Here is a 72089-nt window from a genome sequence, read left to right as displayed (position 1 = left end):
TTTATGATACAAGTGGCCTCATCATTCATAAAAAATTACATTTCAAAATGTTTTTTTTTCATGATCTCTATCCATTTTCTCTCTGCAGCAATTTGTGAGGAGGGATGAAGATATGTACTGATCCCACTTCCACCCCCACCCCCCCAACATTTATTTTCTCTCCTTTGTTTTTCTTAACTTATTCCTGGGAGATGGAGAAACTGCGAGATTGCCATTTTGAAAATAATTATCTTGTCAATGGTCTCAGACCACCGTGGTCAGCATCTTCCAGAGATAGGGTTAAACACAAGAATTAACTGAGAACTCCAGGTCATCAATAACATTAAGGAAAGATTTACATAAAGTGCTGGGGCAAAAGTGGCCCTTGGTTATTTAGGGAATGCAATCGTGTGTTAAAAATATTTTAACTGCATTATCAACAGTAATGAACTATCCAAGTAAAAGGTGAAGCAGCAGCATGTAAATATGCCTACATTGGCAAAATGTTTCTGAAGGGCTGGAAAAAATATTGTAATCCTGCAATGGCTACTGTGCCCTTTAGAATAAATGCAGTCTCCTTTCAAACCCCGACTGCAACTTTTCATTGAAGTCTGTAAATTATTGACGGCATCATCCTTCTGCTTACTTAGGCTGAATTTGAACCAGCTTTCAATTTGATGCAGCTCTTGACGGAAGGCAAGCAGCTAGCCATTTCTGGGAGGTACCAGTCTAATCCAGCAGAGTTGACAAGCCCCAGAGTCTGTTTAAAATATGGAGCCTGATGACAATTATTTTGGAGTGCAATTAAAATGCAGGCTCAAATCGTACGTACTCTTGTTTTACAGAGTCTTTGCCAGCTGTCAAAAGCAGATGGAACTGTTCCACAAATGGAGATATATTAATCTTATTATGCTACATTCTGTATATTGTACACACTATAAAACTGATTGTTCTTAATAAGTGGAAAACTGTTCAACTGAAATGACTTGCACCTCAAGTGCTGGAAAATTCCTTGTAATTACAATCTGTGGGATTGAAAAAAAACATAATTTTACATAAATTCATTATATTTGGTTTTTATTTAGAAACTACATCCCCAATATCTGGCAATTGGTTTTTCAACACTATACAACTGAATGTCACATTTCCAGACTAGGACATGATTGTATTCACTTCTGGTTCAAACTGTGCCTCACAGGAAACCCCAACAGGCAGAGACCTGTGGAATGGTGCAGTAATTGAACAAAATCACTAGGGGTAAATGGAAGCACTTCCCCTTGTAAAGCATCCTATCAGTAATGGAGCATTCCTGAAGTAGCTATGATTTCATTATTATGTTGCCTCTGTTGTTTTGGGAAGGGCTGATGAAGCATGTCCTAGCTCAGCCATAGGATCCCAACCCAGGGAATTCCACATATAATTTCATTAACATCTGCTCCCTTCAGTCTTCCACACCATGCCTTCTACCCCACCCTGCGAACTTTCAACCTGCCACAATCTGCCCCTAAACTCAAGTCTTGGTACTGTATTTAGAAATCCACTGCCACTGGGCCTGTTCTCTTTCCGCCCTTAACCTGACATCAGGCTCTGATCTACTGTCACCCTAATCCTGATCTTAGTTTCTGGTTAAATCCCTTCACCTTCAGCTAGGCCCCAATGCTGGGTGACCTTACACTCCATTGCCAGGCCTGAGTTCCAGCCACTCCATACCAAGCCCTAGTTTATAGCCAGTTACCTTTTTACTTCCCCACCCAAAAGTCCCGGCACACACTACACTCCAGTCAATCCGTGCACCAATGCTGAGCTCCAATCTCCAGCAACCACCAGCCCCACACCAGATCTTGATCTCTGGTTCCATTATCAGGTATAGCTGGCCCCCTTCCAAACAATAGCCCTACCTCACTGATACATGTCAAAAGCAGTTGGTATTTTGGTTGGGGTATGCCATATGTGTGCAGCCTATACACTGTCATGATGTTTACAGCGCTTCCTGGAGGTTTGTGTTAAATATGTGGGCACCTCAGACAAAATAGCCACATAAAAACAAAATGAATAGAAATGTACAGACATATTTGTCTAAATGGAAAGCCAATAGTACAGAGATCATCCAAATCAGGGAATTATGAGATACATGTTTGACATGTTGCAATTGTAGGCATATACTGTAATGTACAAGAGCCACTTTATTGGTGATGACCTTAGTGTGTCCAAAGGCACTCTGAAAGATGCTCGAGCTCAACATTTTTGATGGCCTGACAAGGTCATTATCCCTACACTTGTTTTTATTCTGATACTATTTGCTTTGGCTGAAGAGAAATGTGCGCCTGCAAAACCCTCACTCAGAACTTAACAAAGTTTAATGTTCAAAAGTAAATTTATTATCAAAGTACATACTGTATATGCCACTACATAGAAACCTGAGATTTGCTTTCTTCTGGGCATACACAGTAAATCCAAGAAACTCAGTAGAATCAATCAAAGACCGTACTCAATGAGACAAACAAACAGCCAATGTGCAAAAGGTAATTAACTGCACAAATACAAAAAGAAAAAATACCAATTAAATAAATCAGCAATAAATATCAAGACCACAAGTTGAAGAGTTGTTGAAAGTGAGTCCAATAATTGTGAGAAAAGGTTAGTGATGGTGTCAGTGAAGCTGAGTGAAGTTATCCCCTCTGATCCAAGAACCTGAAGGTTGAAGAGTAATGATTGCTCCTGAAGCTGGTAGTGAGGTTCCTGAGACTCCAGTACCTTCATCCTGATGGCAGCAGCAAGAAGAGAGCATGACCTGGGTACTGGATGTCCGTGATGACGGATGCTGCTGTCTGGTGACTGCACTCTGTGTAGATGTGCTCAGTGGCAAGGAGAGCTTTACTCATAATGGACTGGATATACCCGCTACATTTTTTAGGACATTCCATTCAAGAGCATTGGTGTTTCCATACCAGGCTATGATACAACCAGTCAATATACTCTCAATGACACATCTATAGAAGTTTGTCAAAGTTTTAGATGTTTTGCCAAATCTTTGCAAACTTGTCAGGAAGCAGAGGTACTGCTGTGCTTTCTTCATAATTGCACTTACATGCTGGGCTCAGGGCAGATCCTTTGAAATGATAACACCAAGGAATTTAAAGTTGCAGACTCTCTTCACTCTGATCTTCCAATGAGGACTGGCTCATGGACCTCAAGTTTCCTCCTCCTGAAGTCAATAATCAACTCCTTATCCTGTGAAAGTTTTTGAAAGTTTCCTCCCTGTTTTGACCCTCGAAGCAAGCATTGAAGGCTCTGAGCTCATCTGGGAGTGAAGCCTTGTTCTTAACCAGGTCACTGGTTTCACTTTGTAAGAGGTGATAGCATTCAAGCCCTGCCACAGCTGTTGAGCATTCTTCATTGATTCAAGCTTGGTCTGGAATTGCCACCTTGCATATGAGATAGATTTCCAGAGCATGTACCTGGACTTCTTGTATCCTACTTGGTCACTAGACCTGTATGCCACTTACCCAGCCCTCAGCTGATTGCAGATCTCATAGTTCATCAGGGCTCCTGGTTGGGGAAGAGTTTGAATTTTGTGCTGGCACACTCATCTACTGGTGTTTTGATAAAATCCATCACAGCTGTTGTATATTCCTTCAGAATCTCTGATGACTCCTTGAACATAGTCAACTGACTCAATGCAATCCCGTAGCTATTTCTCTGCCTCCCATGACAAACTCTTTTTGTCTTTGTCTCTGGAGCCTTGCTCTTTAACCTCTGTCTATATGCAGGTAGAAGAAAGACAGCCAAGTGAACAGATTTCCTGAAATGTGGTTTCGGCATGGAATGGTTGGCATTCCTTATTGTAGTATGTATAACAGTGGTCAAGCACATTTGGATCCCTGGTGCTACAGGTTATATGATGTTGATAACTGGGCAGAGATTTCTTCAAAGAAACCTGATTGAAGTCCAAACTATGATTTTAAGTGCACCAGGGTGGGCATTTTCTTGCTTGGTGATGACACCCTTCAATATCTCGAGTGCCTGAGGGTAGGCTTTTGGCAGTATGTAAACTGCAGTCAGGATCACGGAGGATAGCTCTCTTGTTAAGCAGAACAGTTGGCATTTTATTGCTAGTTGCTCCAAGTCAGAGGAACAAACGTGTCACAGAACGACCACATCCAAACATCATAAAGAGCTAATCATGAAACGCAAACCCCCAACCTTTTGCCTTCTCCGATTCTGCAGTTCAGACAATACGGTGTATTGAGAAGTCTCCAGGTCTTACCAACATATCTGTTGTGTCAAGAGTGATCCATGTCTCCATGAAACACAGAACATAGCAATTCCTTATTTCCTTGCAATAAACCTGTTTTGACCCTGGGTCCTCAATTGTGTTTTCCAGTGATTATACATTTACTAATAAGATACTGAGTAGAGGGATTTTCATTCCTCTGCATCTCAGTCTGGCTTGCAGTCCTCTTATCCCTCTCTTCTGGCCAGGGTAATGTACCTTCATCCGCTTAAAGATGCTGTGCCTGCATGTTTGAGAATTAAGTCCTTCAGAAGATCATGACATCACTACTTCATTGAGATATTTCCTGGTACACTCCACCAGGTGCAGTGTGGAACAGCATCTAGAATGGAGTCAGTGCTGCCTTCCCAGGATTTTGCCTGGCAGAAGACAAGCTCTGCTGTGGTCAACTGCAAATTTTAGTGACACTCAATGGACTAAGGGCCTCAAGCAGTGGGGTTGCCTGTTTTACAGCCACATGGGAAGAGGCATCTTAACCAGTGCACTCCACGGGGGGAGGGGGCTGTGGCACAGTTGCATTCAACTGAAGATTTTAATGGCTTGTAGTGTCTGGCTTGTTATATTTTCCTGATGTTCTATATGAGCTTGTTGTCTTGTACCTGCAAGAACTGGGCCTCAAGCTATGGTATTGCCTGGGGGTGGGGAGGGCCACTGGGGCCGGTATGCTCCACCGGAGGTGGTGTGGCATGGCGTCCAGGCTGAACTTGATGCTGTCCCTGATGGGCTCTATTGTGGTCGACTGTGGATTGATGGGGCAAGTTTTGGGACTCTTTTTATTGTGTGATTGCAATACCATTTGTACTTGCAGTCTTGTGTGTGCTTTGAGCTGTGTGTGACTGTTGGTACCGTGTTTAGCAGCCTGACCCCGGAGTAACACTGTCTTGTTTCATTGTATTCATGAGTACTCACATATGGTAGAATAGCCACTAAACTTGAATGGAATTGAACTGAAAAGTATGTTAGATAAAAGGGAAATACAGGCTACCGATTGCAGTAATAACAGTTCAGAAGAGGTATATTTAGAAGTTTTGCAGCAGTCTGCAACATGACACATGGCTCATCAACATCATAAGCAAGAAAAATGGCCAGAAATTCTTTTTCTTCTTCAATCGTGAACTAATCAAGTAACTGCCAGCAATGTTGTTGACAACTGGGTGAGGCATAAAGTCCAATTTTTAACTAGCCTTCTATCTCCATTTAAGCCAATGCATCAATACTGGGCTCAAGGGCCTAACAGATTTCCTGTCACTTCCAACTCCTTGTACAATTCTACGAAAAGGCAAGGGTCTATTCAGAGGTCATAATGTTCATAAAATACAGCTCTTGAGCAATTTGAAAATTTTCTTCATATTCATCCACTAATTGTTGAGAACAGTTGTATTTTTACCACTTTGAGCTGTAAAAATCAAAAGTCTGTCTTCACACATTCAATAAATCCATTTCATATCTAAGCACAAATGATAAAGTTACAAAGATGAATAATTTCCCAGGTGAGCCATGTTTAACAAAAATGTGAATTAATTTCTTAGGAACAGAACTATTGTCAGATTACAATGGATTGAAAAGTGGTGAAGATATATTTCCTCTAAAGCTCAACTTGATCAAAATTAGAATCAATAATAACCGCTTTTTTCAAATATTTCATGGTAGCAAAAAAGTTGGTCTTTCTGATAACATTCATTAATGTTAATGTCTTATAGATTTACATTAATTAACAAGCTACTTCTATTCATGCAGTCATACATACAGTTATTATAGCTGTTGAGTCCAGGATGGGCATTAAACATCCAATTACCTGTTCATCCAGCTGAAGGGTCTCAACACGAAATGTCAGTGATGAATTTTGCTCCTCAGATGTTGCCTAACCTACTGAGTTCTTTCGGACTCTTGTTTGTTGCTCCAAATTGTAACATCTGCATTCTTTTTTGACCCAAGCATCGATGTGTAGAAACCCCACACTAATGATATTTTATATTCTTCAATGTCATCAATTCTCCATTGACACTATCATCAGAATTTCCTAGGAAAAGAGAACCACCTGTGCTAACTGATGCACCACTTACTATACCTACCTAATTAGGAACTGACTTGTCCAGCACAGGGATCTTCTGATTTTAAATCCCAGAGAAATATTTTGATAGCTGTTGAAGTCACATTTGAGACCAAATGCCTGACAAAGCTTACAAGCTGCTTAACTAGTTACAAGCATAGAACAGTACACAACGTTGTGCTGAATGGATTAATTAGTAATCAAATGGCCAGCTAAAACTGACAAACATCTGTAGGTGAGTGATGGAGGGTATATTGACTAAATACATTCTTTGTACCTGTATTTACTCAGGAATCAGGTACATCAACTTCATGGACCCTGTACATATTTCAGAGTAGATTGTGTTTGCCACCCTGAGGCAAATCAGAGCGGATAGATCCTCAGAGCCTTACAAGGTGTTTCCTTGGACAATATGGGAGGAAGGTACAGAAACTGCTGGGGCCCCAGCAGAGACATTTGAAACATCCTTAGAAACAGGGGAGGTACTAGAGTATTGGAAGAAAGCCAATGTTGTTCTGCTGTTTAAAAAAGGCTCTAAACAGGGACCAGGAAATTATAGGCTGGTGAGTCTGACATCAGTTGTGGGAAAGTTATTGGAAGGGATTCGAAGGGACTGGATATATAAGTATTTGGATGGACATAGACTGATTAAGGATAGTTGGCATGGCTTTATGTGTGATAGGTTATGTCTAACCAATCTTATTGAGTTTTTCAAGGAAATTACCAGGGAAGTGGATGAAGGCAAGGCAATGGATGTTGTCTACATGGACTTCAGTAAGGCATTTGACAAGGCCCTGCAAAGGAGGCTGGTCAAGAATGTTCAGTTGCTCGGCATTCAGGATGAGGTAGTAAATTGCACTACACATTGAATTTGAGGGAAAAGCCAAAGAGTGATAGTAATGGGATGCTTCTTTGACTTGAACCGTGTAACCAGTGGTGTGCTGCTGGGATCTGTGCTGGGTCCTTTGTTGTTTGTCACCTACATCAATGATCTGGATGATAATGTGTTGAACTGGATCAGCAAATTTGCACATGACACTGAGATTGGGGGTGTAGCAGACGGTGAGGAAGGCCTTGCAGAGGGATCTGCATCAGCTGCGAGGTTACCTTGACAGTACTATCTAACACTGAGGAACACTGAAGTGAGGAGCTTGATGTTCACTTATGTGGAAACCCAATAGTTCCTGATAGTTACATGGAGAAATACTGACAGGTACATAACAAACTGGTCACAATTTCAATGTAGACTAAGCTGTCTTGCACAGAATGTGTTAGAATAGCTATCATGCATGGGATTGCATGACAAGCTGGCAGGTGGTTCCATAGAGAAACTGTAATTAGTGTGTTGGTGGGTACCAAATTTTCACATCAACATACTGTAGGGCATGGAAACATGACATACTGGTGCTCCGACATCAGCGCATCTAACTTTCTGCTGATGGCCCTAGACTAGGACTGAGTCCAAGAGAGTATCCTAATCCAATTGTGCAAAGGTATAGATGTACTTCATACCTAAGACCTCTGCTTAATGCCAGCCAGAGCTGACTTACAAACAGGAAATTCATTTCAATGGGGTACCTGAAGCCATATGTTTTTTAGTATACCTTAGTCTCGTTATTTATATTTTTAACTTGTGGAACTTGCATCCATTTTAAAATAAACTTATCAGGTTTATCCATGACTTGTGGACTGCTTTGGCAAGTGAAAAAAAACCCACAGCCGAGAAGCCGGGAGGACACTGGATGGTATGGAGCAGTGAAAGGTGAATGCAACTTTGCAGATGCCACAGAAGAAGAATGCAAGGTGCCAGCTGGGTCAGAAATAACCTGGCTGATTGCCTCAAGCAATCGAATCAGATTCTGCATCCTGGTCTCATTGAGGAGCTGTCATTCTGTAGTTTGATACCTGTGCACAGAGACACAGCGAAAAGAAAATATATAGAGTTCATTTCACATCCATCTCAGAATGTCCCAAAGCACTTTACAGCCAACATTTTTGAAGTCTGGTCACTTTTGCAGTGCTGAGAAATATGGCAAACTCTCATGGGTCTGGAAAAAAAATCCATCTAACTGTGTGCTTGCAGCAATTCAGTCTGCTCTTGTCTTTCAAAAGGGGAGATAACTGAACTTTTGAATGTGATGTCATCATCAAAAACAACAGTCTGTCATGTCTCAGAAAGAGAGCTAGGCCAGATGTAATTCCCTCAGGAACCTCTTCTCAAATGTGATCTCATTTAAGTGTCCATATTTTTTACAGGGCTTGACAAGGAGTATTCAGAGTTGATGCTTCCTTTGGCTTGGTAGTCTACTGTCAGGGGTCACAGCCCCAAAATAAAGGTTCAGCCAATGTGGACAAAGATACAAAGAAATTTCTTAACCCAGTGGATAATGAGATTTCAGAAGGAGGCTATGTTATTAAGTATACTTAAGACCAAGATTGATACAGTAAGAGAATTAGGGGGAACTTAGGGTTAATGCAGTAAAGTTTAGCTGAAATAAAGATTCACTATGATTTCATTGAGTGGCAGATCAGAAGGAGGGGTTGAATAACTGATCTGTTTCTGATGCCCTTATATTTTCCACATCAAGTTATCATACTACAATATTTTTAGTCAAGGCAGCATTCTTTTGGAAGTTTCAAAGTCAGGGATTTCCATGTTGAGAAGCTGAAGCACAGAGGTCTGAGTGGGTGTGGTGCTGTTTCTGGTATAGACGGTCAAACCAAAGACTTTATTTTAGTTTTACGTAGAGATACAGCATGGTAACAGGCCCTTCCAGCCCAATGAGCCCCCATCCAATTACACCCATGTGATCAATTAACCTACAAGCGCAAACATCTTCAGAATATGCGACAAAATCAGAGCACCTGGAAGAAACCCATGTGATCATGGTGTACATCAAAACGTGCATTGAAATTGTGAAGAAAGTGCTTAACACAGCTAGGTCAGCCTGAAGTGAAATCTTGGGCCTCTTTTACAAAACAAATTCTGGTATTTTATCAGTGCTTCCCATACTCCGCCCGCCTCACCCAATTTACTCCTGGTGATATGAAATGGAACAGGTACAGTCTTGGCTCCTGTGGCTGTTGCCCATTGCAATTTATTTTCAGCAGTGAAGTACAATGTACTTAACACACAGCTGATTCAAACAGTCATCAGAGATGCTGAAGCAATGGCCCACCAGTTACGAGCCTGGATATCTTTCAGGCATCCCCTAGGTATGAAGAATTGCCCATTATAAACAGTATATTGAAATCTAATAACTCTTCCAGTATTGATGAGACTGGACTCTCCTTAATAAAATAAAAACAATCCCAAAGCAAAACATGACTGCAGAAATAAAATCAGTAATGTTGAAAATGCTCTGCAAATCAGGCAGATTGCGAGTTCTGACGAAATGCCATCGACCGGAAATGTTAGCTTCATTTTGTTATCCCCACAGGGTCTGCCAGATCTCACTTGGAAGTCTTTTTTTCCCTAAAAAAAAATGCTGTTGCTAAAATGTCATCAGCGGTGTTGACCAACCACTTCCATTTTACAAAAGTGGTAAATATTCAATTCCTCAGTGTAGTAATCACTGTCTGAACATTGTGACCTGCTTTCACACTATATAATGCTGAATGGTTATGCCACCACTCTGCTTTATTGACTAGGTAATAAAATCAGTGCTACCAGAGTTGTTAGTACTCACCCTAAAGAGAAAGCCTGTTCCTGCTTTTTTACAATCAGCCTCAGTTCTTTTACACAGCTGGCAATGCAGTCTTATATGCTGTCTCTTGTGTCTGTCAAGATCTCTCATTTGCAGTATTACCCAATATAGATTTAACGACCTCTTGGAAAAAATTAGGTTTGCTGGAGCATTCATTAAACTATGATGAATCAATAAACCACTCATTCCTCTCGGTTACACTGACCCTTCGGGAGCCCATTAAAATTGTCCATTGGCAATTCAATACAGTTGTTTCCAGCACCTATTAAATCAGCATTGTAAAAAAAAAGTCTCCCTTGTTATTGGAAACACCAACAACAAACTTATATTAGGGCTGCCCAACTTACAAAAGAAACATTTACATGTGAACTCTGTACTTTATTATTAGCTAAGTTTGCCCACTGCCGTGTGTTTTTAAGTGTTGCTGCTGTAACGAATAAATTTCCCACTCAGGATCAATAAAGTATTTAATATTATTATTATTATTGTTGTTGTTATTATTATTTCAATAACTCCTCACCATTCTCTTAATTGGAGAGTCATAAATAGAAACTTGGTAAATCTGGACTTGCAAACTCTATATCACAGTTGCAATTCAAAATTCCAAAAGTTGTAAAATAAATTATGATTATGTATTTCCAGAAATCAAATAATTTGTTCAAATGTTAAGGAGCTTAGCTTTTTCCTAAATACATGCATGTAAAATCACCCAGTGCCTCATTTTAGTACCTATTGGTTAACAATTGTTTGAAAGTGCAATGGATTTTTACACAAATGCATTAATTCACCAGCTTGCAGTTGGTTTTTTAAATTTACTATTTGTAAATTTTCATCTATTGTGAATAAAAAAAGATTACTATCACTTATTTCCATGATGAATGGTATCAAAACCATTTTTAATGTTTGGAAGCTTACAACAATATCGTCATTTTAGAATTAAAACATGCCTATTATGTAAATGTTTATGGCTAAATGCATACTCACAAAGAGTCTTTTATATAATTCAATTAGCTTTTGAACTGGCTTAGTTTACTTTACAATTTTAGAGAGAAAGAGATGCATTTAACCTTTTTTAACTCACAATGTCTTCAGAATGGGGTAACTTCCCTATGGAGAGTTAACCAAATAGAATGTATCCCACATTGCGTTCAGCTTTTACTTTTGCCCTCCACAGGTCTCTTCATATGATGAGAGGTTTTACATACATTTGGATAATAATCGTTTGAGGCAATTCTGCCATACAAAAACTTCAGGTATACACAAGAGGACTGTGGTAAACTACGTATACTTGTCTGGACATGTCTGGACACACCCCTCTGCTGACTGCTCCTGTGGCTCCTCCCACAGACCCCTGAATAAAGGCGATTGAGGCACTTCTCCTCCCTCAGTCTTCGAGATGTCGTGCTCCCTTTTGCTGTTAATCAAAGCCTATCGTTCACTTCCAATCTCCGAGAGTTATTGATGGTGCATCAATTTTATTAACAGCAATTTTAAAACATGGAGAGCATTTTATGACCCGACAGATTGGATCTCGACCCTCAATCCTAGGAAGCCGGCAATGCTTTTGAACTCTGGCTAGCATGCTTCGAATCGTACCTGGAGGAGATTCATGTGACCGAGCCTGCCATGATGCACAGAGTTCTCCTGTCCAGGGTCAGTCCACGGGTCTTCTCCATGACAGGGACCAACCAAATTACTAGGGCGCGATGGATGCCCTCAAAAGTCAATACCTGCGGCTGGTGAACACTGTCTATGCAAGACTTCCCTTAGCGATACGACAGCAGCTGGCCGGAGAGTCCAGCACTGAGTTTGTCCAGGACCTACAGACACTCGTGCAGGCCTGTGATTGCAGGGGGTTGATGGCAGAACAGCATGCAGAGCTCCTAATAAGAGACGCCTTCGTTACGGGGATCAGGTCAGTGTATATGCGCCAGCGGCTGCTGGAACATGCCGATCTTACATTACATTCGGCGATCGAGCTGGCCGACACGCTGGAGGCCACTCTGCACAATGCTGACGCTATCCAGGCGTGCAATCTCCTGCCAGCTTCGTGGACGCCGCAGACCCCGCAACCCTCCGGCGAATCGACCGCGGCTGCTGCCAGTCGCAAGTCCGCGCAGTGTCAGCACAGACTGCAGACTTGAAAAGCACCCCTGAAAACACTGCCCAGCCCGAGAAGCTACTTGCTCCAGCTGCGGAAAGAAGGGCCACTTCGCCAAGGCCTGTAAGTCCAAACCGCGAGTGGGGTTGAGCAGCGCCACGTGCAAGGCATGGGGGTCACTATCTTGCCTCCCCACTGCATGCGAGACATGGGGTGGCCATCTTGCCTGCTCGCCTCGTGCGAGGCATGGGGGCGGCCTTCTTTGTCGGCGCCACCTTGCACCGCCTCCGACCCATGGGTTCTTACCGGGCACCAATACAACGAATCAACTCTGGCCTCCGTGACCCTCGACCAAAGCGCCCCACACCAGCTTACAAGGTCAATGATGGACATCCTGGTGGAGGGGCACAGGACTAGCTGCCTGTTTGACACAGGCAGCACTGAGAGTTTTATTGACCCGGACACGGTGCAACGCTGCGGACTCGTGACACGGCCGGTAGGCCAGAGGGTTGCCATGGCTTCTGGGTGCATACAACAGACATCCGGGGGGGTTGTGTAGCGATGCTAGTGGTGCAGGGCACAGAGTATCGGGACTTTGACTTACTGGTCATGCGTCAACTGTGTGCCCCTGTGCTATTGGGGCTCAACTTCCAGAGCCACCTGAAAAGTGTGACAATGGAGTATGATGGGCCCCTCCCACCAATCACTGTCAGAAATCCTCAGTTTGGTGGGAATTCATCACATACCCCACTACTGACCACACACACACACCGACCCGCACATCCAACCCAGCACCATGCCAACAGCCGCGCTATGGACACCACTTGCAGCCTCTCCACCCTCAAGATCCCTCCCCCACTGCAGTTCGCCAACCTGACCCCCGAGTGTAAACCTGTGGCAACTAAAAGCAGGAGGTACAGTGCAGGGGACAGGGCCTTTGTTAAGTTGGAGGTGCAGCGGCTGCTCAGGGAGGGGGTCATTAAGCCAAGCACAAGCCCTTGGAGGGCCCAGGTGGTCATTGTTCGGAACGGGCACAAAAATAGGATGGTCGTGGACTATAGCCAGACCATCAATAGGTTCACGCAGCTTGACGCGTACCCCCTACCCCACATCGCGGATATGATCAATCAGATAGCTCAGTACAAGGTGTACTCGACCATAGACCTAAAATCCACTTACCATCAGCTCCCCATCTGCCCAGAGGACCGCCCCTACACTGCCTTTGAGGTGGACGTCAGGCTCTATCACTTCCTACGTGTCCCCTTCGGTGTCACGAATGGTGTCCCTGTCTTCCAGAGGGAAATGGACCAGATGGTGGACCAGTGCCAACTGAAGGCCACGATCCCATATCTGTATAACATCACCATCTGCGGTCACGACTGGCAGGATCACGACACCAACCTCCAACAATTTTTCCAAGCGGCCAAAGCTCTTAACCTTACCTATAACAGGGACAAGTGTGTGTTCGGAACCACCCGACTTTCTATCCTTGGGTATGTCGTGAAGAACAGAGTCATTGGCCCTGACCCCGTCCGTATGCACCCGCTGTTGGATCTCTCTCTTCCCAACACCCTCAGAGCCCTCAAATGGTGCCTGGGCTTCTTTTCCTATTACGCCCAATGGGTCCCCCATTACGCAGACAAGGCCTGCCCCCTGGTCAAGTCCACCACATTTCCCCTCTCAGCTGAGGCCCGCACGGCCTTCAGCGGCATTAAAGGGGACATTGCCAAAGCAACAATGCATGTGGTGGACGAGACCATTCCCTTCCAAGTAGAGAGTGACGCCTCTGACTTAGCACTGGCTGCTACCCTCAATCAGGTAGGAAGGCCGGTAGCATTCTTTTCTCATACCCGTCAAAGCCCTGAAATTCGGCACTCCGTGGTGGAGAAAGAAGCCCAGGTCATAGTGGAAACTATTAGGCACTGGAGGCAATATCTCGCCAGCAAAAGGTTCACCTTGCTGACCGACCAGCGCTCAGTTGTGTTCATGTTTAGCAACCAACAACAGGGCAAAATCAAAAATGATAATATTTTGAGGTGGAGAATCGAACTCTCCACCTACAACTATGACATCCTGTACCGGCCTGGAAGGCTCAATTAGCCCCCTGATGCCCTATCCCGGGGTACATGTGCCAGCGTGCAGCTCGACCGGCTATACGCCCTCCATGCAGATCTCTGCCACCCGGGTGTCACCCGGCTTTTCCATTTCGTGAAAGCCCGGAACCTGCCTTACTCCCTTGAGGAGATCAGGACGATGACCAGGGACTGTCAAGTCTGCGCTGAGTGCAAACCACACTTCTACCGTCCTGAAAAGGCACAACTTATCAAGGCCACTTGCCCCTTTGAGTGACTGAGTGTTGACTTTAAGGGCCCCCTTCCCTCCACCAACCACAATGTGTACTTTCTTAACATAATCGACGAGTACTCGTGGTTCCCCTTTGCCATCCCCTGCCCCGATACCATTGCCATGTCCGTCATAAAAGCCCTGCGCCAGCTCTTCACTCTGTTTGGATATCTCTGCTATGTCTACAGTGACAGAGGGTCCTCGTTTATGAGTGACGAGCTGTGCCAATACCTGCTGGCTAGGGGTATTGCTAGTAGTAGGACCATGAGCTATAATCCCCGGGGGAATGGACAGGTGGAGAGGGAGAATGCCACGGTGTGGAAGGCCACACTCTTACCCTCAGGTCAAAGGGATTGCTAGTCTCTCACAGGCAGGAGGTCTTCCCTGAGGCACTCCACTCCATCCACTCCCTGTTACGCACGTCTGTCAATGCCAGCCCTCATGAGCGACTCTTTTCTTTTCCCAGTAAGTCTGCCACTGGGACCACCCTACCAGTTTGGCTGACGTCCCCAGGGCCAGTGCTGCTCCAGAAACATGTGAGGAGCAATAAATACTCCCCACTGGTCCAGAGGGTTCACCTACTTCATGCGAACCCCCAGTATGCCTACGTGGTCTTACCTGATGGGCGGGAGGACACGGTCTCCATCCGCGACCTGGCACCCGCAGGAGCACCAGTCCCCTACCCTGAACATTCCACAGTGACTATGAACCCCGTAACCACCTATGTATATACCCACAAGACACCGCGCACACAAAGCCCTACACAGACTCCGCACGGCACTCCCATACCGGGTGCCATGCACATGCATGAGGGGTTGCTGATGCCTAATGGGCTGGCACCTCAAGTCAGACCGGAGCCAGCACAACCACCATCATCAGTGCAATCACCACCGGTGACGGTGAAATCACCACCGGTGCTACGTAGATCGTAGCGACAGACTCGACCGCCTGATAGACTTGACCTGCAAATATACTTGTAAGAAACTTCGCCCCATGGGACTCTCTTTTAAAACAAAGGGGGGTGGGGGATGAATGTGGTAAACTATGTATACCTCTGCTGACTGCTCCTGTGGTTCCTCCCACAGAACCCTGTATAAAGGCGATTGGGGCACTGCTCCTCCCTCAGTCTCCGAGATGTTGTGCTCCCTTCTGATGTTAATAAAAGCCTATCGTTCACTTCCAGTCTCCGAGAGTTATTGATGGTGCATCAAGGACCAATAAGGTTTTATAACACAATGAAATAATTTTTTTTCTGATAATTAATAGTCTTGATTTTATTACCCAAGGGGGTAAAGATTATTCAGAATCAGAATCAAGTTTAATATCAGGTTTAATGTCATTGGCATGTGACATGAAGTTTAACTTAGGAGCAACAGTTCAATGCAATACATAATATTGAAGAAAAAGAATAATAATGATAATAAATAAGTAAACCAATTTCAGTATATGTATATTGATTAGGTCAAAAATCACACAAAAGCAGAAATAATATATATTTTAAAAAGTGTTGTAGTGTTCAAGGGTTTGATGTCCATTTAGGAATTGGATGGCAGAGGGGAAGAAGTTGTGCCTGAATCGCTGAGTGTGTGCCTTCAGGTTTCTGTGTGAGAAAAGGGCATGCCCTGGGTGCTGGAGGTCCTTAACAATGGACTTTGCTTTTCTGAGACACCACCCCCTGAAGATGTCATGGGTACTTTGAGGCTAGTAGCAAAGATGGAGCCTACTAAATTTACAACCCCCTGAAATCTTCTTTCAGTCCTGTACAGTAGTCCTTCCACACCAGACAGTGATGCAGCTGGCCAGAATACTCTTCACGTTACATCTGTAGAAGTTTTTGAGTGTATTTGTTGACATGCCAAATCTCTTCAAACTCTATTCAGAGTATAGCAGCTATCTTGCCTTCTTTATAACTACATTGATACGTTGTGACCAGGTTAGATCCTCAGAGATCTTGACTCTTGGGAACCTCTCTCTCTCCACTTCTGATCCTTCTATGAGGATTGTCCTGTGTTGCTTCACCTTACCTTTCTGGAAGTCCACAATCAGCTCTTTCGTCTTACTGACATTGAGTGCCAGGTTGTTGTTGTGACACCACTCTACTAGTTGGCATATCTTGTTTCTGTCTGCCTTCTTGTTACCATCTGTGATTCGACCAACAATGGTTGTATCATCAGCAAATTTATAGATGGTATTTGAACTATGATTAGCCACACAGGCGTGGGTATAGGGAGAGTAGGGCAGGGGGCTAAGCACACACCCCTGAGGTGCACCAGCATCGATCGGCAGTGAGTAGGATATGTTATCACCAATCGGCACAGATTGTGGTCTTCCAGTTAGGAAGTCAAGGATCCAATTGCAGAGGGAGGTACTGAGGCCCAGGTTCTGTAATTTCTCAGTCAAGATTGTGGGAAGGATAGTATTAAATGTTGAGCTATAGTTGATGAACAGCATCCTGACGTAGGTGTTTGTGTTGTCCAGGTGGTCTGAAGGCATGTGGAAAGCCATTGAGATTGTATCTGCCATTGATCAGAATCAAAACCCGAACCAGATTTATTATTACTGGCAAGTGACGTGAAATTTGTTAACTTAGCAGCAGCAGTTCAATGCAATGCATAATATAGAAGAGAAAAAAAAATAACAATAGCAAATAAATAAGTAAATTAATTACAGTATATTTATATTGAATAGATTTTAAAATGTTCAAAAACAAAAATACTGTATGATTAAAAAGTAAGGTAGTGTTCAAGGGTTCAACGCCCATTTAGGAATCAGATGACAGAGCGACAAAGCTGTTCCTGAATCGCTGAGTGTGTACCTTCATAGGCTTCTGTACCTCCTACCTGATGGTAACAGTGAGAAAAGGGCCTGCCCTGGGTGCTAGAGATCTTTAATAATAGACACTGCCTTTCTGAGACACCACTCCCTGAGAATGTCCTGGGTACTTTGTAGGCTAGTATCCTAGATGGAGCTGATTTGGTTTACAACCCTCTGCAGCTTCTTTTGGCCCTGTGCACTAGGCCCCCTCCCCCAATTCCAGACATTGATGCAAACTGTCAGAATGGTCTGCACCATACATCTATAGAAGTTTTTGAGTGTAATTGCTGACATGCCAAATCTCTTCAAACTCCTAATGAATTGTAGCCCTTGTCTTGCCTTCTTTATAACTGCATTGAAAAGTTGGGATCAGGTTATATCCCCGGAGAACTTGAAACTGCTCACTCTCTCTGAGGATTGGTATGTATTCCTTTGTCTTCCCCTTCCTGAAGTACATAATCAACTCTTTTGTCTTACTGACGTTGAGTGCCAGGCTATTGCTGTGGCACCACTCCACATAGTTGCCATATCTCACTCCTGTATGCCTTCTCGTCACCACCTGAGATTCTACTGACAATGGTTGCATTATCAGCAAACTTATAGATGGCATTTGAGCTATGTCTTGCCACACAGTCATGTGTATATAGAGAATAGAGCAGTGGGCTAACCACACACCCCTTAGGTGTGCAGTGTTGATTGTCAGTGAGGAGGATATGTTATCACCATTCCGCACAGGTTGTGTCTTCCGGTTAGCAAGTCGAGGATCCAATTGCAGAGGGAAATACAGAGGCCCAGGTTCTGCAACTTCTCAATCAGGATTGTGAGAATGATGGTATTAAATACTGAACTATATTCAATGCACAGCATCCTGACGTAGGTGTTTGTGTTGTCCAGGTGGTCTAAAGCTGTGTAGAGAGCCATTGAGATTCCATCTGCTGTTGACCTATTGTGGAGATAGGCAAATTGAAATGGGTCTAGGTCCTTGCTGAGGCAGGATTTCAGTCAAGTAATGACAAACATCTCAAAGCATTTCATCACTGTAGATGTGAGTTCTACTGGGCAATAGTCATTAAGGCAGCTCACTTTATTCTTCTTAGGCACTGGTATATTTGTTGCCTTTTTGAAGCAAGTGGGAACTTCTACCCACAGCAGTGAGAGGTTGAAATTTTTCTTGAATACTTCTGCAAGTTGGTTGGCACAGGTTTTCAGAGCCTTACCAGGTATCCATCGGGACCTTCTGCATTGTGAGGGTTCACTCTCATTAAAGACAGTCCAACATCGGTCTCTGAGACGGAGATCGCAGGGTCTTCAGATGCAGCAGGGATCTTCACAGATGTAGTTGTGTTCTCCCTTTCAAAGTGCAAAAAGGCATCTATTGAGGCAATAGGCAAATTGCAATGTCTATTCCCTAGATGTTGATAAAAACACTGATGGACCAATGAATAATCTCTTTTTTCCCTCAATCCCAATCTTCCAGAATTAGGAGCAATTTATGCTTTGGAATTATGTATTTATTTATTAGACAATAGACAATAGGTGCAGAAGTAGACCATTCGGCCCTTCAAGCCTGCACCGCCGTTTTGAGATCATGGCTGATCATCTACTATCAATACCCGGTTCCTGCCTTGTCCCCATATCCCTTGATTCCCCTATCCATAAGGTACCTATCTAGCTCCTTCTTGAAAGCATCCAGAGAATTGGCCTCCACTGCCTTCCGAGGCAATGCATTCCAGACCCCCACAACTCTCTGGGAGAAGAAGTTTTTCCTTAACTCTGTCCTAAATGACCTACCCCTTATTCTCAAACCATGACCTCTGGTACTGGACTCTCCCAGCATCTGGAACATATTTCCTGCCTCTATCTTGTCCAATCCCTTAATAATCTTATATGTTTCAATCAGATCCCCTCTCAATCTCCTTAATTCCAGCGTGTACAAGCCCAATCTCTCTAACCTCTCTGTGTAAGTCAGTCCAGACATCCCAGGAATTAACCTCGTGAATCTACGTTGCACTTCCTCTACAACCAGGATGTCCTTCCTTAACCATGGAGAGCAAAACTGTACACAACAGTCCAGGTGTGGTCTCACCAGGACCCTGTACAAATGCAAGAGGATTTTCTTGCTCTTGTACTCAATTCCCTTTGTAATAAAGGCCAACATTCCATTAGCCTTCTTCACTGCCTGCTGCACTTGCTCATTCACCTTCAGTGACTGATGAATAAGGACTCCTAGATATCTTTGTATTTTACACTGTTCAGATAATAATCTGCCTTTCTGCTCTTACTCCCAAAGTGGATAACCTCACACTTATTCACATTAAACGTCATCTGCCAAGTATCTGCCCACTCACCCAGCCTATCCAAGTCACCCTGAATTCTCCTAACATCCTCATCACATGTCACACTGCCACCCAGCTTAGTAACATCAGCAAACTTGCTGATGTTATTCTCAATGCCTTCATCTAAATTGTTGACGTAAATTGTAAACAGCTGTGGTCCCAATACCAAGCCCTGTGGCACCCCACTGGTCACCACCTGCCATTCTGAGAAACACCCATTCACCATTACCCTTTGCTTTCTATCTGCCAACCAGTTTTCTATCCATGTCAATGCCTTTCCCCCAATGCCATGAGCTTGATTTTACCCACCAATCTCCTATGTGGGACCTTATCAAATACTTAAAAAATATTTCCCCTGGTCTTACTTTGATCCTCAAAGGTAAACTCATTAAAGCTTCAAATTCCCATAACCTCTATTACCCTTTTCTCAACTCATTAAAAAAATCCTTTCAAGGAACAATACTACAAGCATTATCATTATGAAATTATCATAAAGGTCAAAAGCAAAACAGAATCATAAATCCAATTCTGATGAATGTCATTGACCTGAGACATTGAGTCTGTCCTTGGTGTTGCCTGTGCTAATCTACATATTTTCTATTATTTCCCACTTAAAGAACAACATTATGCTGGTTTGTAATTCGGAATCAGAATCAGATTCAGGTCAATTATCATCCTCTTAGGTCATGAAATCAGTTAATTTGTGGCAGTGCAATAAATAAAATATACTATGTTTAGATAGGAAATATATATATATATATATACACATATACATACATACATGCATATATATATGTATGTATAAATGTGTGTGTGTGTGTGTGTGTGTGTGTGTGTGTGTGTGTGTATGTATATAAATGTATTTAGATGGTTAGATGGAGTGGAGTTTGTTAGGTGTGTTCCAGAAAGTTTCTTGACACAATATGTAGATAAGCCTACAAGAGGAGAGGCTGTACTAGAATTGGGAAATGATCCTGGTCAGGTGTCACAAATCTCAGTGGGAGAGCATTTTGGAAATAGTGATCACAATTCTATCTCCTTTACCATAGCATTGGAGAGGGATAGGAACAGACAAGTTAAGACAGCATTCAATTGGAGTAAGGGGAAATATAAGGCTATCAGGCAAGAACATGGAAGCATAAATTGGGAAGAGACGTTTTCAGGGAAATGTACAGAAGGAATTTGGCAAATGTTCAGAATGTGGAGTTCTGCAGAGGTGCGTTCCAATGAGACAGGGAAAGGATGGTAAGGTACAGGAGCCTTGGTGTACAAAGGCTGTTGTAAATCTAGTCAAGGAGGAAAGAAGATCTTACGAAAGGTTCAAGAAACTAGGTAATGATAGAGATCTAGAAGATTATAAGTCTAACAGGAAGGAGCTTAAGAAAGAAATTAGGAGAGCCAGAAAGGGCCATGAGAAGGCCTTGGCATACAGGGTTAAGGAAAAACCCAAGGCATTCTACAAGTATGTGAAGAGCAAGAGGATAAGACAGTGAAAAAGTGTGCATAGAACTGGCGGAGATAGCAGAGGTACTTACTTAGTACTTTGCTTCAATATTCACTACAGAAAAGGATCTTGGCAACAGTAGGGATGACTTACTGTGGACTGAAAAGATTGAGAATGTAGATAATAAGAAAGTGGATGTGCTGGAGCTTTTGGAAAGCATCAAGTTGGATAAGTCACTGAGACCAGACGAGATGTATCCCAGGCTACTGCGGGGAGGAGACTGATGAGCCTCTGGGAATGATTTTTGCATCATCAATGGGGACAGGAGAGGTTCCAGAGGATTGGAGGGCTGCAGATGTTGTTCCATTGTTCAAGAAAGAGAGTAGAGATAGCCCAGGAAATTATAGACCAATGAGTCTTATTTCAGTGGTTGGTAAGTTGATGGAGAAGATCCTGAGGGGCAGGATTTATGAACATTTGGACATTTGGAGAGGCATAATATGATTAGGAATAGTCAGCATGGTTTTGTGAAAGACAGGTCATGCCTTACAAGCCTGATTGAATGAATATATATAAGCATGGGTCTTCAGGCTCCTGTAACTCCTCCTTGATGATAGTAATGAGAAAAGTGTATTTTCTGGGTCGTGAAGTCCTTAATAATGGATGTAACCTTTTTGAGGTATTGCCGTTTGAAAATGTCCCTGATAATGAGGAGTCCAGTCCTTATGACAGAGCTGGCTGAATTTACTCCCTCTGCAGTTTTATTTTGATTCTCTGCATTGCTCTCTCTAAATAAGATATTGGTGAAACTAGTTAGAATGTCCTTTCCCCACTGCTCCAACAAAATGGAACATTTTGAAATTGTTTTCTTTCCAAAGAAGAAACAAAAGGAAGTCAAAGTGTGAAAAAATGTGCAATTTATTGATCTTTTAAACACACGAGATTCTGGAAATCTAGCGCAACACACATAACTTTTTCTCATCTTTTCCCTGTAACAATATATTCTGCAGAGCAACAGTAATGAAAGGGAATTGGTTGGAGTAGGACTTCTTGCAGCTTGTCCTAATATGTGTGCCAAGAAATGATCTCCTACTCTTTATATTTAATGATATTATCTTTTCTGATCCTTGTCACTATCAACCTCCTAGGAATTAGTATTAGTCAGGAATATAGCTAAGCCAGACAAATAAACAACATAACTGTGTGGAAGTAAGTCAAAGGCTGGATATCTTGTAGTGAATTATTCACTGAGCTTCAACAGAGTCTACCTGCAAAAGCAAAAATCAGAAATGTTGTGAAATGCTATGTATGGAAGGCAAGGTCGTTCTTTACCAAAGGTGCTTCTGTGCAGCACATCCCAATCCATGACACCTCCTCCTTATAAAGTGTGGGGCAGCAGCTGCAGAAGGAAACTATTAATGACAGATTCCTGTCAGGGCAGGCACTATCTCAACTTGGAGATAAACATGACAACAATGAAAGAATGGTAATGTACTGTCAGTCCTGGAACTCCCTGCCTGATAACACTGTGTTAGAACTTTCACCAGAAGAATAGAACACAGAACAGCACAGTACAGTGCAGGCCCTTCAACTCAATATCTTGTGTTGGCTTTTTAACCTCTAACAATCTAATGATTCACTCCCAAATAGCCCTCAGCTCTCCATTTTTCTTTCATCCATCTGTTTATCTAAGAGTCTCTTACTTGTCTGTAATGCATCTGCCTCTGCTACCACCCATGCACCTACCCCTCGGTTTAAAGATCTGACTCTGATATTCCTTAGTCTTATGCTTTCCTCGCATTCCCCTTCATATTTGCTCTTTCCACGGTCACTGGCAGTCCACTCTATCTACGACTTTTATCAACTCATCTTCCTATTTCTTTTCTTTTTCAATCTTTTTATTAAGTTTCAAATGAATAAACATAGCAATAATGATGACGAGACATAGAGATTGGGATAACATTAATAATGGTTACCATGTACAAACACAGATTCTAAGTTACAAATGTAGTTTAGCCTCCCAATCTCTTAGTAACTAACCATGAAAAATATATTTTATAAAGAAACTAAACTTAAAAAGAAACAAAGATTGGGCTGCCATGTTTCATCGTTTAAAATTATAATTTGTTGTTAACACCACTTCTCTATACATGAGCAAAAAATTACTAAGTACTGCTCCTAATTTTTTCCAAGTTTAAACATGCTATCATTTGGGAAAAGCATTGAAATGTGGTAGGGGGATTGGAATCTTTCCATTTAAGTAAAATGGATCTTCTGGCTATTAATGTAACAAATGTAATTAAATGACAAGCTGATGAGGATAAATGACTGGAGTCTATCATTGGTAGTCCAAAAATTGCAGTAATAGGATGAAGTTGTAAATCAACACGCAGAACTACTGAAATAATATCAAAAATATCTTTCCAATATTTTTCTAGAAGAGGACGAGATCAGAACATATTTGTCAAGGAAGCTATTTCAGAATTACAACTATCACAAAGAGGATTTATATGGCAATAAAAGCAAGCTAACTTATCCTTGGACATATGAGCCCTATGAACCACCTTAAATTGTATCAAAGCGTGTCTGGCACACATTGAAGAAATTAGAGTTAAAATTAAGAATGAGTGGGAAAGAGAACTTCAAATATCTTTTTCTACAGAGAAATGGGAGAAAATCCTTCAACTAGCTAATACTTCGTCAATGTGTGCCAGACACACTTTGATACAATTTAAGTCACCTTCTTTTGCTCAAAAGAGAAAAGGCCAAGCTCACTCAACCTATCCTCGTAAGATATGCTCACTAATCCAGGCAGCATCTTGGTAAATCTCTTCTGCGCTCTCTCTGAAATGTCTACATCCTATCTATAATGAATATACAGTGAATCAAAAAGGCGTCCCACCAGATCTTCTCAAGGGCGAAAGGAGATGGGCAATAAGCTATGGTTTTGCTCATGACAGCCATAAACTGTGAATTTTGGACATAAAGGTCAAGATTCATTTAGTTTCAATTTTGTTTACTTTTTTCTTATGTGTCTGCTAACAAGTTCTCTGGGGTCTTTGTCAACTATGGGACCAATTGTCTATTGACTGGAACAGCAGGAGTTTAAAGAAATATAATAGAGAAGAATGACAGGAAAGAAAAGCAAACTAGAGACAAATCAAATGTGGGGAGAGAGATAAAGAATATTTGGATTTACTGAAGTTCTATATTTAGGAAATCAGCAATCACAATTTATTGCCTATAGCTATTAAATTCAACTTTTATATTGTTCCTTCATTGAGCTGATCAACTTGATTGGCAACATAAATCTGCAATAAATATAAGCATCAAACAATGTTATGTTCCACAACTAGCTTTCTGTAATGTGTTTGGTGGAAATTTTATGCAAAAAGAAATCACCAGATTATTGAAACCAAGATTTTTTTTGTGTAATCTTAATGTTGGAGCAGTGCAAATCATCTAGTACACTATGGTAGTTTGCATTTCACAGGTATCTTTCACTTGCTATAACATACCAGGTGAATGGTTCCTTTGCAAGAAAAAAATTCTACTAAACTCATCCTACTTACTTCTTAACTTTCTTATTTCCACTTTTCTGTTTGAACCCCATATCCCTTGATTGCAATCGAGTCCAAAAATATCTCAGCCTTGAATATATCAAAAATATTAACAGCCCTCTAGAGTAGAGAAAGTCAAAGTTCCAAAAATTACTGCATAAATAAATATTTCTTCAATGTATTATTTAACTGCGAACAGCTTACCCTGAAACCATGATCTTCAGCCTGTCATTTCAACTCAGAATTTTCTTATATTTAAATGGAATCTCCTTTCATCCTTTTGAATTTCAGTAAATTCCAGTAACCCTACTTAATCTTTGCTCACAGTAAAGTGCTTCTGTTCCTAAGGATCAATTAATAACATCAAGACTTAGATCTTGCAGGAAAATGTCGCTGAAATTATTGACATTAACCTGCTTTTGAAAAGACTTACAAATCAACAAAGGGAAGCATATAAAAAACAAGTGTGCATGGGCCCATGTTATGATTGCATTATTTCTGGCAAATATCAAATGTAAGTGAGAGATTTGATTTTTCTGTCTTAACAAAAAGAAGGCAGGTACACAGAAATTTTATTCCAATCTTGAGAGAATACAGAACATAGGACATAGAAAACAAAACATTATAGCACAGTACAGACGCTTTTGGCTCACAATGTTGGTGCTGACCTTATAACTTACTCTCAGAACAATCTAACCTTTCCTTCCTACATTGCTCATCATTTTTCTATCATACATGTGTCTATCTAGAATTTTCTTAAATGCCCCTAATATATTTGTCTCTACCACCACCCCTGTCAGGGCATTCCACACACAAACAACTCTCTGTTAGAATTTATCTCTGACATCCTTTTTATACTTTCCTACAATTACCTTAAAATTATTTCCACATGCTTAGAAGTTTATTTACTCAGAGGTACAGCGGAGAAAAGACAGTTATCACCTTTTGAGTCAAGCATAATCATAGCCTAATCACAATGACCAATTAACCTACTGACTGGTATTATTTTGGACTGTTGCAGAAAACCAGAGCACCCAGTGTCATGGCCCGGATCAGGTTCCCCTTAAATTTATCTAAGTTGTGTTATGATCTGGACCGTTGAATCTTTGTTCCCCTTTAATTCCCTGTTTCCCATGTCCCTCGAGCTTGGTGATTGAGGCAATCTACTCTCGACCGAACCGGCAGTTTATAAGCCCCCGGCTTCAGCTGTTAGGTGCGACAGAGTTATGGAGCATTAACAAAGTCACCATAGCTACTGCGAGCCAAAGTCATCTAGCTGGAGCCAACTAAGTTTCTTGCCGGAGCAAGCCAAGACTCCTCCTGCAGCAAGTGCCAGCAATTTGCCTTCCCTTGCCAGAGAAGGTCGGGGCAAGTTTAACCTGCCAGGGGGGAGTTAAGAGCTCCCACAGCTTGGAACAAACGTGGGTCAAGTGATAGTACCGTCCATTGTCTTGTTGTCTTGTATTCAGTTCAGTAGGCAGGCCTTTTGCCGCTACTCGAATGGACTGTTGTTGTGTAGTGTCCATATCCATGTCCTGTCTAAAGAGGGGTCCTGGCCCTGTACCCTAGAAGGGTCCTGACCCTGTGTTAAAGAGTCCCAGCTCCATGCCTGGTGTCTTAAAGTGGAGACGCGGCTCAGTGTTTCATGTCCTGTGTCTGAGTCTGTCCCTTGAAGAAGAAGAGTCCCTGCTTCCATGCCTGGTGTCTTAAGGGTGGAGTCCTGGCTCAGTGTTTCACGTTCTATGTTTGAGTGTCCAAGTCCTGGCTGCGGCATTCCAAGTCTCCAGATCCTGGCTGCGGCGTTCCCAGGTTCCAAGTCCAAGGTTTGTGTTCCTTCAAGTCTCCAAGTCCAAGGTCTATGTTCCAAGTCCTGGCTCTGATCCCCAATCTCCAAGTCCTGGCCCCCCAGACCCTGAGTCCCAGCCTAGTCCCGGGCCTGAGCCCTCGTTCACTATGCCTATTCCCATTTCCTCTTTGCCCTCCTTGATTTCCCTGTTCTATCCTTGCATCGCGGTTTTCCTTGTAAAGAGTAATAAACTCTATTTTATTGAACCTTAGAAAATTGTGTTTGTGTCCTGCTTTTGGGTCCTCCTTGAGCACCCTTGCCCCCTACCTTGTAACACCCAGAAGAAACCCGCACACTTCATGGGGAGGATGGACAAATTCCTTACAGAGGATGCTGGGATTGAACTCCAAACTCTGATGCCCCGAGCTGTAATAGTGCTCCACTAACTGCTATGTTACCATCCCAAAGAAGAAAGCAATCAAAACAGAGCCAGAAAGGCTCAGGAGCACTATTCTATTAAAACCGGTTAGCAATGGAAATCTCAAGAGAAATAACTATATTTTAAATTTGACATCAATGGATTTTTTTTGTTTGACAAGAACATGAAAGGAGCCAAGAAAAGCTTGGAATTTGAAAATGAAGATACTATAACCTAACTGAGGGATAGAACCCTGGCAATTCAAAACAGCAACAGGAAGGACAATTTATTCATTTGATCATTAAAATTAAAAAAAAATAGACTCTCGATGCAGGAAATCTAAAACAAAAACAGAAGAAACAAAAAAATACTCAGCTGGTTAGTCCACAGATAAAGGGAAAAAAAATTGAGTTAATATCTCAGGCCTGAAACCCTTCATCATGTAATTAGGTTAAGTATTAATGCTTTTATGTAAACATTGTTGTTACCTTTATCATATGTAAGATTCAAGATGATAATTTCTGTTATGTTTATTTTTAATAAAAACAAACAGCATGGGTAAACCTAACATATTTTTATTTACTGTGCACTCCAGTAATGGCTTCAGCCTGGCACAAGCGCGTGCGGCCAGCTCACGCACGTCACTTCTGGTTCTGGGGTGAACAGCACATTGGGAACTGAAGTTCTCTATACAGATAACAAAACAATTTCCACTACACAAGTGTAAAGAAGAATGAAATAATTGTTACTTCGAATCCAAAGCAGAACAAAAAGCGCAATTAGGAACAGTAATAATGAAAAAACATAATCAATTTAAGTATGTAAAATAGCTTATATACATTGATTGTGTATCCATAGAGTAACTCCAGGCACAGGAGTGTCTGTCCACAGGTGACTGATAGCAAATGATGAAGTATGGTGGTAGGGGCTGTGAAGAGGTGAGATAGTGGATGGAGATGTTTCTCAGTCTCACTGCTGGGCAAAAGTAACAGTTTTTAAGTCTGGTGGTCTTGGTGTGAAAGCTACATAGATGCTTTCTTGATAAGAATGGGACAACCAGTCTATGAGCAGGATGGGTGGGATCCTTTATGATGTTACTGGTCCTTTTCTGCCACCTTCTGTCTATATGCCCTTGATGGTTTGTAGGCTAGTTCTGATAATACATTGGGCAGTTTGGCCTACCAGTTGTAGAACCTTCCTGCCTGCCACGATGCAGTTCCTGTACATTGCATTGATTCAGTTTGTTACGATGATCTCTACTGCATATCTGTGGAATGATGTGAGTATAGATGTATGGAGTTATAGCATTGTCTAAACTTCAAAACACCAACAACTCTTGATAAATTCTGTAAAACTTTATTTTTTTTTGCTGTAAAAAAGTACAACTAATTGATCAAGTGAACCCAGGCCTTTCAAAGGAAAGGAATTTGGAATAAATAAACTTCTATGAAAAAGAAATGAGAGAAACATTCAACGAGGTAGTTGTCAATTGTAAAGTGAGTAACAAACAATAGTATTCCAAGGGTGAAATCTTGCCTCAGATTTTGCGTGATTTACAAAATATCCTTTTTATTGTTTTTATCATTCATTTTGTCATATTTCTCAATGGCTAATACACCTATCTCTGAGCCAAATGATTGTGGATTCCCAAGTCTTTCGTACAGAAGTTCTTGACTGCCACCCTAATGCAATTCTCGTTTGAGGAGCTGTTGTTTGGATGAGCCATTGAACGAAGGCTCTATCTGATTTTAAATAAACATTAAAAGCTGAACATAAAAAGACTCTTTGATGTTACTTTGAAGAAGGGTTGCAAGGTAGAGCTATCTTGGCTGTCCTGACCAATATTTATCCCTCAACCTACATCACCAAAAGAGTAATTTGCACAAAGTTGTTTGTAGGAGCTGGTATGCAAATTATTTGCCTCATCTCCTTCCTGTATCTTAAAAGTATTTCATTGATTACACAATGTTGATCAGGATATCCAGAAAGTGATGTGGAAGGTATTATAGATTTACAAGACTATTATTTTGTCAGCATCTGCGGTAACTTTGTTTTTCACTTCCACGGACGCTGCTTTCATAGTATATAGCTAGTTGTGAATATTCATGCAATGTTCCCATTACAAAACAAATTGGAAACATTCAAATAATATACTAAGCATATAACTCAAATGACAGAAACTTCACATAAATGTTTTATGGATTTCAATTAGTTAATCTACTGTATTTAATCAGTTGTCTTATGGTTGGAATTAGCACACTTGGGACTTTGCTATGCAACAGGCCCAGATCAATTTGCCTTAAGTAGCTTTTATACATACTTAATTTATCACACAAATGAATTCATTGCACTTCAACATTAAAGACTCTTATGTACTGAGATGTATTTAAATGCAATAAATGCACATAATAATACCATATTAAAGTTATACTAATTTTGGTCTTGTATCAAAAATTCTTTATTCATGGATGACTGCAGATACATGTGAATATTCATTGCCAACAGTACTTATTTGGCATTGAATCATGGATAAGTGGCATCTATATTAATTATTTTAAAATAAGTTAGTCTGAAGCAGCATGAACAAGTGTGAGATGTAAATTCAGCTCTTCAGTGCTCCCAACAAGGAGCCTTATTTAAAACCTGCCGTTCTGCAACCCTCTCTACAGCCAATGCTTTTGTAAGAGTTTGAATTAATTCTTAAAGTTAGTAGATGTCAAAATATCAAGCAGTTCGATGAGAAAGAGTGCTGTTTGACTTGCACATCTATAGGTTGAATAAAATTCTGTAAATTGCAACAGCTACGATCTAAGTAATGTTCACTAGAATAAATGATCGAACAGTTCAGCTAGGTTAGTGAACATACTTTCATCTAGAACAACCACACCTCTACTATATCAATCCATCAAATTGTTATTATTTATTTATATATTATGTTTGGAGTATAGTTTCTCTATTACCCTTTGGCACCAAAGTGAATCTTAATGTTTCAACATTTTGTTGCACTTTTGCTTCCAAGTTGATGTGGTTCTCTTTAATTGTACTGTATACCTGATCTGACTTTCTTCCGTCTAGTTGAGCGCCATATAAAATAGTTACTGATTGGAATTAACTAATTTTAATTACTACAACTGCATATTTTTTGCGGGAAATAAAAATACTTCAATCAATTACACAAAATATATTCAGTTAGCTGTACCAAAATTAAGTAAACTAGTCAGGCAGGATCTCCAACCAACAAATCCTTGCTGACTATTCCCATGTTTCTAAGTGTAGTTTAACTTGGCATGAATGAGATGAGGAGAAGGATCTCACATATCTTTTCCAAAGTTTTCTCTAACATTGACATTAGACTAATTGGCCCATAGGTATAGTAGGTATTCCTACTTCTTTTCTTGAATGAATTGATTAAGTTGGTAGGAGTTTCAAATAGAATACAAGTTTTCATCAAGGCCGTATCAATGCGTTAAACGCTAGAATCAGTAGTTGCATAAAGATCAGGGCAAACTGCTAACTAAATGTCACATGATATTGATCCCAAACAATGCATAAGCTTTGTTAAAAATTATTTCAAGATATTATTTTTGTCAATACTAGATTATAATGACATGTAATTTAATGACATTAAATGAAATAACGCTTGTTTGATTCTCTGTTAATTCAGAAGAGGAATTACACCACCTCGAAAGTTATATCTTTTGTTTTATATGTTCAGCGAACTTGTGGTGTTGCACAAAACAGATCTCACAGGAATTAATAGTTCATTTTGACCTGAAGAGCTATCATATATAGAAGCCACAATAAACACACAAAGGGGAAGATTCTGGTTTGTTGCTATAGAAATAAAAATGACTGGATATGTGAAATGAGAAGGAACAAGGACTTATTTTCCATAATCTCATGTCAAGATCTTAATCAAGATCTCTTCACATATCACAAGGCAATTGTGGCCAAATGCAATGTAGCTGAGTATGACCAGCAGTGCAACATTCAAAGAGCTTTCCTCAAGATCAGCATAAAACTAGTCTTCAACTTTATGCATTCCATAAAAGAAATGATGGACATTTATAAACAAAGTGCTCTTTTGCCAAAAGATTTTAGGGGCAATGTAATATTTTGAGGAAAATTATCTCAGGTGTGTCAAAACCAGCCATCATCCTTGGAGCAACAAAAGAAATCAAGTCAAAAAAAAATCCATAATTTAACTTCATTTAAAATTGGGACAGAGATGGTAGGGACCGGAATTGTTAACTTTTTATGATAATCTGTGATCATTCTTTGTAAGGACTGATATATATTTGGTGTATATGGTAATGCAATGCAAGAGGCTGTGATAGTATATGTCTTGTGCATGGTGTCTATCAAAAGTCTGATGTAAGATAACATAGATAATTCGTTCATATGCATTGATAAGGTATCTATACTCCATCATGGAGGGATTGAAACATGATGGATCAAATACCACCTTAAAAAAACCTATGACAAAATATAGAGAGGAAGGTCAGCAAATGTATTCAGCACATGGTTCTTGGATGGCACAGTGGCACTGTGAATAAAGCGGCTGCCACAAAGCTCTGGAAGTCCAGATTCAATTCTGATAGTAGAATTGTCCATTGTGTGTAGGGGAGTGTTAGAATCTGAAGGAAATCAAGGGGAATGCGGAGAGATTAAAATGAAATTAATGTAAGTGGATGCTTAATGGTTTGTCCTGACTTAGTGGGCTGAATCTACAAGAAAGTGGAGTAAAAGTTGACCATCTGGTCTCCTCAAACCTATCCTTCCATCCAATATGATCAAGAAGAGTCTGTTTCTAAGCTTATGGTTATGTGAAAGAGTTTATTTCCAAGTGTTTGTATACTTCATCGAAGGAATATACTGTGTGCATCATTGTCTAAGCTGTTACTTAACCGCTGCAATCGCTCAGATTAATGAGGAAACAATTGAAAGTTGAAGTATTTTTTATTATCAAAGTACATATATGTCATAATATACACCCTGAGGTTCATCTTCCTGTGGGTATACTCAGCATTGATAGAATAGTAGCTAGAACACAATCAATGAAAGATCAAACAGAGTGCATAAGACAACAAACTGCACAAATGCAAATATAAATAAACAGTAATAAATACTAAGAACATGAAATAACAAGGTAAGGAGTCCTTAAAGTGAGGTCATTGGCTTTGGGAACAACTCAATGAATTCAGTTGATGATGTGAGAACCTGCAGACAAAGTCCCTTGTAGTGGAAATAAAGAAGGATTGACTGCCATATTGATTGTGTCCAGTGATTAGTTCCAAGATTTTTATCATCATTGCTTCAGATTATTTGACGATGCATAGAGAAATCATAGAAAAATGCTGTTCTTCGAGAGGCAATAAAACTAAAATAAAATGTAAAAGCATAGAATCACTTGAAGTGATTACAGAAGCTGATGATCGTACTAAATGGTTTAGCTGACTAACCAAAAGCACAGATTCTTTGGCACCTTCATCTGCATGATCAAAGTAATTCTATAGAGAGACATTACAATTGCCTATAAGAAAGAATTACATCGCAGGTTGACTCAAATAATGATATAAATGAAAGAGGCCTTTCACCCCTTTGTATGCATGACAGATGCTGAAGTTAATTTTTTAAAATGTTTCAAAAATGACTCTTTCAGCTATTTTTGACATCCTTGCCTAGTTATTAGATCAGAGCTGAACAAGGAATTAATCACTGAGTACAAAGCATTTTCAAGTGATTAATGCTAGCTTGATACTGTCTGACTGCCATATTAGATTAGTGCAGGTTTCAGAGCGAGCTCACCAGTGCTGCCAATGGTGAAGAAGTGGGTAAACAGTGTTAAAAACATCAGGGGAAGGAAGCAGCAATGCAGGAGAAAGGACAATTAGACTAAAGCTGCTAACGATTTTGATGAGCAACTCTCCTCTCTACCCAGAATTGCAAACAATTAAAGAAAATCATTATAACTTAGATTAAGGTAGAATATCATCCCCTTATCAAATATTTACTTCACTGCCATCCACTTGAGAACATTGGCCAAATAGAAAACAAACTGCAACATAAGAGATCCACAACAGAAAACAGAACACAGGAAGGTGCCAGAAAAGAGCAAGTAACAGCATGAAGTATCCCACCCACCCTACTCATGGGCTGGTGGTCCCACTACCATCAAGCAAGAGGCTACATAGCATCATGCCTGGACCAACAGATTCAAAAACAGTTTCTTTCCATAAGCATTAAGGATGATCAACACCTCAGCCCACTAACCCATCCCTCCATGACCTAACTACCACTACTTTATTATTTCTTGTCTGTCTCCTTATGTGACCACACACCTGTTCCTAGTGTCACTTTATGGACATGTGATTCATCTATGTATATCAGCTATGTAATGTATTTATACATTGTGTTTTATTATTATTTTTGTGTTCTTTATCTTTTGTGGGTTTTTCTTGTGATGCATTACGGAGTAACAATTATTTTTTTCCTCTTTACACTTATGTACAGGAGATGACACTAAATAATCTTGAAACTCTGACTGCTTGAAGACTTTACCATTGTGGCTAGCACCAAGACCCACTGACTCAAACTACCTTTCTGGGTGTGGCACATGTGAAATGGATATGGTATCAAAGAATAACTTGACCAATTAGAAATTTCCAAAGCTTCTGGTTTATCACTGAAATATTAAAGTATGCATGACTGAACGACTGGCTCCTGACACACCCTGTTCAAGATATCCCAAAGATAATTCCCTTGTATGACAAAATGGATGCTTGACTTGATAATCTACGTTGTTACGATCTTTCACCTTATTCTTTGCCTGCACTACACTTTCTCTGTAGATGTTACGCTTTGTTCTGGATCTGTTATTGTATTCCCTCAATGCAATGTGCAATGTGCAGGGTTGTATATGGTGAAATATATGTACTTGGATAAGAAAATTTGCTTTCAACTTTGAACTTTGAATGAACTGATCTGTATCAACAGCCGACCAGACAAATTAGTTCTCAAATCATAATAACAAACCAACTTCAAATCAACAAAATGCTATCAAGCAGAATCTATTTAAGTTTCTAACAAAGCAGACTGTGATAATTACCAATCTGTTGCTGTGATTGTGGACAACCTCATCGTAGAGCTTCCAATGAATGGGTCATGATGGCAAGCACAATGTTCACAAGAATGAAAAGCAAGCCATAATTTCACCAGTTGCACCACCACTATATGTTCAATGCTGAAGATCAGGCGGGAACCAGAATTAAATACAGGTGACCCTGCCCCTTTACAAAGGTAGAACGTTCCTATGAAACCTTTTTTAAGCTGAAATGGCGTAAAGCGAAGAACCATTAATTTATATGGGAAACATTTTCGTAAAAGCGAAAATCCTCTTTGTAATGAGAAAACAGGTTACTAATGTAAGTCTTTTGTAAAAGCGAAGTGGTGTAAATTGAGTGTTTGTAAAGTGGGGGCACCTGTATCAGGTAATAATGATTCAACTAAAAAAGTCCAATCACAATATATTTTGGGGTTGAGAACTTACTGATTAATATGCACTCCATATTTGAATATTAAATGAAAGGTTTAAGAAGGGTACTAGAAATAATGGCATGTCTTGGTGTTCCAGTCATGAAATTTCAATCTCCCATGTTACTTCAGTCAGCAAAATTGGCAAGGAACTGGGTTACAGGGCCATTCACCAACTTCCAAACTCCATGTCAGGTTTGTTCTTAATAAAGACACACTTGGCGTGGGTTTATGATAGAACATCTTATTATTGAACAGCTACACGGAACCTGTCACCATCACGGCTTCCGGTTGTGGGTGAACTGTTTGCATTGCCCACTGGGAAATGGAATTCTTTATTATGCACACATAACAACACATCTTCTCCCTTGAAAGAAAAACAAACATAATGCTCAAAAACGTGCAAGGAACAACAATCCTTTCCAAACAAAGGTATCTACATTCTATAACCAGTCTCTTTCCCTTTTTACTTAAATTTTCAACTGTCCTACTTTTCAACTTTAATTGTAATGATCACCCACTCCACTCGACAACTTGCAGTCAGTCTCTGAAGTGGTTTAGTGATCCTTTTTGGTCTGCTATTTGTTTCCACAGGTGCATTACTTGCATTTGCTGCATTAATATTTACGTCTTTTTGAGAAGTCTGATCAACATGTTAATTTTTTACATATGCTGGCCCCTTTGGAGTACTGACAGGTAAGGCATTACAGCTATGGGTTGGAGGTTGTGATCATAGATCCAAGTAGTTCCTTGCACCATCTGGATTTTCTAGGAATGTGGAGCTACTTCCTCTTGCAAGTATCCTTCCATGGACCATGTGCCAGAATCGTGATTTCAAATTTGCACTTGAATTACAGGCCTCAGGACTGGTTGGGTTTTCAACAGTCTTGTTGTGGTACGGTTTTTGCTTTCTTTGCCTTTCACTTTAGCCAATTTGACCTTATGTGCTCCTGTAGGTGTCAACAGGTTTTTGTGCACTGGAAGGTTAGTGAGTATGTGTTGACCCATCAGCATTTGGGCTGGTGGAAGGCCATTCTGCGGTGGTGCACTCTGTAAACCACTATACTTTTGAGAAAGTCGTATAGTCCAGCTTGCATCTTCTTCATGAGGCTCTTCGCTACCTTGACTAAACTCTCTGTGAGGCTATTAGATTTTGTGTGATGTGGGCTTGAAATTACATGTCAAAACCACCAAACATTGGCAAAGGACTCAAATTCACAGCTCAAAAATTGTGAACCAGATTTCTTAATTCTAACAGCTACCAATAGTTTTCAGTTTTCAAAGTTTAAAAATTATCATCAGTGTCAGCATGTACAGACTTCAAGGGAAGAGTGATGTACACTTCCACTCCCTGTACCAAACGTTCCTCCTGAATGACCCAGTTTAAAGGTCTGAGACACTTTTCCCAGAAGAATAGGTTTCAATGGTTCAACACTATTAATTCTTTTTTTTTAACTTCAGTCAAATCACTACCTAAAATTTTATTTTTCAGGAACTATAAACCTGGCTAATGCAATCTCTCTTCAGAAATATAATCCTTAGAGTCCTGATAGTATGGCAGAGAAAATGTGTGTGGCACTATGGCAACAGGACATAAATTTGACATAAATCTTTTCTCTCCTTGTTTAAAAATCAATTTGAAGGTTGTCTCAACCCGTACTGAGGAAAAGACACATATATTTATTTGATATTTGGTGTTCATTACTTCATACAATAATGCATATGTGATCTAACAGGTACTAAAATATAATTGTCACAAATAACAAAATGGAATTCAATTTTCCTTTTCTGTTGTCTAGTAACTTCAGAACACCTTGACTGAAAACCTTGTCCATTCAATAAAATGATCAATTTTTAAATATTTTGGGAGTACTCTGCTTTGCAGGTTTGAGAGAGGAAATTGTTTGGGAAGCAAAGAAGACCCACATAATGATAAACATACAAATTTTTAGTCGTGCAATCGGTGGACACAATTGAAGGAGACATTTTAGTTCAGACTCAGTGATACTCATCTCCATTGCTTCCTTACCAGTAACTGAGATCATGAAAGCAAATAATTTGGAACTTCCATACACAGAGAAAATACATTTGTAAGTCTTAATACCACTCTGTTCTATGCAAATTCAAGGTCAGTTCTTAATGCAAAGGTGTCATGCTGGATATAGTAAAATCATGGGCTTTAATAGTGACAATATAATTAGTATGATAGCTGGGCTCCACTGCTACTTAATAAAATTATGTCAGATGAAGTGGGTTACTGGTATAATTTTTACTTCGGGGCATTAGGGATGTATAATTTGAACGGTTTGCTTGAAAACGGACTCACTATACCCTTAGATAATTACCATCAATTTTAACACATTTTCCCATCACTAAAAAGAATAAGATTTTGAGATAAAATCAGTCATATGTCAAAGTGTAGATCATTGAATGAAGAAATCTGGATTAGATTGGAGTTAGCAAAAAGTGCAAATATTACCTTGCAAGTACAAGTACACCTGTATATTGATAGCGAAGGTATATTTGAAGTGAACAGGAGCCTGTTATATAATCTCGCCTTTACATATTCTTAAATTCTACTTTACATATTGGTGTACAAATGCCCAAAACATTGGGTGAAACCCGTTTCTGTTCTATTTGATCAGAAGAGATAAAGTTTTTAAAATAAAAGCTAGATCTATCTTTATGACAGAGTGAAGAAATCTAGATGTCCGTACAGTACCTTATAGTACAATATAAATGTATATGGGGCCTTGAGTAGCTCAGTAGCTTATTCACTCAGTAACTGATATGCTGAGAAATGCAAGGTTTCAGCAATAATTGGTTGAACTCCTTCAAATCAGACACAAAAGAGGCAGCTCTGACCAACAACAGGATGTTTGATCACTGTTTGCTGGCGTTGTCAGTTCCAGTTGGACCTATTCCTGGATATTTAATCAAGAAGTTATTTCCTCCAAAAACCTCTCCCAGTAATAGTCCCTTCCTCTCTAATATTTACTATATTAAGAAAGAGTTTTCATATGAAATGGAAAGAAAACAAAGTAAAAAAAAATCAATTATGTGGTGGTATTTTTTATCAGTGCTGTACAGTTGAAAGTAGATTTTTCCTTGAATGAAATGTGATATCAACAAATTCTGGATTATTTTGTGTTAATGAAACACATGAGCTTGCACCAAGTAATGACACAGAATAATCTGAAGATTCAGTTGCACACATTTCACTATAAGCCCCATGTCTATATGCCTGATACAATTTGAATGTCAGACACAAATCGAATATGTTCATATTTTAGAATACTGCCAAGGTACTAAGAATGATCAGTCTTCGTCTCTCTTGGTTCAAGTATGCTTTCATTCCGAAATACCACACTGGCACTCTGTGAAGGTGATGCACCAACTCTGAGACATGAGTTAAGTTTATTGGCTGGAAGAAAACACAAGCAGCAAGTGACCACCAGACTACATCCTGGAGACTGAGAAAGGGGCTGTGGCTCCAATCGCCTTTATACTGGGGTCTATGGGAGGAGCCACAGGAGCAGTCAGCAGGGGGTGTGTCCAGACAGGTATATGTAGTTCACCACAGAAGGTAAGTTCCATAATTTACCTTCAGGAACATGGTGACACCAATACTTTGGAGACTCACCTACTCCGCCCCGCAGTGTCAAATGACTCAGCTGCTGCTCCCACCTCCCACACAATTTCCCAAAACACTGAATCTTCAACTGTCTTCCCAATAGCTCACCACTTCAACTCCTAGATCCTCCAGCATCCCCTCACTATCCCAACACATATCACTGATTTCTAGCCAGAACTTGCACCTCTTAGTGCTGATTTTCCTTTAAAGACCATACCACTCAACGTTTAACCGAAATGGGAACCAATGGCCACTTTTCTCTCCCCAGTTTTCCAGTTCTTGATTTGTGATGTCTTATTTTCTTGTGAAAAGACAGGATGAAGCAAAAGAAAACTTCCTTTAACAATTTGGAGACACTTGAGACCCATTAACAAAGTTTGAAGTGCCAGCCCTCCAAAGTGAACAACTGTTGGAATAATGCACAAACCTTTTATCTCACACAAAGTTTTGCAGGCATACTCCTTTTCAATATTTTGACGGCTTATTCCTCTTCATAGATGTTGCCCGACCTGCTGAGTTTCTTCAGCAATTTCTGTGGTGTTCTTTTGAATATGCCGATCTTTCCATGTTAACTTTTCTAAAGACAAAAAAATGAAGTAGAGTCAAGCAATAGCTTTCACAACCCCACTAAGTCATCCCAAATCTCTTTAAACCCGTTGGAGTTCTTTGGAAGGTGGATGAGAAATAGTTGGTGGGAAAAAAAATTGGGGACTTTCCATGATTTCATCTGTTTCCTAATATAGTGTCCGTACATGGATCCCCCAAAAATCTAACCAATAAGACCTGCATTGTGTTATCAGATATGCCAGAATATCAATACAAAGGATTCAGTTACCATGAAGATTCATTATGGTTTATGAACTTATGGGGTAAGTGTAATAGCAGTGCACCTTGACTATACTGACCACCATGTTGGTTCAGTTTTTATAACAGAGCACTCATGAAGATTGATTTGTAAAAGAAAATGGCTTCACGGAAAGGTGACGATAGGTGTATGATTGTGTTGGTTTTCAAGTCCAGCTCTGAACCAAAAGACCTGCTTAAAAACCTTAAAAAGATGACAATTAGCACTCGTATTTGGAAGAAAATAAAAATATGGCTTAAGTGAACTTCTTCTCAACAAATGGCTTGTAAACTGGAAGCACTTATGGGATTTTAGGATTGTATTTTTTATCACTGTGCCTATTGTAGTTTCTGTAAACTATAGTATGCCATGATGTTGAGAACGTCTAGAGCTGGACTGGAGATTCTTAGGCACAAACAAAAGAAATTCTGCTTATGCTGGATATCCAAGCAACACACTGTGGTGAACTACATATACCTATCTGGACACGCCCCTCTGCTGACTGCTCCTGTGGCTCCTCCCACAGACCCCTGTATAAAGGCGATTGGGGCACTGCTCCTCCCTCAGTCTTCAACATGGTCATGCTCCCTTTTCGCTGTTCATAAATGCCTATCGTTCACTTCCAGTCTCCCAGAGTTATTGATGGTGCATCACACACACAAATGCTGGAGGAAATAAGTAGGCCAGGCAGGATCTATGGAAAAGAGTACAGTCGATGTTTCAGGCCGAGACCCTTCAGTGGGACTTGTACAGTTGTTTAAAGACGATGCAATGAACTTTTAACAGTGTTATCCAGCAAGTTGTTTGTTATGTCTCCCCTCTCGCTGTGAAATGGAGATACTTCTTTTTCCTTAATTTGGGAGAAAGAGAGCCTGTGGTATGTGCTCGGTTGAGGGTGCCGATGCATTTTTTGTGCTGGTGGGGGGAGGGATCGTTGCTTGCTGCTGCTTACGCGTGGGAGTGGGGAGCTGGGGGGGACTGGGGTTCTAACATTAAACTGTCATTCATTCTTTGGGGGCACTCTTCATGGATGGTTGTGAAGAAAAAGCATTTTGTATATTGTAGATGTATATTGTATACCTCTCTCTGACGTTAAGTGTACCTTTGAAACCTTTGAATATTTCATATTTATATTTGTAGTCCTTTTAACTTCAAGTAATTTTCAGTTTGAATTGAATGCCAACTGCTTTTGTAAGCTGTAATAAAGAGCCACTAATGAAATTGTTGGATGCTTTTTGGTAGATAGCTATAAAAAAGAACTTCAATTTGTTAATTATCAGATAGTTTCCATGTTTCTTGATGGAATACCAAAACCTCTCTACATCCTTTTCCCATTATTCCCAAACCAAACTCCTTAATACTTACTTGGCTTCATTTTCTTCTAGTGGGGCTTGGTTCCAATGTTTTGTTACTACTCGTACGAAGCAGCTTGAGATATTTTTGCAATGCAAAATATCCATTTTAAATGCAATAGTTTGTTATTGCTGATAATTTACTGATCTCTACAAGTTTGAAAACATATTTAGATGTGATTTTCCATTTTACCTTCAACAGAGGATGCATTGCTCAGTGGGAGTTGCCAATTACAAAATCTGTCCATACAGGTGCTAACAAGAACAAGAAACCCCCAGCGCATAGAGACAGAGTGGAAAACTAAATGAGACTGGGAGTTTTGTTTCCAGTTAAAACTTTGACATTCAGAGGGGAAATTTAATGAACCAATTCACAGGATTAGAAGACAAGTTAGAATTTCACTTCTAGTTTATCAATTTTGTAGAACCCTGCATCTGTTGTTCATTTAAACAAAGATTTGGGCTTAAAAATTAACACCTTTCTTAGAAGTGTTGGTTACTTTTCCTGCATGCAGAAAACACTTATTTTAGTCTTAATTGTTTGAACCATGGGAATACCTGGATTTAGCAATCAATTCCTGTCATGATCCAATAAAGTGGGGTGAAATGCATTCTCTTATTCTTCATTCTACCCAATTTAGTTAACAATAGCACTTCCTCCCTGTCAAATTTCTGGATCTGGTGGTATTTTAGGAATGTTATGTATCTTGTTCATCCTATTGCCGTGGTGATAAGGAATTATTGCTGTAAGCTATCATTACTTGGTGAAACACATAACATTCTTTGGAATTTCTATATGTGTCATTTGACATGGAAGCTCCAAAGTTCCTTGAAATCATTTGGCTGACACCATAGGCTATCCTATTTGCAACTGTCTCCACCACAGTCAAGAGAAGTCAAATAAATTGATACATTTAGACTATGCACAAGACTGATGAAAACTGAAAATTTATAGTATGGCTCTAAGTGAGGTTAACTTTTCCTTTGCCGTGATGGTACAATTAGAATATAAATCTACAGATATCTAAAACAGTTTTGTATTATTTTATTAAGCATATTTATACATTTGAACATCTTTTTTGATATTATATACATGTTTCTATCATTAGCTCTCAGTATGTCATGATATTTTGCTCAAATGGATGAAGGGTGATCAGCCTAAAATGTTATTCTTGCTTTCCAGAGCTGCTAATTGATTTACTAAGCATCTTGAACATTTTATTTCAGATTTCCAGCATCTGCATTATATTACTTTTGGCAACACAGATTTGCTAGACATAATAGGTTCTATTGAATTGACACCTGACAACAGCAAGCACCAGGAAAGGAGAAGCTCTCCCTGCAGAGGTAATTACATCTTTTCTTGGAGATCAGGAATGAGCATGGTTGCTTCTCCACTGACCCCACGTTCTGATCCATACGATAAAATCCCTTAGCTGGACAGTGCACATTGTGCCAAAGATTTCTTTCCCTCCTTAATGATTATTGCTGGATATACAGATGGGCTAGTGCCTGAGGATAGGACTTCAACATTAATATGCAACTAAAAGATCAGCATTTTGGCTGGTCTTAGTAACTCTAATTATACTGGACCACAAAATGAGAAAATCAACAGACTGCTAACCAGCTGTCCAAGTTCCCATTTCTCATTTCTGGCCATTCACCTCCCAAAGCAGCAGTAAAAAGTTATTGATTTTTAATGCCAGAGTGACCGATTGCAAAAGTTGACAACAGCTGTTGGCACCTGCACTGCATGGCATTCACTAAGGGTCAACTGTTCGAGTCCTTGGCAGGTATTATGTACATCCAGAATATGCAGACAGATCAGCCACTGCTTTGAGAATTGTCTGTGCAACTCACCTGAACAGCATTAAATGAGAAAGACTTAAAGCTGCTTCCTTTCACAGCAAAGAAACACACAATCTGTTAGATGTGGAAAAAAAGGAACGCTTGTATTTGTCAAGTGCGTTTTGCATCCCATTCAGACAATCAATCAGCTTTGGCCGCTATTGTGGGAAGCACAACTTCCAGCTTGCACACAGGATTCCACCAACAGCAATGTGATGAAGACAAGACAACTTGTTTTAGTGATAAACGTTGGCGAGGATCCCAGTGATAAATTTAAAATAGTGGCTACAAAAACTTTGACCTCAAATGTCAGATGAATACTTGGATTGTATCTGAAGAATGGCACCTCTGTCAAAGCAAAGCTTCGTTAGTGGTAGCCTCATAGTCTGCATTCAAATCTCTGTGGACATTTCAACACTCTATCATTCATAATCATGCAACTGCACGTGAAGTGATAAATACAAGAGATTCCTCAGAGGTTGGAAATCTTGAGCAACACATCTGATATATTCAAGGAACGGTGCCTGAGGAAGACAGGGTCCATTATTAACGCCCTCACCACCATGTCCTTGTTTCATTGTTACTGTCGGGAAGGATCTTCAGAAGCCTGAAGTTACACACTCAGCAATTCCGGAACAACTTCTTCCCCACTGCCATCCAATTTCTAAATAGACACTGAACCCATCAATACTACCTCTCCATGTTTTGTTTTTGCACTACTTACTTAATTTATCTATATAATATTCATATATATACTTAATGTAATTCAGCATTTAAAAAATATTATCATATATTGCATCGTACTACTGTCGCAAAGATAAGAAATTTCATGATTTATGTCGATGCTAGTAAAACCTGATTCTGATTATGATTCTGACACATAGAAAATCCTGGAACAGCTCAGCAGGTCAGGCAGCATCTATGGAGGGAAATAAACGGTCAATGTTTCAGGTCATGATCCTTCATCAGGATTCGAAAGGAAGAGGGCAGAAACTTGAATGAGAAGGAGGGGGAGAGGAAGAAGTACAAACAGGTGGGTGATCCCAAAACAATCCTTCCATATGAGAGAACTCTTCACCTATGAGTCTGTTGGCATTATCTATTGTATCCAATGCTCCTGGTGCTGCTTCCTCCCATCTATGCGACCTGATACAGATTGGGGGACTGTTTTGTCAGGCCTCTTTACATGCTCAGTAGCAAAAGGCAGGATTTCCCCAGTGACCAACCATTTTAATTCAACTTATCAGTCCCATTCAGACATGTGCGTCTGTGCAACACACAAAATGCTGGTGGAACACAGCAGGCCAGGCAGCATCTATAGGAGAAGCACTGTCGACGTTTCGGCCCGAGACCCTTCATCAGGACTAACTGAAAGGAAAGATAGTAAGAGATTTGAAAGTAAGAGGGGGAGCAAAAAATGCGAAATGATAGGAGAATACGGGGGTGGGGGTGAAGCTGAGAGCCAGAAAGGTATACAGAGCTGGAGAAGGGAAAGGATCATGGGACGGGAGGCTAAGTGAGAAAGAAAGGGGGAGGGTAGCACCAAAGGGAGATGGAGAACAGGCAGAGTGATGGGCAGAGAGAGAAAGAAAAAAAGGGAGGGGGGAGAAAATAAAAAAAAACTAAATATATCAGGGATGGGGTAAGAAGGGGAGGAGGGGCATTAATGGAAGTTAGAGAAATCAATGTTCATGCCATCAGGTTGGAGGCTACCCAGCTGGTATATAAGGTGTTGTTCCTCCAACCTGAGTGTGGCTTCATCTTGACAGTAGAGGAGGCCATGGATAGACATATCAGAATTGGAGTGGGACGAGGAATTAAAATGTGTGGCCACTGGGAGATCCTGCTTTCTCTAGTGGACAGAGCGTAGGTGTTCAGCAAAACGGTCTCCCAGTCTGTGTCGGGTCTCACCAATATATAAAAGGCCACACCGGGAGCACTGGATGCAGTATACCACACCAGCCGACTCACAGGTGAAGTGTTGCCTCACCTGGAAGGACTGCCTGGGGCCCTGAATGATGATGAGGGAGGAGGTATATCGGCAGGTGTAGCACTTGTTCCACTTGCAAGGATAAGTGCCAGGAGGGAGATCAGTGGGAAGGGATGGGGTGGATGAACGGACAAGGGAGTCACATAAGGAGTGATCCCTGCAGAAAGCAGAAAGCGGGAGGGAGTGAAAGGTGTGCTTGGTAGTGGGATCCCATTGGAGGTGGCGGACGTTACGGTGAATTATACGTTGGATCCAGAGGCTGATGGGGTGGTAGGTGAGGACAAGGGGAACTCTATCCCGAGTGGGGTGGTGAGTGGATGGGGTGAGGGCAGATGTGCGGAAAATGAGAGAAATGCATTTGAGAGCAGAGTTGATGGTGGAAGGAGGGAAGCCCCTTTGTTTAAAAAAAAGAAGACATCTCCTTCGTCCTGGAATGAAAAACCTCATCCTGAGAGCAGATGCGGAGGAGATGGAGGAATTGTGAGAAGGGGTTAGCATTTTTGCAAGAGACAGGGAGGGAAGAGGAATAATCCAGGTAGCTGTGAGAGTCTGTAGGCTAATAGTAAATATCAGTAGATAGGCTGTCTCCAGAGATGGATACAGCAAGATCAAGAAAGTGGAGGGAGGTGTCAGAAATGGACCAGGTAAATTTGAGGTCAGGGTGAAAGTTGGAGGCAAAGTTAATGAAGTTGACGAGCTGAGCATGCGTGCAGGAGGCAGCACCAATACAGTCGTCAATGTAGCGAAGGAAAAGAGGGGGACAGATACTCGTATAGACTTGGAACATGGACTGTTCCACAAAGCCAACAAAAAGGCAGGCGTAACTGGGACCCATGCGGGTGCCCATGGCTATACCTTTGGTTTGGAGGAAGTGGGAGGAGCAAAAGGAAAAATTATTGAGAGTAAGAACTAATTCCGCTAGACAGTATAGAGTGGTGGTAGAGGGGAATTGGTTAGGCCTGGAATCCAAAAAGAAGTGGAGAACTTTGAGACCTTCCTGGTGGGTGATGGAGGTATTTAGAGACTGGACGTCCATGGTGAAAATAAGGAGGTGGGCACCAGGGAACTTAAAATCATTGAAAAAATTCAAAGCCTGAGAAGTGTCACGAACATAGGTAGGAAGGGATTGAACAAGGGGGTATAAAGCAGTGTCCAGGTATACAGAAATGAGTTCAGTGGGGCAGGAGCAAGCTGAGACAATGGGTCTACCTGGACAGGCAGGTTTGTGGATCTTGGGTAGGAGGTAGAAACGGGAAGTGTGGAGTGTGGGAACTACTAGGTTGGTGACAGTGGATGGGAGATAAGGTTGGTGATGGTATAGGAGACAGTGGCCTGGTGCTCCTTAGTGGGGTCATGATCAAGGAGTAAATAAGAGGAAATATCAGGGAGTTGTGGCTGTGCCCCGGCCAGGTAGAGGTCAGTATGCCAGACTACAACAGCTCCCCCCTTATAAGTGGATTTTATAGTGGGATTGGGATTGGTGCGGAGGGAGCGGAGGGCAGAGTGTTCGGAAGCAGTGAGGTTGGAATTGGAACACGGTGTGTTGAAGTCGAGACGGTTGATGTCCCGTCGGCAATTTGCAATAAAGAGATCCAGAGCAGGTGGAAGACCAGAGCAGGGTGTCCATGAAGAGAAGGAGGGTTGAAGACGGGAGAAAGGGTCATCGGTGGGGGTAGGATAGTCCTTGCCAAAGAAGTAAGCTCAGAGATGGTGCCAGCGGAAGAAGAGTTCGGCATCATGGTGTACGCGGAACTTGCTGAGGTGTGGGCTGTCTGTACCTTCCTCTTCTGCCATGATGAAGCCAATCTCAAGTTGGAGAAGTAAAATCTCATAATCTGGCCAGTTAGCCTCCAATCTGATTGCATGAACACTGATTTCTCCAACTTCTACTACTATCTCCCCAATCCCCCATTCTCTAGTTTTCGATTCCCCATTCTGCTTACTTCTCACCCATTCTCTTTTTCTCACTTACCCATTACCTCCTATTGCTTCTTCTCCTCCTTCCCTTTATTCCTTGGTCCACTGTTCGCTCCTATCAGATTCTCACTTCTTCATTCCTTTATCTCTTTCATCTACCCCCTTGCAGCCACTTATTTCATCCACCCGTCACAACCATCTACCTACACCCCTCACTTAGTCTCACCTTTCAGCTTCCAGCTGCTTACTTCATCTCCACTCTCACACCCCCCCATCTACCCCCTCACCCAGTCTCACCTACCAACTACCAACTGCGTACATATCCCCCTCCAGTCCCCCAACCACCCACCCACCTAACCCCCCACCCCTCACCTACCAGCTGCCATCTTGTACTCCATCCCCTCTCCACTCCTTCTTATTCTGCTTCATGCCTCTTTCCTTTCTAGCCTTGATGATGGGTCTCGGCCCAAAAGATCATCTGGTTTTTCCCATCCAATGGATGTTACCTGATTTGCTCAGCTCCTCCAGCATCTTTTGTGTATTGCCTTTGAAGCGAGCTCTCTCAAATCATCTGTAAGTTCAGCATGCAGGAAAAAATTGCCACATGAACAATGTAATACTGGTTCAGAGTGATGGAATTTTGAAAGTGATGAGGTTTTCAGAGTAATGGAGTTTTGAGAGTGAAGGGGTTTTGAGAGTGATAGAGTTTTGAAAGTGATAGGGTATTAAGAGTGATGGAGTTTCGTCATGGCTGAGATACAACATACAGGATAAAGAACATAGAACATTACAGCACAGTACAGGTTCTTCACCCAATTATGTTGTGCTGACTTTTCAACCTAATCTAAGAAGGAAGGTTGTAATTCCTTGCTCATTTTTCCTTTTGTATTTCCTCTGGGAGCTTTTCTGCTTCTAAGAGGAAAATGAAGACTCATGTCAATATAACACCTATCTCTTTCAGCGGCAATTCAGATGCACCTCATTGCTACCAGGTAACACAAAATATATAGCACAAAACACAACAGTGGATTTTCCTTTGTAATGTTCAATGACACTGCACTGAGACAATAAACCGCTTGCCTAATCTGTTATGCTGAGTGAAGAATACTAATGATCAAGAACAGTGGGAAGAGGTCATGATCACATGGAATTGGAATACTTATGTCCCTTTGAGATTGGAGGTGATGTCTTGGATTTATACCTTACTATTTCTTAATGTTATATTTTTTCATTAGTCTTAGAGTTCTACTGTAGTTATTAATAAATAGTCTGTCTCTTAAGATTGACACAGAGATTCAGAGAAGAACCCAACCAATTGCACTCCATCAACACTCTAGACCATCAGTCAGAGCTTGTTTCTACTTTCAACAAACTTCTCTTTTAATTCATCCAACTTTCTACAAATTGAAGGGCTACCTATGAGCACTTCCATGTCACACCTGTCTCTTCATTAGCTACATGGAGTAAAGCTTATTCCAAACCTGCTTTCGCACATCAACACATCTCTTCATCTACTGGTGGTTCTTCCTGTGGAACTCATCAATTTCATCAATGTTACTGCAGTATCAGACAAGAATCATTAGGCCAGGTAACAGCTCCTTCCCCTAGGCTGTGAAACTTCTATCCTGCTATCAGCCAGTATGCATTGCTTATCAATTTCAAGTTTATCATCATTCAACTACTTACATGTATATCACCAAATGAAACACCGTTCCTCCAAGGTGCGCAGCACAGTACATATAACGCATGATTTGTAATGTAAATGACAGTAGCAGTAACAGCAATAACTCAACCAGGGATGGTACCAAGCCCAGCTAAGAAAGGAGAAGGGTCAAGTAAGGGGCTATCAACACATCCCATAAAATCCAGAGATACAGAAATGCCAAAAATAGCTCTAAAGTTTTAAACCCTGGATCGTCATTTCAAGGACATACAGATGGGTTGAAACCTGGACTTGAAAGATTGGCCCAGGAGGGAGGACTTTGCTGTCGGTGACCAATGCTCTAGTAGAGATGATGAGCTTAAAGGAAGAGTGTTGTATATTTAATTATATTTCATATCTGTGCTCTGTCAGTTTGTACATCTCTAGAATATTTTAATCTGTTCATATTATTGTGTTAATATTATTTTATTTGCTGTTTGTGATGCATGTTCTGTGTTTTGCTCCTTGATCCCTGAGAAGCGATACTTCATTTAGCTATATACATATGTACAATTGAATAACAATAAACTCGAATTTGATCTTTGCACCAACTTACACCTTATCCTCAAATTCACCTGGACAATTTCTTACATTTCGCTTGCTTTTCTAGACTTCTGACTCTATCACTAGAGATAAACTATCCACTATCTACAAGAAATGTATGAACTCCCACAATAATTCAACTTCACCTCCTCCCACTCTATCTGCTCTAAGGATACTATACTCTTCTCTTAGTTTCTCCATCTCTGCCACATCTGTTCTAAAGATGCAGCTTCCCACTTTAGGACTTCTGAAATGTCCTTCTACTAAAGGAAATGTGACTTCCCCTCTGTAAAGTTTGATGGACTGAAATCTCCAAACATCTACCATTTCCCCACAGAGAACAGAGAGAGAGTTCCCTTAGTCCAGTGGACCCCATTACAAGCCATTGTGACAAGAGGCTTAGGCAAGAATGATAAGTACTGAAGTGTTTGAGTAACCAAGACTAGAATAGAGACACGATTTTGAGACTGAAAGCAGAATCAGAATCAGGTTTATTATCACTGGCATGTGACATGAAATTTATTAAATTATCAGCAGCAGTTCAAGTATTCTTGACTAGATGCTCAGTGAAAACCTAATGAGACTAGGTGAGAATCCAAACAGGACAGAGATCCAAAACACAATTGCAGACTGAAATAAAGTTGAGCTAATGATCACTGAACCAGAGTTCAGGTGCTCTTAACTATCCAAACCATAGCACCAAAATATGGCCACCAATTAGCGGAGCGGGCCTGAAAATTTAAGGTGGCTGGGCCAGCTATCCACATTCCGGAGAATCAGAATATCTAAATCCCCTGGCATCCCCTTTCCCCACTTCAGCTTTCCTTCATTCAATTTTTGCATCCACCCTCACCACTCCCCTTTATCTGGGCTCACTCTCCCCTCCTGACTCTATCACCAACCAGCTCTGCCTCTCTCCTCTCTTTCACTTTTATAAACTGACTAATCTTACACTACACTGTCCTGATGTGGAGACTAAATCCGAAATGTCACCATACCTTTGACTCCACAAGGGTTGCTTAACTCTCTTGAACTTTCCCAGCAATTTATTGTTCAAGACAAAAAAAGGGTAGCAAGCTGGTAGGGGCAATTGGGATTCGTGCAGATGGGCAAAAGGATTGACATGGATGCAGCGAACTGGACAGCCTGCTTCTCTGCTGTATGACTCCATGACTCTATGACAGTGAATGCAATATGAACCCATTGCTACCCACTGAAAGAAGCTGCCAGACATTGCTGGAGAACCAGAAAACAAACCAATGTCAGACAGAAATGTTGATCTTTTTGGGAGGAGGAGGAGGTAGTGCTGTTATTGAGGTAGAAGAGAAATGGAATTGGTCAGAGAGCAGAGAATGTAAATGGCAAGTTAAAGATAGAATAAACAGCATAGTTGGAGAAGTATGACAGCCCCTCCAGGACCCAAGAACATTAGCAGCAGCTCAATAATTGAGCAGCTTTATTACTGCTGCAGCATATTATTCTCTTTTAATAAATGCTAATGCGTGCATTGAATTGGGTTAGTTAGTGAATCAGCAGAAATTTCAGTGCTTCTACGAGATAGATTGGAGGGCATATTTAAAATCTATATCACAAAGTCAACTTCGACCTTTACAAGCTTTAAAATTTTCAAAAAATAACTCACAATGCCTTTCCCTATCTAGTCCAAACAAAACACCAGTGAACGATGTGAGCTCCAGCTCTGCATACGTTGATTTTTGCTGCTTGCAGTCTTGAGAACTTCTATTTACTCTGCCCTTTAAAGTTGCAGTATTTTTGGTGAGCCTTCCAGAGTGGGTGTTTCTTCATAAAAATATTACTTGATATGTTTAAAACAAAATAATTTTCTAAATGTAAAAACTTTTAACGGTTTGATGCACCCTCATAACTGGATAGTGGATAATTTTTACTGGTCTCTACTGTCATCAGAAAGGAGGTGCAAGAACCTTAGGTGCCACACCATCAGGTTCAGGGACAGTTATTACCTTTCTACCCACAGGCTACTGAACTAGCGTGGATAATTTCGTTCACCTCAGTACTGAACTGATTGCTGAACACAACCTATGGACTCACTGTCAAGGACTCTACAACTCATGTTCTCAATATGTATTTATTTATTTATCTGTTTGTTTGCTTATTATTACACTTTAATGTATTTGCACAGTTTATCTTCTTTTGTACATTGGTTTCTTGTCTGTCTTTGTTTGACTGCAAGTGTAGTATATGGTGACATATTCATTAATAATTTTGCTTTGACTTTGTCTATGGATAGGACCAAGGAAATACCTTTGATATCTTGAGGCTAGTGTTGCCATCATGATATCAACACATGACATGCTCATACATCCTCCCTCATGGAGATACGTCCTAAATTTTGTTTAAACTTTGAACTGTAATGCATTTGCAGTTGATTGCTGGCTGCAGTACTTTAATGCCATTAATCGATAAAACAAGTAAGGAGTTTAATTACTATCTTTCATGAAATCAGAAACGTTGGACTCGTGTGATACAGACTGCCTTAGAAGTTGTTTGGATAACAATATAAATGTGGAATACATTCATTCCAAATCATTGCAATTATCATTTTTCTATTAAAACATAGTAGTGGAGGGGAAATCTTCCACTTATAGCATGGACCTTAAATTGACAGGCATTAGATATTTTGAATGTTATATATTAGATCCCATTCCTGATCGAACAGAAGTCAATACAACTATTGTTGCCCCAGCTTGGAAATCTATCAATATAGTTCCTAAGACTTTGTGACAAGGATCTTTTCCACTCTCTATTCTCAACTCTGCTGAATTTTAACAGGCATATTGTTGGTTATGCTATTGGACTTCTAATCCAAAAGCCTAGATGAAGGACTGGATATCTAAGTTTAAATCTCATAATGATTGCTTGGCAAATAAATTCTGTTGATTAAAATCAAATTTTAATTTAAGACAAAATCTCTTTTCTGAATGGATGCTGGCCAAATACTGGTAAAAAAAAATGATAAAACCCTATCAGATTAACAAATGTCTATATGGAAGGAAGTCTACAGTCCCTATCTTTTTGTGTTTACACACGATTCCACACACACAAATGATAATCTTGAAATTGGTTTAGTAAACCACACAGCTCAAAGTGGAATACTGCCCTTCACACTAGCATGGATGTTCAGCAGTTGAACAAAAAAAGAGAAATAAATTAAAAATGGTGTCTTATTTTAGCCAGAACTTACAAATCTGACTTCTTTACTTAACACTTTGTGTGCGTTTACCTCCATATCATTGATAGTTTATCCCTGTTTCCCTTCAGCTGTTGACTAATCAGGTGGCAATTTTAAAGAGGTGCAGGATCAGGCTTAGTTAAATGTTAAAACCCCAAAGTCCTCCCCCCCCCCGCCCAGCTCCCCCTTCCCACGCACAAGCAGAAACCAGGCAATGACACTCCCCCCACCCCACCAGCAAAAAAGCATCAGCACCCTCCAATAAGTACTGAAAAATGCAGCAAGCATCAATAAAGATGCAGACTTGCAGTACCTCAAAAACTTTTCGAGTTACTGTGATGTGTCGTTCACCCAGTAACTCGACATATCACAGGCTCTCTCTCTTTCTAATAAGGGAAAAAGAGGTGACACCATTTCACAGTGAGAGGGGAGACATAGCAAACAACTCGCTGATTTACGATGTTATAAGTCTGTTGTGTTGCTTTCTCTGAGTTCTGCGCCCAGAGAGTCAGCACCAGAGAGGCGCAGATCACCGGACACACAACCCCCAGCAACTAACATGCTGCTCCCGATGTTCTGTGTTCTCCCACGATGCTTCAGTCAGGGGCACTGGCCTAGAATCAGCACGTCCCCAGAGCCACGAAAATCCAGAACTCTGAAGGCATGCTCACCTTCCAGGCTGCCTCCTTGGGATATCAATTGTGGGCCTGAAGTTGGTCCTATTCCCACAAGGAACCAGTCCCAGTAACTCCAGGTCAGGGTCTTCAGAAGAACCTTGAAAAGCTGAAAAAAGAGATGCCAAAGATTCACATAGGGCTGTTTTCGAAAATGCAAGCAAAGGAGTCACTGTTTTGAAGAAGTATTGAAAATTTGGGAAAGCTATTAAAAGTAGATAAAATATCTGTTGTAAAAACAAATGTCAAGACAATGAAGGGAAAGAAATTATGCTGAAATTACACTCAGTGGCTACTTTATTAGGTATACCTACTTGTTAATGCAAATATCAGCCTATCATGTGACAGGAGGTGACAAGAAGGAGATGTGGGCATTTGTAAATGCCTACAGTTTGCTGAACCTTGCATTGCAAGCCAGTGCCCATGCCTGTTCCTGTGGGCTGAAGGAGAAGTGCATAAAGTCTGGTCTAATGATGTGACTGGTGTCAATGAGCTCCCCAAGGCAGCAATGATTAGCATGTACTGTGAACTGTGGCATATATCAGGAACCATGTGTTGGAATAACTCTGATGCTAGAAAATGAGTACTAAAGGAATCTTAAATTCCAGTGCAAGAGAAATCGTGGTACATCTGTGAGCTGGTATGTGTGGTGTTGCAGATGAGAGCTAGGGCATCTGATGGAGTGACTGCCTCACAGCACGACAGACTCAGATTCATTCCTTACCACAGCTGTTCTCTGCATGGTATTTGCACAATCTTCTCCCACTTCTCAAACTTGTGAATGTTGATCAAATAATTGTTCACTGTGAATTGCCCTGAATAACAAGGTAAGTCATGGAACCTGGGTGGAAGTTGAGAACCAGGAAGAATAATATGTGATTTAGTATAAATGTGTGGTTGATGCTTAGCACAGATATGGTGGGCCAAAAGGTACTGTAACACTCTATGATACTATGAGCTTTAGAAAACAGAGCATAGACATTTTTTTTTCGGAGAAATGTGGACATGAGTATGGTTCCCCATGGCGTTGTCTGCTTCTTGTGACATGCTGCTCATGGGCACATATAGTAACAACAGCTGAGTCTTGCGTACCCATGTAACTTTTCATCAGTTCATGTGAAGAGCATCTACCACTCTCTGCTTGAAAAGGGAGACCTGTGGAACTCTCTGGCATTGTGAAAGGGGAAAAACAATATACTTTCCTTTAAATTGTTGTAAACAGTAGATAATAAGCAGGGTAATGTTTTTAGACACTTTACAATGAAATAATGAAGAGTGTAACTATGAACCTAGCCTGCTGAGTTCCTCAAGCATTTTTTGTGTGTTAATTATGAAATCAATTATGAAAAAAAGAAAAATTGGTCAAGATGTTACTGAATGGGTAACATTCAATCATTACCAACTAAACAAAAAAAACAAAATAACAAGACATGGGTAATAATAATACTAAATGCTTTGACATGCATTCTAGAGTTAAATCTGTGTGATCTTATGGTTAAAGAAAAAGTTAGCTTCAACTCTTTGGGCCAAATAAATGACTTAAGAAGAATGAATCTGTTCTATATGCAATAGGCCCAATGGACTGAGTAGCCTTTTCACTTTCCCAAAGGTTTGTGACATGCAAAGTTTTCATAGGTCCTTCCCTCATGGACTGAGGAGATAGAGGTAGAAATGGTTTGAAGAGTTCTACATTTGACAGCTGCATTGCTGGAGATTGTTTGCATGAGTTGATTGTCAGCAATTTCTTCTCTGCAGCATTTCAAAATGTTATATTAAAAATTATTATTTTTTCAATATTATTTCCATCCGCAGGGATTGTTAGAAGAGACTCAACTTGCTGAATTTTCTCCCTTTCACAGATGCCTACCGCCATGAATTGCATTCATAAAATAATTATACAAAATCAATGTTTTCAAATAAAATTGCAGAATGCTGGAATGCCACAACATTTCCTTTTACATGCTGCATCAACTGTATAAAAACTGTGGTTTGATGTTGAATCAAGTATAATCATAAACACAGCAGTATATAAATTCCTTCCCATAGGTATCAAATTTATGTGCACTAATGCTTGTATTAAGATATTGTTCAGTTTAGGAAGTAATCTATACATGCTTTGGATGTCAACTTGAATTCACAACAGTCTCTACAAAGAAGCAATGCTAATGTACTCAGTTACTCATCCATATTCTTCAAACAAAGATAGAAATGCCCAACAGATTGAAGAGTAGAGCGAAAAATGGTGTTTCAAGTCATTGACCATTCTATCAGCAAACTTAATGTCTCAAGAGCTGGCTCTCTCAGATGGGGAGCAAAAGTGCAACCTTTTCCACATTAGGAGAGGAAAAATTAGATTACCTGGACTAAGTGTGACTTCTACACAGAAGTAAATCACAAATGATGATCCACCAATGTATATTGTTTATACTAGTGTTGTGCTGTTAGTAGGAAAAAGTCCTTTGCTGATATGGAAAGCAGAATACACTGGAGGGAAGGGAAAAGATAATGGAGGGAGACAAATAGATATGATAATCTAGGAGTGTTGAATCTTATGGAGGAGGATACAGATTTAAATACTTGGCATTTAGGACAGTTTTGTTAGAGACACAGGACATGAAACCTCAAGACAAGAGAGGAATCAAAAAGATAAGGAGCACCTGGGATATCATTAAAATTTGAATTTAATAAGGAAAAAAATGACTGAAAGATAAAACTGACTATTAATACTTTAATAGGTTCTATGATTATCATTTAACCCAAAGGAATATAATATGCAAGTCTGTTGTGCAATTCAGCTAATCCTTGTTAAATAGTAGGAGAGAACTTGTTTCTTGACTGAGTGATAATTGGATTTGAGTTTGTAATTCAGAATGTTTGATTCACAAGGTACCAAAGAAGGGAAAACAGAGCCCACCTGAAGCAAGAAATTAATTGCACTGTTATCAGCTTTAGGTTTTCTGAATTACGGTCCTCTCCCAGGTATTGCTCATGGAACGGATGTGACTAACACTGGTTCTCCCTCCTGCCTCTAGGTCGAATCTAAAAATCATAGAAAGATGGGCATAAACAGTCAGGAGAAAGTAAAGTAGAAAATCACTGACACTCTATATTGATGAGGATTGCTAGCATTATCCAAACTCGGTTAGAAGGTAACATTTTTACTACTGAAAATTATCGACTTTAAGTTTTGCTCCAGGAACTTTGACGCAAAATCCAAGCTGAGCCTTCAATACAGAACTGAGGGAATGTTCTTTAGAAGTTTTAGGTATAATGTTAAAAGAAGACCCTGGTCATTTTTTTCGATTGAATTTAGAAGAAGGGTAAGAGTGTTCTCTGTATTTTCACCAAATGTTAACCCTCAACCAACATTACTAAAAGCAGATGGCTTGACTATTTCTCTTATTGCTTTTTTGAGGTTGTTCATGATCTGAAGTTCACTGACACATTACATGAGTGACTAAACTTACATTTCATTGATTGCAAAGAATGTTGGAGTGATGTGTAAGGCCCCTTATGAATGATGTCACTCTTGTATTTTGTACCTTTCAACTTTACTTCCCATCTGAAGCAGTCAAAAATCAGGTTTCTAGATGAGCCATTACCAAAAACTTATGACTAGCTTTCTTACAGCCCCAAGATAAAAAGGAGGGAAGGGAAGGAACTTGATATTTGGTGAAGAAGAGCTCATTGTTGCTGGCATTAGTATTGTAGTGCCAGGAATAGAGTTAAGAATATATTTGTTAACAATGGTCCCTCTAAGGCGCACTCACATATCTTTTGCTACTAACACACAAAGAAATCTAAACTGTGCAGAAAAGGTTGTCACCTTTTACCTCGCTGGTATGTTGTATATTCTACAATCGTACATAATTACATTTCCCTTTCGTGCTTCTGATGCAAACGATGTTGACAACATGGAGTTTGCAATGATATTTCTGCAGGTTTACTTATATGGTTTCATTGAAGAAATTGAAGAAAAGACAACATGTTGTTGTCACCAAGCAAAAGAATTGCACAGCACAAGATTTTTGCACACTATGGTCATTACAAATTAGAGGGAACTTTGTTAAACTTTTCTTTTGTTAGTACATGTAATACCTATGTAGTGCTTGTCTTATCTTGTGTGACTGGTCGTTGTATTCTTTATGAGAAAATCAAATTACATAGTGCTACTTTAGGTGCAAGTAGGCCATCAGAAGCTCTTGGTATCAGAAGGAGGCAGTGAATAGAAACACACACTTCTAGAGGTAAGTTTGATTATAAAAAAAATACCAATATATACAAAATATTAACATAAGCAAGAACAATTCAAAATTCCAATATTTTGTCTTATGTTCTAAATGTCAGATAGCAAACAAAAAACTAATTCCTTTTTAGTTAAAATCAATGAGATTCATTAGAATAACCAATTTCTCCAACTAATTAGATCCAGTGTTATTCCCTATTTTAAAGTCTATAGACTAACATGTGCATTTTTAGTTATCACTAGTCAGTTAGGAAACTAATTGAATTCTTATTTAAGTATTATAGTTAACTTCAGTTTCAGCTTCAGGTCAACATGTCTACAAATTCAAATTCAGCTCCTATATATATATATATATATATATATAGCTTAATTTCTTTCACGACAAATCCTCCAAGTGTCACAACACTTCTGAGCATATTTCACACAGACATTATACAATCAGAGCAATAAAAGTATTTTAAATCACCAGAACCCTTGATATGATTTAACAGAACTAATTCCTGGTCACACGGTAGAGACCTTGACCTCCATCTCTATCAATATTGTCTCACTATAGCTGCTGCTTGTCACAGCTGTAGCTTCAATAAACCTTTTATAGATATCATCTCTCCTCCAAAGTTTTCATCCTGAGGTTTATAAGTAAGGAGAGTAAAGATACTCACTACTAATTCCACTTTTAACAGTTTATATCTTTAGTTTCTAATAGTTTGCTGGGTTTCTGTTCTTGTCCATGCCTGCATCATATTATGCACCTTATTATCGCAAAATAGCATTTTTCCCCAAGTTCTTTTTTTTTAAATTCTGTAAACCTCGTTTTCATCCCTCCACAGATAGAGCTTTCTAATGTTACATCTTTGGGTTTAATTAACCGGGATTACACACATCTATCCAAAGAAAAGCTGAGAAGACCGGATGCTCCTTAGACATCAACTATCAGAATGATCTTATTTTAGGTTCTTCATCTTTAGAGATAAAGAAATAACATATGGATGCCATCATGAATAAGGCACACCAGTGGCTCTAACTCATCAGGAGATGAAGGAGATTTAGGATGTCACCAAAGACTATCAAATTTTGACAGATGCACCATGGAGAGCATTCTGAGTGGTTGCTATGGAGGCTCCAATGCACAGATTTGGCAAAAAAAATACATGCAGAAAGTTATTAACTCAGCCAGCTCTATCATGGGCACTAGACTCTCCCCATCAAGGATATTTTCATAAGATGGTGCCTCCAGAAGGATGTATCCATCATTAAGGACCCTCACCATCCATAATCTCATTTCTACCATCAGGGAGCAGGTCCAAGGGACTGAGGATGCAGTCTCGATTTTTAGAAACAGCTTCTTCCCCTCTGCCATTAGATTTCTAAACAGCCCGTGAATTGAAGAATAATACCTCACTATTTTGCTATCTTTTGCACTATTTATTTATTTTAAATATATTTCATAGTAAATTATAGTAATTTCCTTTTTATTGCATTGTACTGCTGCAACAAACAAAAAACTTCACAATATATATCAGTGATATTAAACTTGATTCTGATTCTTATTGATGCCACTTTTCAATGTCTCCTGGAGACACTTTAATAGACTGCATTCCACTTCCACATTCCCCGAATATTTTTATATTTAAAAAGTTGATAACTAGCTTTAATACATTTTAAGAATTCACCTTTCTTATTTTCCTTATACATCTCATTAATTTCCACAATTTGGCCTTTGTCTTTTTTCCAGTTTTGCTGATTGTTCTTCACCATGGTGTGGGAACTACAGTACCTTTCCAACTTAACACCAGCTGCAAGAATTTATGGCCAGAACATTCTGCACTGCTTGGAAAGCAGTGTTAAACCAGTAGGATATGGCAGGCAGCAAACACTTTCAGGACCTATTACTGTAGCACTGTGCATTGTGCTGTCTGGAACTGTTCTAAGATTATGTCTGTGCTCTACATGTATTCACATGCCAGGGTTCTGTAGAACACAGTGAAAGATATGGACTTCACAGCATATGCAAAAAGAGACACAGATTTAAACATTATTTTTAAAAGGAATTAGATAAACATTTGACGGAGGAAAGACTCTGAGGATATAGGGACTGAACTCTGAAGTGGTTCTAACTAGATTGATCTTCAAATAAAACAGTCCAGCCTCAATGGAGCATTTTATATTAAGAGTCCATGATCATTTTCATGGTAGGAGTACTTACAAGGGTGTTAAGAATTAATTATTGCCTAAAACCATCTCTGGCACTAGAATTACTCTTTTAGAAGCAAGGAATTTCACTCCTTCATACTTTAAATATGTTTAAAGATGTAAAACACAGAAAATAAAAATATTATAAATTTCTGTCTCTCCCCTCACTGTGAAATGGACACCTCTTTCTCCCTTATTAGGGGGAGAGAGAACCTGTGGTATGTCGAATACTGGGTGAATGAGTAGTCTATGGGGCACTGCAAGTCCGTGTCTTTGCTGCATTCCTGAATGCTTGGTGGTGAGCGGTGATGCCTCTTTTTGCTGGTTGCTGGCTGCCGCTTATGCACAGGAGGGAGGGGAACTGGCGAAAACTTCAGGGCTCTAACATTTAACTGTCATTCATTCTTTGGGGGTATTCCTCTGTTTTTGTGGATGGTTGTAAAGAAAAAGCATTTCAGGATGGGTATTATATACATTTCTCTGACATTAAATGTACCTTTGAGACTTTGAAAGCATTATCCATCTCAATTACATTTTGCTTTAAGTGGGTTAAGTATTCAAACACAACAGTACCCAATCTACTTCGTTTGAGTCCATGGACTGAAACCAGGATCTTGGCCCTAAACGTCAATTGTTTATTACCTTCCATTGATACTTCCTGCCTTGTTGAGTTCCTCCAGCATTTTGTGTGAATGGCAAATAGAACCAGGTGGGGGGGGAGGGGTGGTTGAAGATGGGGACATCTAGCAGGGGTGATAAGCAGAAGCACAAAGGTTACCAGTGCTGGAATTTGATAAGGAAGGTGATAATGAGAATTGTTAGGGGAGTGGTGAAGGATAGATGGAAACAGATGGGAAAGCGGAGCTGGGGGTTGAAATATATTGATCACAATTGGATGGATTTGGAAGAGGAGGGCAATAAAATTGGGTGATAGGAAGCTGGATGACCGGCTATGGGAAAGGGAGCAAAACTGGGAATACCAGGCATGGATCGGGAGGAAAGAGCCAGATGGGAACACAGGAGATCAGGGTTGCCTGCAACTCCAGAATTCAATGCCTATGGCATTGGGTTGTTGACTACGCAGACAGAATATGAGGTGTTCTTTGCTTAATTTAGGTTGGGCCTCACCTCAGCAATGGAGAGGACCAAGGACAGATTAATCTGTGGTGGGAAAGCTGTTGGAAAAGATTTTTAGAGATAGGTTCTATGGGTATTTAGAGAATCATGGTCTGATCAGGGACAGTCAGCATGGCTTTGTGAAGGGCAGATTGTGCCTAACAAGACTGATAGAGTTCTTTGAGGAGGTGACCAGGCATATGGATGAGGGTAGTGCAGTGGATGTGATCTACATGGATTTTAGTAAGGCATTTGACAAGGTTCCACATGGTAAACTTATTCAGAAAGTCAGAAGGCATGGGATCCAGGGAAGTTTGACCAGCTGGATTCAGAATTGGCTTGCCTGCAGAAGGCAGAGGGTCGTGGTGGAGGGAGTACATTCAGATTGGAGGGTTGTGACTAGTGGTGTCCCACAAGGATCTGTTCTGGGACCTCTACTTTTTGTGATTTTTATTAACGACCTGGATGTGGGGGGTAGAAGGGTGGGTTGGCAAGTTTGCAGACGACACAAAGGTTGGTGGTGTTGTAGATAGCGTAGCGGCTTGTCGAAGATTGCAGAGAGACATTGATAGGATGCAGAAGTGGGCTGAGAAGTGGCAGATGGAGTTCAACCCAGAGAAATGTGAGGTGGTACACTTTGGAAGGACAAACTCCAAGGCAGAGTACAAAGTAAATGTCAGGATACTTGGTAGTGTGGAGGAGCAGAGGGATCTGGGGGTACATGTCCACAGATCCCTGAAAGTTGCCTCACAGGTAGATAGGGTAGTTAAGAAAGCTTATGGGGTGTTAGCTTTCATAAGTTGAGGGATAGAGTTTAAGAGTCGCGATGTAATGATGCAGTTGTATAAAACTCTAGTTAGGCCACACTTGGAGTACTGTGTCCAGTTCTGGTTGCCTCAGTATAGGAAGGATGTGGAAGCATTGGAAAGGGTACAGAGGAGATTTACCAGGATGCTGCCTGGTTTAGAGAGTATGGATTATGATCAGAGATTAAGGGAGCTAGGGCTTTACTCTTTGGAGAGAAAGAGGATGAAAGGAGACATGATAGAGGAGTACAAGAGATTAAGAGGAATAGACAGAGTGGACAATCAGTGCCTCTTCCCCAGGGCACCACTGCTCAGTACAAGAGGACATGGCTTTAAGGTAAGGGGAGGGAAGTTCAAGGGAGATATTAGAGGAAGGTTTTTTACTCAGAGAGTGGTTGGTGCGTGGAATGCACTGCCTGAGTCAGTGGTGGAGGCAGACACACTAGTGAAGTTTAAGAGACTACTAGATAGGTATATGGAGGAATTTAAGGTGGGGGGTTATATGGGAGGCAGGGATTGGGGGTCTGCACAACATTGTGGGCCGAAGGGCCTGTAATGTGCTGTACTATTCTATGTTCTATGTAGTCATTGTGGAACTGTGGAGTGGAGTTGAAATGACATGCAGATAGGAGCTCAGGATGACCAATGCAGACAGAGCAGAGGTCCTGGAAAATTGATTGCCCAGTCTGCATTTGGCTTTGCTGATGTGGAGCCGGCTGTATCATGTGCAACAGACATATTAAATAAGATTGGAGGAAATGCATGTAAAAGATGCTGTTCGATCTACTGATTTCCTCCAGCAGTGCAGATTGTTGCTTGTCTCAGTCAGGCAGAACAGGTTCACAACCACTCATGCCAAGTGTTCATCTTAATACACTGTCTTCAAGATCAGCAACCGAAGAAGCATCTATGACATAAACAGGAAATCCTGCTAGTATCTGAAATAAAGTGTTGAAACACTAAGAGTTCAGGAACAGATTTTTTTTTACAAGTAAAAAGTGGTAGTGATTATGAATGTATGCAAGGTATTGGTTGTAAAGAAAGAGGTTTGTATTTGCCTCAGGACAATTCAAAGCTTGTTACAATGATTGGATTACATCTGAAGCTTAACAGTTGTTATTATGTCAAGAAATCTAATAGAAGGTTTGCCGACAGAAAAATCTCACAAGCTGGCCATTTGTATATGACTGTACAGTATGCCACTGTTAACTTAATTTATAAATCATTTACGAGCAAGGTAATTGAAATGATTACACATTGATTAGGAATCTATCAGAAATGAAAGGATAATATGCAAAAATAACTTGAACCAAAAATTTTGGAGTAAAAAAAAATTAGTCAAAGTATGAAATCTCAAAGAGCTTTATAATCACTGAAGTACTTTAGGTAGCTATTAAAAATGGGACAACACAACAGTATTGCTTGTCTTCCTACAGATAGCTCTATGAGAATATATGGTACTGCTGCTGCAAAAAGCTGAGTTTCCTGGCATATTAAATATACTCTGGGTACATATGGCTATGACTATAAATTTGACAACAATCAATAGCCTATGTTACATTTATGCACGGTAGAACATGCAAAAGTGAAGTTGGGGAAGAAGCCTAAATTAGAAGACCATCAAAGAAGTTGGAGAGATTATAACAAGAATGTTTAACTTCACAAAAAGAATTAGATACTCTTAATAAAAGGACTTGATTCCTTGGGAGCTCAGGTAAAACAGGAAACATTCATGAAATGGTTTAACATGACAGAAATGTTATGCTTTCTCTTTAACAATTAATCAGAATTATATCAGAGCAGCTGCCAGATTACTATACTGAAATTTAGAGGGAAATTTTCAGAATCATGACACAGGAACACGAGTCATCTTACTCAAACTTCAAAAGCTTTTATTTTTCCACAGTATTTGAAATCAGGAAACAATAGCAAGAAATAAAAATGGAGTTTTTAACATTCTGTTCCAAAGTTACTATCACACCTACATAACGAAAATATATCATTTAATGATGAAGAGTGGCAGCTGGCAAGAGTCACTTAGCTTTTAGCCTGTGAATTATACAAATAGATGCTGAAGGATGAAGGATTTTGCTTTTTGCCCAAATGTAATGGAAAATCCCTTTAAAGCTCTATATTGTAGATGCTGAAAATCTGAAGAAGGGAAATATAGAGGAAAAAAATAGTTAACATGTCATGTCAGCGTATTTTTTCATAATACTGAAATTAGTAGGAAAAAAACATTTTTTTTAATCAGCAGACAGTATTGAATGGGAGTACAGGATGGGAAGCAGAGGAAAGAAGAAAAGGAAAATCAAGGTTATTGATGCTGAAAATCTGAATAGCAAACAGAAAATGCCAAAACATGCCAGCTTTCAAAGCTTTTGTGAAAAATGTTCTTTGTCTAGTCCCTTCCCATTATCCAGTGACTCAAACAATCCTTTTAAAGGAAGCAGCCATTCACTTGCAGTTCTTTCAATCTAACACATTGAACTCAATGCTCAGGTCAGGTTTATGTGTTCTCTTCATTCAATCTGCAGGGCTGATCCTGAGATTCAGTTCCAGTTGCCTCTCATTTTAATTCTCTACCCCTCTTGCAATCTGATATGTCTGGTCTCCTGCATCTCTCCAGCAAGATCCATTACAGACAACTGATCTTATGCCTTGGTATGTTGCTGTGTTCTGGACTCTGTGCGGCAATTTCAGTAACTTTGCTTTCTCAGTTTGTATCAGAGCTGACCATTTCTGCTGTAGGCTATCCAACGGTAATACTTATGTGGTTTCATACCCTCCAAGACATTGCCTCCTTTCCTAGACATTTCTTTCATTTCTCTTTTGATGTCTGATCTCTACAACCACTACAACCTCTTTTTGACATATACTGTATATGCCCCAACATTTGTTTCCTAACTCCCTAAGTGTCTTCATTAATGGCTTTGGTAAGCATATTATGATGGCAAAACTGGCCTCATAATATCAGAGGAATTTCCTTATTCCTATCCATAGTCAAAGTCAAGGTAAATTTATTATCAAGGTACATGTACTGTATGTCATCGGATGCTATCCTGAAATTCATTTTCTAGCAGACATTTGCAGGAAAAATAATGAAATACAATAGAATTTATGAAAAATTATAAATAACAATGATTGACAATGTGCAAAAGAAGACAAATAGTGCAAATAATAAAAACTAAATAAATAATACTAAGAATGTGAGTTGAAAGTTCTTGAAAGTGAGTCTATATAAGATCATAAGACCATAAGGTATAGGAGCAGAAGTAGGCCATTCAGCCTATTGAGTCTGCTCCGCCATTCAATTATGCACTGATTCAATTCTTCCAGTCATCCCCACTCCCCTGCCTTATCCCCATACCTTTTGCCACCTTGGCTAATCAAGAACATATCTATCTCTACCTTTAATGCATCCAATGACTTGGCTTCCACAGCTGCTTGTGGCAACAAATTCCACAGGTTTACCGTCCTCTGACTAAAGTAATTTTACTGCATCTCTGTACTAAATGGACATCCTTCAATCCTGAAGTCATGCCCTCGTGTCCTAGACTCCCTTCCAATGGGAAATAACTTTGCCATATTTAATCTGTTCAGGTCTTTTAACATTCAGAATGTTTCTATGAGATCCTCCCTCATTCTCCTGAACTCCAGGGAATACAGCCCAAGAGCTGCCAGACGTTCCTCAGATGGTAACCCTTTCATTCCTGGAATCATTCTCATGAATCTTCACTGAACCCTCTCCAATGTCAATATATCCTTTCTAAAATAAGGAGCCAAAATCTGCACACTGTACTCCAAATGTGACCTCATCTGTGCCTTATAGAGCCTCAACATCACATCCCTATGTAACACCAAGGAATTTAAAGTTACTGATCATTTCCACCACTAATCTCCTAATGAGGGCTTCCTCATGGACCTCTGGCTTCTTCCACCTGTAGTCAATAATTAGTTCTTTGGTTTTGTTGACTTTCTTCGGTTATTGTTATGGCACCATTCAACCAGATTTTCAACCACCCTCCTATATGCCAATTTGTCACTACCTTCGATTTAGCCACCATCAATAGTGTAATCAATAAACTTAAATATGACTCTGAAGTTGTACTTGGCCACACAATCCATCATAGGTATAAAGTGAGTAGAGTAGGCTATAACTTGTTCACTTTTCGATTTCTGACAAAAAAATTTCAACTTGAAATGTAACTCTGTTTCTCTTTTTACAGATACTGTATGATCTACTGATTGTCTCCTGCACTTGAAGATAAAATGGCTTGTGAAAGGATAGGGTAGAAGGACAGAGAGGTAAAATGACAAAATGATTGCAAATATGAACTATTAAAAGTGAAGAAATGTAAGTGTCAATTAATTGAATCACTGAAGTATAATAGAAATTTGAAATAAAAATGGTGGAAACACTGTTTGACTGTTACTGCTAAACCGAGAGCTAAGTTTAAAAGACTGAAACTGATCTAATCAAAACATGAGCTGTTGTCCTTGAGCTTACTTTTGAGTCTCTGAAATAATTTCAGCAATTAGGAACTGAAAGGCCATAAGACCATAAGACATAAGAACAGAATTAAGCTATTCAGCCCATTTGGTCTCCTCCGCCATGCTATCATGGCCGATTTATTATCCCTCTCAAAGCCACTATCCTGCCCTGTAACCTTTGATGCCCACACTAATCAAGAACTTATTAATATCTGCTTTAAATATACCCAATGACTTGACCTCCTCAGCCATTTATGACAATTAGTTTCACAGATTCACCACCCACTGGCTAAATAAATGCCTCCTTATCTCTGTTCTTGTTACCAGGTTAGGATATGGCCCAAGTGCGGAGTGAGAGACACTGAAGAATGTCGAGAGTTCACAGACTTTAATACAAACAGTGTTAAAAGGTAAATAAAACAATAAATGCAAGGTCAAACAGGGCCATTAACTAAAACTCTCAAAAGGAAAACAAAGTCTGTGCTGCGGCTGAAAAGAACTTATAAACATTAAGCGAATACTGCCAGTCTTCAGAGTCAGGGAAGGCAGCAGCGAAGCATTGCTACGCTCTGTCCAAGTCTCAACAAGTACAACAAGTATGGAGCTAAATACTATCGCAATTAATTAGTAATTACCTGTCAAGTGCAAACTCACAAGCGCAAGTGCCATATCTACTGTGCTGCCGAATTCTTGATTGTAACAGTTCTAAAGGGAAATTCTTCTATTCTGTGCTGCCTTCCGGTCCTAGACTCCCCCACTATATGAAACGTCTTCTCTACATCCTCTCTGTCTGTGCATTTCAATATTTGATAGGCTTTGTTGAGATTTCCCCCACCTCTTTCTTCTCAAATTCAGCAAGGACAGGCAGACTCATCAAAAACTCCTCAGATATATACCATTCATTTCCCAGAATCATTCCTGTAAGCACTCTTCCATCCAAGCTGCACGTATACATGGCCGCACAGTAACTGAAATGCTCCCACACACATAGCTTTTGTTGCTGTGCAGATGGAGCTTTCTTTTATATAATGTTTTATTAAAATTCTGTGCAATTTTCAGGCCCTGCAAAAAATTCCTGCACAGTGCAATGATTGGTCCGCGCAGCTGTAAAAAAAATAGAGGAAATTTTGTTTGTGAACCTCCTCTGGACCGTTTCCAATGCCAAAACATCATTTCTTTGATAAGGGACCCAAAACAGCTCACAGTCTGACCAATGTGCCTTATCAACATTACATCCATGTTGTTACATTCTACTCCTCACAAAATAAATGCTAGCATTGCATCTGCCTTCCTTACCAACTCAATCTGCAGGTTAACCTTTAGAAAATCCTGCACAAGGATTCCCAAATCCCTTTCCACCTCTGATTTCAGAACTTTCTTACCATTTAGAAAATTGTATATTCCTTTATTCCTTCTTCCAAAGTGCATGAATGGCCACAGAAGAGGAGCGATGCAGAGAATTAAGGTGGCAATTGGAATCCTTTTGCCATGTTTGCAGACTGACTGGAGATGTACTGGAAGAGGTCAAAAAAGCAACAACTGGCCTCCCCTGTAGAGTGAAGCAGATGCTATGAGTAAGAATGCAATAGTGCAGGTAGAAATAAATGGTGAGAAATCACAGAAACTTCTGAAGAGTGTGTGGGATGTTCCATCACCTGCATTTACATTGAAAGGGGTTGGATATTTGTGGGAATATAATAATAAGTTAGTGAGTCTGGGAAGGAATGGGTTCTTCAGAGGAGCAAAGGGTTAATAAGCCTATTGGTGACACTATGTTGGAAGACTTGAATTTGAAGGTTGATGTAGTTGAATAAGGGTAACTGTGCCACTGTTGTGAAGTAGGAGAAGAAATGAGCAGGATGGAACAGATGTGGTCCAGAGATCCCTGTCATGTTGGTGGCAAGGCTATGGTTGGCAGAGGAGGAAGACGTACTGACAGTACTGGTGCTGAAAGTGATGTTGTCAGCACACATGCAAAAAATGATGGAGAAAAAGAATTCTTTCAGGAAATAGAGTAAAAGGAGGTGTTGCAATGTTCCCATGATAGTTCATAAACCTGAAATCACTTGCCAATTCCTTCAAATGCTATTAGAAATTAAAAGCTGAGGGGAAAATAAACTTATTTTCTGGAAGAAAGCAGCGGAGCTTCAACCTTTGTTCTTGTTCTTAACCCTGGTTCTTTATTCTTCACTCAAGTTTTTAATGTTTTGAATATAAACTAAATATATACCTATGACTAAAAAATAGTTTCTTAGTATGAATCAATGGTGGCATTTAACCTGGTGAAGGATTATTATAAATTTCATCAAAAGCTGCTTAAGTAATCATCACAGAATGGAGTACAAGCAGAAAATGGAAGAAGCAAATATCAGAGGTGACCTCAAACAGGTAAGAATAGAGTAAACTGGCAGTAAGTGTGATACATCTTCCTACGTCAGGGTAAAATAGGAGGAGAAACCAATGCAGCCTTGATGCATCGATAAATGGAGAGAGGGAATGGACTTGAGTCAGACTGAAATGAAGAATTCCACACAATTCTCCCTCTTTATGAATGTAGTTTCCTATGAAGCTGAAATGGCGTAAAGCGAAGAACCATTAACTTATATGGGAAAAGTTTTTGTAAAAGCAAAAATCCTCTTTGTAATGTGAAAACAGGTTACTAATGCAGGTCTGTTGTAAAAGCGAAGTGGCGTAAAGTGAACATTCATAAAGCGGGGGACACCTGTACATGAAATGAAAGAGATAGCTGGGACCCAAGCAGGTTCTGGCAGCGAACTCCATCTCTCATCTTCTTTTCTTAAATTTCTCATAGACAGTGTAAAACTGGGGATATTGATTTAAAAAAAAACACAGAATATTCAATTTTTGTATTGCTGGTGAGTCTCAGTCACATAAAACAAATCACAATAATAAGATTTTGTATTAAACTTCTGTCAAGCTATCTGACTGATTTTATTCACAGTAGCTCCATGCTGCATATAGTCAAACACATCAAAAAAGATAGTTATATAAGATTTACTGTTCTTTATGGCAGTGGCTTATTACAACTCTGATAAATCATAAAATTGAAACCTAGTTGCTGTTTATATTATATTGACATATCCCTTGTTTCTGATACCTTTCTGCAAGGTCCTTAATAAAGGAATGTGTACCTAAAATGAGAATTCCAATAAATCTTGTTCAGTTGTACCTGATGGTTCCTGTGCGATTCCTTCCCAAAGCTTTATTTCTTTTGTTCACCTTTGGGTGAAATTTTTTGGACAAGATGATTGGAATTGAAGAACAATTAACAACAATAATTACAAAAGAAGTAAAATAATACTTCACACCACCTAATTCAACTTAAATAACTGACTAAACCACTTAAAATTTTCAAAACTGGATCTCTTGGATGATACAGAATTGGGATATTAATGTTTAGCATTAACACTGCATTCCATTCTGTGGTAGTGTAACATTTAGGATGTTTGTTGGAGTACATAATAATCCATCTTCTGGTTAACTACCTTTATTGATATGCATTAATGAAGCTTGTTGAAGCAGACATTGTTTCTATACTAGTAATTTAGACATCAATCACAAAATAAAAGCAAAATCGTTAGCAGGAGGTGCATATAAACTGGAGGTAAAACACTCTGCATTTCCTTCAGCCCTGGGAAAAATTTTAAAATCACCCAGGATAAAACTGTTTGCTTCAGTTTGCAACCAATACCAATGCTGCAAAATTTGCCATCTCAAAGTGTTCAAAGAGCAGATGACTGGGACTCCACTGGCAACAGTTCTAAAAATCACCATCTCTTCTTGGAAGAAGGTCCAGTGCATTAGCCACATCACCTCCTGAAGGTTTACCTCCAAGCCATTACATTATATTCTGTAAATGAATTAACTAAAATTATCCTTGTGCATTGAATGGTGTGATACTGCATTTAGCTTTATGCTCCACCTGCTAAAAGAAACTCAAAAACTATGTTCAATCACAAACAAGAGAAAATCTGCAGAGGCTGGAAATCCGAGCAGCAGAGACAAAATGCTGGGGGAGCTTGGCAAGCCAGGCAGCATCTATAGAAAAGAGTAATCAGTCGATGTTTACTCTTTTCTATAGACGCTGCCTAGCCTGTTAATTTCCTCCAGCGTTTTGTGTGTGTTGTTTCAAGCTCTTTAATTTTCTTTGTCCATTTGATTATCAAACTTGGTAATACCAGGATTGTGATACCTAGAGACCTGGACCATAAAAGCAGGACAGTCATGCTGAACCTTTGTCAAACATTGATCTAGCCTTGGAGTATTGTGTTCTATTCCAGTCATTTCATTACAAGAAGGATATAAAAGCATTAATCGGAAATGAGACTGCATTTACAAGGAAAGAAAAGATAGGCTGAGGAGAGAGATGATAGACTAGTCACATGTAAGATGAAGAGCTTGAACAAAGTATTGTTCTCATTGGTGGAGGAGTCCAGGATGAGAAGTCACAGGTATAAACTAAAGTGAAAGAGAATTGATAGTGATAAAAGAATTGCAATCATGAGTTAGATTTTTTTAAATGAAGCATGTTGTTGAAAACCACAGATGTGGTTAACAGGTTCCATTTAGCTTTCAGAATGGAACTGGATAAATATACAGTGAAGAAAAAATTTTGCAAGGCCACAAAGAAAGAATAGGTCATTGAAGGGAAAATGTTGCTGTGGTAGAGAGCTAGTTGGGTTATAATGAACAGAATAACCATTTTCTGTGCTGTATTTCAAGATTCTCTGAATCTATGAATTACAAACATTTATATTAAACTCAGCTCAATCATCATACTTACTGCCATTGGAAATTTAATGAGCCTTTGGGCTATATATTTCATACTATTTTCAATGCTTATTGCGCAGGTCTTACTGCCAAAGGATTTCTCAAAGAAGATCTCCTAGTGTGAAGTATAAGAAAGAAGGACCACTGAAAGATTTACATAAAATGTCAGTCCCTCTTTATTAGTCCCCCTACATCCACATCTTCCACCAGACCCCTATCAATGATTTCAGAGGTGATAGATACCCAGTGTGGGCACTGGAGTTGGCAGCATACATGTGTGTCTGTAAGACACAGGTGTACTCCCATCTCACACTTTACATCGGGCCTCACAGGAGCAGATATTCAAGAATAATCATATATCACCAAGGACCCGATATCAGAGAAGCACAAGATGAGACTTGACAGAGCTGGTTTAAGTCGAGAATTGTTCGATGAATGAATGGCCATCAGTGGCAATAAGCTTACTAAGCAGAAGACACAGACTAAAACAAATGGCAAATGAAACAGATTCGGATTCAGATTTATTTATCACACGTGCATCGAAACGAATGGTGAAATGCATCATTTGCGTTAACAACCAACATAACCAACCAACCAACACCTGGTTGACAGACTTGAGAGGAACACCAACACAGAGGCTGTGTACAAAAAGATCAGAGTCCCCTCTAGCTCCTGAGGAGACTGAGGTTCTTTGAGTATGCAGACCTCTCCTTCACATGTTCTACCAGTCTGTAGTCACCAGTACAATCTTCTTTGCAGTGGTGTGCAGGGTCAATGGCATCAATGTGGGTGATACCAACAGGTTCAATCAACTGATTAGAAATGCAGGCTCTGTTATAGGAGTCCAACTGGATACACTGGAGGCTGTGATAGAACAAAAGACCTTATGGAAAATCTTGGCAATTCTGGACAATGTTTCTCACCGTCTGCACGCCACTTTGACTGAACACAAGAGCACTTTTAGTAATGGACTAAGATAACTACACTGTTCCAAAGATTGCTATATGAGGTCATTCTTACCCTCGGCAATTAGGCTTTATCATGAGTCAACCTATAGCCAGAAAAGTGATGAGCCCCTCCTATTAGACTTTTGAGGTAACTTATTTTTTATTATTTCTTATTTCTCTTTAAATATCTGTAGGTATTTACATCTGTGCACTTCAAATGCTACAGTGACACTGTAATTTATTTTGGGATCAATAAAGTATCTATCTATCTTAACAAAGTTGGCTGACCCATATTGCTTTCTGAAAGAATTTTCACAAATTTGATGTTTCAACCATTGGGCTCTTGAACCAGAGGGGATAATTTCATTCAGGATCACTCGCCTCATTACTGAACTGTTCTCACAACCTATGGACTTCCTTTCAAGGGTGCTTCATCTCATGTTCTTGATATTTATTATTATTATTATTATTATTATTATTAATACTACTACTACTATTATTATTTTTTTTCTTAGCTCAAGTTGGTAAAACCTGAGGTATGGTATGGCATAGCTTGGCACAATCATTTCTCTGTTGCTAGGAACTGTCGGACTACTTTAGAAGTGTTTAGTATTGTGGCTTTCCAGGAACTTACATAAATATTGCTGTGTAGGCCTAATTGTTTAATGCAATTGTGTCGTGATTTTTGGGTGATGCCAGTTGTAGGGACAACATATACCCTGTTCATGCTCCATAGTCTTTCAATTTCCTCTTTTATTTCAGAATATGTCTGGTGTTTTTCACTTATTGATTATGTGTTTGGAATGGCTAAATCTATTAATTAGGCTGAACTTGCTTCTTTATCCTATAAGATTATATCCAGAAAGTTATTATGGATTGTCCTATCTATAATAATGGATTGGTTGTAGTATATGTTGTAGGATTCTGACTCTAAAACTGGATCAGGCTTGTAATTAGTAAGGTATGGTGTTTTTTATGAGTTTGAGTCGTTAAGTGAGATTTTGATGAATGATGGTTGCAACTTGGCTGTGCCTGTGTAACTAATCAGACTGAGTTTAACTGCTGCAGGATCCTATAATGTGTTGGATTGCTTCTGGTTTCTCTTGGTATTTTCAAAATATTTCATCTTGAATTTGTTGGTCTTTTATTATGTATTCTTGTTTTATTTTTTGTTTTAAACACTTGGTCCTGCATTGCCACTGGGAACCATTCTGTTTCTCGGAAGAGACCTCCAACTCTGAGGCAGGTGTTTGACATTTACATGTCAACGTCTAGTCTGCTCAGATCATAGGGATGTCTTCCATGGAGAGTCATGCTGATCCATTGGTTAACTTTTTCTTCTGCAATGATAACTTCTTCAGTTTTCTGGGTTGTGCTTTCATTTAAGTTTAGTGGTGTGTATTTCTTAATGGGATT

The sequence above is a fragment of the Hypanus sabinus genome, chromosome 20, assembly GCF_030144855.1.
Source record: "Hypanus sabinus isolate sHypSab1 chromosome 20, sHypSab1.hap1, whole genome shotgun sequence".
Lineage (NCBI taxonomy): Eukaryota > Metazoa > Chordata > Chondrichthyes > Myliobatiformes > Dasyatidae > Hypanus > Hypanus sabinus.
This window is presented reverse-complemented; position numbering follows the sequence as displayed.